Below are 71,443 nucleotides of genomic sequence, written 5' to 3'. Positions count from 1 at the left end.
CTTCTAGAGCCATACTCTAAGCTCACTATGAAGTCAGAAGAGAGCTGACTTTTGAAAAATATTATTTCCTTGAAGCATAGCTTCTTTTTTATTTATTTATCTCTACTTTGCACACAATTAGTGATCATTTCAGTTGCTAGTATTGAGAACTGAGGAAAAGTAAAGTGCCCCACCATCATCAAAAACCATTTAATTAGGGGGGAAAAATCACAATTGATATGTTACATTTTTAGCAGAAATGTGCCTCTTGTTTTATGAGTCACGCATATGCTTTTTCAGTCCATTTATGGCTGTCTGTTTCCCGCATTGCTCTCTTTTAGCTGGTGCATTCAAGCATTACTGGATTCCAACCCAGAGAGGGATATATTTTAATATCTCCTACAAGTGGTTTTTCCTTTGATCTGAGTAAAAGACAGATAAAAGGCAGGGAAAATCATTTAGGAAATATAATTAGAAAATACCATATGTTAAACTTTTACCTTTTGAAAAGGAAAGCTTAAGAATCCTACTCCAATATGTTGGGGTTGATTGCCTTATATAGTTATAAAAGCTACTAACTTTCTTGATTATGTGGACTGGAGGGAGAAGTAAATCTTTCATTTACATAAATTTTAATCCTAAAACTTGCTATATCAGGATATAAACACCTAAACAATAACAGCTATTACAATTAAATTATTTTTGTTTTCAAATTACTAAAAACATTTTGTTGTTGTTTCTTTTGTTCTCTTTTCCGCAGGTTGAATCTTCAGTATGGTTGATAACGAATCTTCAAATCTTACGTGAGTTCTTTTCAGAGACAGAGCTGGAGAGAGGGAGGGAGAGATTGTTCCTCTATTGAGACCTAAAAAGATATTCCTGATCTCTTCTGGACAAAGTGTTTTATTACTTGACAACAGCAGTAAAGAGGGCAAAGGGTTTGTTCTGGACAAAAAGGCCCAAGGTGCCTACTAAGCTTTACCAGATGTAGAAGCACAGGATGCAGGGCAGTGTTTCTCAACCTTGGCAACTTGAAGACATGTGGACTTCAATTCCCAGAATTCCCCAGCCAGCATAGTTGGCTGGAGAATTGTAGGCATTGAAGTTCACATGTCTTCAAGTTGCCAAGGTTGAGAAACACTGATGTAGTGTATGAAAAGGAACACCCAGCCAGACAATAGAGCAGGTCAGACCAGATACCAAAGAACAAGTTAATCCAATTTCACATGTAGACCCCATAGATCTTCCCAGAACAGTTCTGCAACAGCTACTCTACAGCAACATCAAAAAACATAAACAGTATGTATCATATTCAAGCTTGGTGCAACTGCAAACATAATCATCAAGAGGAGAAATGATCAGGTATAGTTTTCTGAGTCTAACATCAATCTGCTCTGTACCCAAAACATCAGCACCAAATAAGAATACCACTGCCCCCTCCCCCCCAATGTGGCAGAGTAGTAGTTTATGTTTTAAACTGCCTCTTTGCCAGCACAACAACTCTTCTCCTGAAAGCTCAGTGGCCTTTTTTTGTTTTGCAGAAAAAAGGAATCAACATAGTTTCCGAGCTGCTGTGCTGTTTCCGTCTGCTAGAAGGGGTCTTTCATTTTCTGGGAAATGCAAAGGAGAACAATTTAAAGATAGATTTAATTGCTTACTCGTTAACCATCAGGTCTGTATCTTTTGCACTCATGTAAAATGTTACAGCGTTTTGAAATTCTCTTGAGTTTGTAAGATGTTTGTATCAGCGTGTCTAAAAATAATTTCATTTTTTAAAATTCTTCCATGATTTTTCAGATATTAGAGTATGGTAATAAAGTTTTTGCATCAACAATTCATTTGCAAGTTCTGCAAACAGTAAAGGTTGCGTGACTCAGAGGAATGAGTTTGGATGAGTGCTGGGACTACCCTCAAGGTGGGGCAATTTACCATTTATAAAAGGTATTTGGATTAAAATGCCACTTAGGCTTCAGTCTATAATGATTTGATGGATATCACAAAATAAATCAAGGGTAAGAGATTCCCCCACCCAAGTTCTATTTTATATTCTGATGCTATGTATAAAAGAGTTATCTTTCCAGGTCACTAGCTATTTTGGTTTTCATTCACTTCAAAATCTGAATTCTTATAAACAAAGTCTTTGTCTTTACATGAAGCTTTACAAATAATGCATAGCTCAGTCCACAAACTGGTTAAGCAAGTACTTGCATTTAAGCCATTTAAACATTTTGGAAACTTGAACGTACTATTTGAGTACAAATGCAAATGCATCAATTCCAAAGAATTCTGGATCACTACTTTCTGTTTTATCCTATATACTGGATGAGAAAAATCATAGAAAGATATGAAACAGTCCTTGAGACAGAAGCCATTCTCTCACTAGCCATAGGGTCTTTTAGCATCATCTTTAGTAGTCACTTACAGCATCTTCCAGAGGCATCAAATTATAGCTGTACCAATATAATAGTATGGACAACAGGCTTTATACTATCTCAACAATGTCTAGGTGACACTAGAAGATGTTGTAAGTTGCTAGTGGCAAAATAACCTTTGTGATTAGTGAGAAAGGCACCAATTTCAGCAGTTGAAGGAACCCAGGTCAAATGTGCTGCTTTGTTTAGAGTGGATTTGCAGCATGATATCCTGAGGCAGTCAAATGGACCAACTCACACTCAACATCAAGTGGGAGACTCATTTGTTTGAAAATAAGGAAGGAACTAAAAGAGAGTTAAGTAAAGCAGTGAAGAAGAATGTTGGCTTACTTGAAATCTAATGTTATGGTTCACTTGAACAGATAGATAGATAGATAGATAGATAGATAGATAGATAGATAGATAGATAGATAGATAGATAGATAGATAGATAGATAGATAGATAGATAGATAATTATTGTATTTGTTTGTTATGCATACTATATATCCATCCATTTTTGGCTGCTTTGATGGTTTAGGTAGAGCCTGGGAGTCTGGAATTATTCTGTTACAATTTTTCCTTTTTCACATTCCATCTCCTAGAGAAGTTTGAAGGCAGAAAGAACAAGGCTTCTCTGTACATAATTCAGCAAAGGGAGCGGAGGGCATTCATAACTTTGTGTGATTGGTCACCAAGATGGGTGGATGGCACTAAGTTTTCCTTCTGCCTGTGTATTTCCTTAGTGAGAACTTAGAAGTGATTTTCTCTTAGCCAGTCTCATTTTCTTGCAAACCTTCAGTATTAGCTACCTTTTTCTGTAGGCAGATTGAGACCCTGTCATCCTTCCCTTTCCTTCCCGATTGTTAGGAAAAGCCAGATGTGCATTTGACACCCTCTGAACTCACCTAATGGTCATTCCTAGTCTGGTTTTTTTTGTTCCTTGCCCATGTGCCATTATGAGATGGACTGCCCTTTGGATCTCAACTTCAGCAGCTGTTTTAAAACAGGGGGATAATGGAGGTGGTCTCCATCCATCCCTTCCAGCTGCATACCAATCCTTGTCTCTTGAGCAAAGCTCATTTCAGTAATGCTAGCAACAAAGCATGGATGGAGAATGAGGCAGCACTTACCTCATTATTACAGAGGGCATAAAGAATGGACTTGAAGGACAGGAGGAAGAGCTGCTACCAAGGCAACAATCAGATAAGCAGGGCTTGAGCCCATTTCAAGAAACTAGGTTGAATAAACATCTCAGACAGGCCCCTCCCTAGTTCACACTAAAAGAAAGTGAAAGGGGGGAAGCACATTCAGAGTTGCAATATTCTCTTACTAGAACTGTTACAATAAAAGTAGTCCTATCTATTTGGCATTGGTTTCTTTGTCTGGCCTACCTTATAGGGCTGACAATTATGCACTCTCTAGCCAAATCAACAAATCCTTTGTTTTGATTTTCTAGTCCTCATGAAACAAAACAGGTGATTAATCAGACTTTGCTATCTGTCTCCCTTGAAGACAAAACCTGGATAAGCCCTGTTTATAACCATGAACCTTGCCTCAATATCTGTATTGTCTTAATACGAGTAGTGAAGGTGTTGGACTAAAAAGAGGGAGACCCAGGTTTTAGGGCTCCTCAACCACTGAAGCTTAAAGGGTAACGTTGGAACAGTTACTGTCTTTCAGCTGAAGCCACCTTAGGGTTATTTTGGGGGGAAATAGGAGGAGGAAGTTGTCTTGGAAGTCTCCACACCACAGTACCAAATTTCTGCATAGAACAGTTGGTTGCTTTATCATTGTCTCTCTCTTTCAAAGACAAATTGCTCATCTTCAGCAATGGGAGTTCTTGTTTGCTAGAGAAATTGATCGTGGCCAAATGACCATAGATTCCCTTTGACTGTTTTGTCATTAGATCTCCACCAAAGTATAACTTTTGTACTTTGTTTTTAGTGCTTTGAAACTGGAATACAATAACAATATGCAGCCATATGACTGATTAAGCAAAAAGTAAAACGCTAAGATAAGGTACCTACCAAAAACCCCTGTCCAGACCAGTATTGCAATTGTTCAATATTCTTGATGGAATATATGGTAAAATTTAGTCATCTTAACCATGTGGGTGGACAGACAGGCAGACAGACAGACATATCAATATTCTAGCAGTTGAATAAAGCTAATTTTGTTTGTGGTAGGATTTACAACAGAAGATTTTGACTCTGCGTAGAAAAACTGACACCAGTATGATAAACAAGTAAAGAATGCACTTGCTACCATAAATTGTCCAAGGCCATACACAACACGTTCAGGAGAACACATTCTTTCACTTTGCTTTCACTTCATCTTCATTAATTAATTTGAAACATAACATCGATGACTTCTCATTAGCAATCACTTAATGAGAGTTAGTATTCATATCTCAAACATAACCACACATTGGGAATCCACTCTTGAATTAGTCTGTCAGGATGGTGAGAGGAGTTAAGGGTGATTGATCTGCAACACATTGATTTTAAATATGTGCATGAAACAGGTATTCCGAGGCTAAGAATACTGTAATGACCTCCAAAGGAAGGAAGAGGGGATCTGCAAGCAGGAGATACCCATTCACAGCAACTAGGCTTGAAAAGATGCCTCCAGTGAAACTAATTGGGTGGGGTAGGGGTGACAATTATCATGGGAAGGGAGCTTACCTCAATGTAGGCATGCAGTAGAAACACTGGCTTAATTTCTTTCTATCACTTACACACATCTTTATTATTATTATGGTTGGTCGCACAGTTAGACAGATGTTTAGATTGGATTTAGCATTTTTATCCACCTATCGAGTCCTTCTCGAGGACCTCAGATAGGCAGAAGTTGTTGTTCGTAGGTGTTAAAAGTATCGTTGCAGGATATAAGCTGTTCCAAGTAAAGCTGCCTTTTGCAATTGACTGATGGTGATTCTGTCAATGCTGACGGTGTTCAAGTGGTGCTCCAGATGTTTTGAGATTGCACCTAAGGCACCTATAACTATTGGTACTATCTTTGCTTTCTTTTGCCATAGTCGTTCTACTTCTATTTGCAGGTCTTTATATTTTGTGATTTTCTCCCGTTCTTTCTCTTCTATTCTGCTGTCTCCAGGTATTGCAATGTCCACTATCCAGACTTTTGTGTCTTTCTTACCAACAGTTGCTAAGTTTGGGGTGTTGTGTGGCAGGTGCTTGTTTATTACTACTAATACTATTACTGTTGTTGTTGTTGTTGCATTTTGATTTCTTAGGCACAAAAAAAACTAATAATAATCCATATCTCATTATTTTACATTTAGAATATTCTGTGAACACTTTCACATTAAGAAAATTGTGAGTGAGGTAGGAAATTAAGCTGACACCTCTGTCCCCCATTTCAGATGTTTTCAATTGATTTGCAGTGAGCATCATTCCTGTCCTAACTTTGTTAATTCAGAAAAATATCCCACTGATGTCAGTGGAAATTATTTAGAGATCATGTTTGATGTTTATGTATTATTAAATTTCCTTATGAAATCATTGTATATGATCCTTCCCTTACTATGGTTATTGACAAGGCTTTGCACAGCTTTCCATAACCTGGTGCTTTCTACATGAAATAAGGTGTCATCTCTCAGATTTTCCTTGCTGGCTGGGAATTTGGAAAGTTATAGTCCTAAATATCTGGAGAGTACCAGGATGGGGGAGGACTGTTTTTTATTTCATTTTTAGTCTCTGCATGTATGAATAAATACTGTCTCTGAATATGGACAGAAGAAATTCCACCTGTCTCTCTTGAATCTGATCATATCAATACAGCAGAGTTTCCAGATCTGAAACTGTATTTTCCCACCTAGCAGAGTTGGGTGTTTTCTGTAGAAATTAAGCAATACAATTCATCCATTCTTTTTTCTTTTTCTCAAACGGTAGCCAGGTAAGATTGGTGCCTTGTGCTGAAAATAATATCCACTAGTATTATTGGAATGGTTGATGTGGTCCAACATGCAGGTAATGGCTGCACTTCTATATCTATTTATTTGTCAATAAATTCAGTTGGTCCATACTTCTAAATAAGTGTCTTTAGATGCAAAAGGCTAGGACTATTCTAAGTGAACATACAGATTTAGGTTATCCTCCTGGCATGTTTTTTTTAATAGAGGCGGCAGCCTGTCATAGTTATTCCAGTCAATCGGGTTTTGTGACATCTGTAACATGAAAAATTTTACAAAGCAAATTCAGCTAAATTGCCTTCACCTGGGGAGCAGAGCTAATATGGAATCAAAATGTTTTTCACTCAGTTCCGTAATGAGATAAAGTTTTCCAAGAGACAAACGAGAATGGAAATGATACTGATGTATTCTGATCCAATTTAAAGTTTTGTTTTGTTTTAAACCCAATTGCTACTTTTATGCTCCCTTGATACCCTTTGAGTTAATCATATTTTGGTATTTATTTCCTACTAGTATGTCTAAGTTAATAGCAGTAGTTTCTAACCAGGGAAACATATAACGAAGATTCTAAAGCCTTTTGAAGGAGCAGCAAGGAACCAGAGATGTGTGTCCTAGCCAAAATCTATCCCAGATTTGAACCAAGGGTTACCCAAGAGTCCCTTTTCAGTGCAAGATCCCAGATAGCGTGAAGGACCAAACCGACACCTGCTTCTGGATATACCCATGCCGTCTTTTTCTCACACCGGGTCAGCCATACCTACGTCTCCACTTCACTCGGGAACTTCCTCAAACCCGATCAGCTCCGCCTGCCTAGAGCTCTGATCACTTCAAGGAGGTCTGGGAGTCAGGAGGCGTGGCGTGCTCTCAGTGGGAAGGCGCGCGCCGCCTCTGCCCGGGCGCCCCTGCACCTGTGGTGGGCATGTGCAAACAAGGTCAGGCCGCCACCGCCGAAGCAGCCGCGTTGCCCGAAGCGAGCAGCGGCAGACAGCCGCTTAGCAAAAGGTAAACGCCTCTCAGCTTGATCTGGAGACGCAGCGCCTCGCCTGGGCTTAATCAAGTTGGACAGCAATGCCCCGCCGCCCATTCCAAGCGCTGACGCTCCGGGGCGAGGCGGAGAGCGAAGTGGCCGCGATGATCCGCCCAAACAGAAACCTCAAGCCGCGGCCCGGTTGCAGAGTTTGGATTGGGGGGAGGGGTTTTCTGCCCCTCCTTTCCCCTCCCTCCGAGATTAAGCACAATGCGCGCTTTTTTAATCGTCACTGTCGCTTGCAATAATTCTGATCTCTTGCCCAAACCTGCTCGAAATCTACATACGAGGTAATGTGTTTAAAGCTGCAGAAGGAAGCGGGGGAGAGACTTTGAAGTGAAGAAAGACTTGCGGCGGGGGGGGGGGGGGGGGCGAGAAAACAAATCGAGAGATCCTGGGGTGCGGTTCAGCGGGTCTGCCCACTGAACCAGAAGTAGACTACATAAGCCTCGTACTGCATCCATACTTTCTCGGGCCTCGGGTTTTCCCCAGGTCAGGGGAAAGTCAGACAGGTAAGCCGAACAGCCCAAGTTTAGATTTAAACCAATGAAATCCAACACTTAAATCCTCAGCGTGGACATGTGCACCTCTTGAAATCAAAAGGGTCTTCTCTGTAAACCGCTCGGATGTGCCAATTGATGTGTTTCCCCCCGCCCCCCTTTATTTTAGCATGACTAAATGTTAATTAATACAATTAAAGAACTAGTCATTTTTGCTCTTTTCTTTTTAAGGATTAACCTACACTGAGTTCCATGTCTTCTCAGGTTAAGAAACCTTATTAGGATCCTCACAGACACTCAAAATGGGATTCGAGTTAATGTATCAAAGATCATCAGGAGTTCAAATCCAGAAACTCGACCCAATGAAACCGATTTATCCGAATTATAAACACTCCTGGGTTACTTCTTTAAGATCAAAGTAGGGCTTGACTCCATTTGTCGGCATATTAATGCAAAACCATTTCCCGTTTGATTTCAGTAAAACAACGTCACGAGTTGAGCATTTTCTCTCCGGGGCGTCCTTTTCCGAATAGATTAGCTCGGGGGGGGGGGGGGATGGCGGGAGGAGGTTGAAAATACTTCCAGACAAACTCTGTGACAGTCGCCTTCTATCTGAGACAGAACACTTAATTCCGCAATAAAAATTAAAGCATAAGAAAAATTGCGGGGCGGGGGAGTGGGCGGCGGGCGGGCGGAAGAGGTTTATATTGTAGAGTAGTGCTGGTTCATTAAACAGTGTGTTGTTCCTGTCGCCTTGGTCATTTTCTCCCCAAGATCACGCGTATATATATATATATATATATATATATATATATATATATATTTGTTGGAAGCCCACAGCCCTGAGTCACGTGTCTGCCGTCGTGCTTCCTCTGGTCCTTCTCCGTCTTTTGAGTTTTGCTGTCAAGCTAATATATTGTGACGGCTCTTCTCTCTTGTGACAAAGCCTCGCAGCTGCCTCTGAATCAATAGATGTCAAAGAAATATGAAAACAATCATGACAGAGAACTTAAATCCTGGCGAGAGTCTGCATAATAAAAATAATGTTTAAAATGTGCTTCTGTTCTCAGGGCACCGGATTACTCCCCCCCCCCTCCAAGTTTAGTCCGTGTTATATTCCTGTACTTTCCTCCTCGCCCCCCCCCCCAATACGGACACAAACACACACTCCCAGCAGATACATCTACATCTGTTGAATTTGTAATGTAATTTGTAATTACTGCCCTTCATGTGGTCCAATGCCTTGAACCATCTTTAATTAAAAGCATAATTAAGGGAAGATCTAAAGAAAGACAATTACCAGATGGTCCTCTTTTTTTTTTAAGGCTGTTCAAGGATGTATAGTGGTCCATCTTTAATTTGGACACATTGCCCCAGACCTAGTTTGCAAAAGTGACAGAGAAAAAGAATATGTACATGCTTACGCTCCTAATAAGCAGGAGGGGGAGGGAATATATTACGGGGCGGGCGAAGGAAGGGGCCAGGATTGTGGTCTGATCGCTAGTCTAATCTTCCTAGCATTTACATTTTCTCCATAACTAAATTAAATGTTCTCTAACGGCGGAAGGAAGTAAACAGCCGGAGAAGGAGTACGATTTTTTTCATTTCTGAAACTTCCCCTCTTTTTGTAATAAGTAATGTCGGCGCCGAGTTCACGACCTCTTGAACTTTGCGCTCAAGTAAACGTCCACAAAGTCTTCCCAAAGCAGCGCACAGTCAAAACAAAGCGGGCGGGACCCTGGGCAAGCAAGACACCCTTCCTTCCTTCCTTCCTTCCTTCCTTCCTTCCTTCCTTCCTTCCTTCCTTCCTTCCTTCCTTCCTTCCTTCCTTCCTTCCTTCCTTCCTTCCTTCTCCTCTGATTCGTGCATACTGTATACACTTTCTTTATATATTAAAACTATATATCTCCGTCTGGAAAACTGTGATCCTATACACTGATACATAAAGGCTGTATCCTGGAGCTAGTAAAAAGTATGAATTTCTTGATTCTATCCACATTTGTTATACAAATCATTCAGAAAACCCATGAAGAACAGTACGGAATGGTTATTTTGCTCGCCCTTCAGGCATTTATCATTGCTGTTAATTTCTGATCATCTGCTTCTGACTGTGGAGGTGTCTTGAATAATACAAAGCTCTTCGCACTTTTTCAAGCAAGTTATTCAACGGGTAAACGCTGAGAATGGTGTTCTTTTTCCTTTCCCTTTTGAAAAGTATGATACCTTTCTTCGAAGGAGGTTCTTTAAGCGAGATCAAAGTGAAGGTGGTTTTGAAACGACTTCTCTCCAGTAAGAGAGATTCGCTTTAGAGGGAGGCAGGCAAGAAGACAGCGGGAGGAGGTTAAACATTCGCGTCCCCCCCATCCCTACATATCAGAAACTGCTCTCTTTTACTCGTTCTTCATTTCCACCCACATTTCGAAGTTTCAGGGAATGCTGTATACTGGGAAAGAAAATCAGAAGAAAATATGCCTCTCTTCTTCCCCCCACCCCCCACCCCACATGAATAATGCAATGACTTACACAACTGAATATTAGCACAAAATTTCTAGGGAAAGCTTGGCATAAAAGAAGAGCTAGAACAATGCCTGATATAAATTAAGTTTGGGCTGTGTTATTCAGATTTCATTATTTGAGTGTTCGTATTCAAAGTAATGCAGAAATGAATTGTAATAATTTCGATTATCTTCAAGATAGTTTCTGCAGGACACAAATTGTCAAAGACATTTACCGGGGGCGGGGGGGAGTATATCCTTGCTGCTCTGTAAGTCCATTTTCCAGACGGTTTGTCCTTCTTGCTGCATGATTTAGTCTGGGGGCTTTTTTCATACATGGATTCGCTTACATTTACTCTAACGAAAGCGTTCAGCCTTTCTCTTTTTTAATGCAGATCGAAAAAAAGAAGTGTCAAATTCATCAACAGCCATTGAGTTGACACTTTGGAGAACACCCCCTCCCCATAGTTGGGTTTTTGTTGGGCTTTCTTCCCTAATAAAGTTGAAAGGAGGATTTGTTTATTTAGTTTTCTAATTATTAATTCTGATTTTCTTGAGGAGCATCCAGTCAAAGTTTAGCACTAGTAATTCCTTTCGTTCAAGTAGGAGATACTAGAAGGACTCAGTAGCACTCAGGGTGCTTAGATTGGGCTGGATTAAAGAAGAAATATCTCTGTTGCCTTCTGAAAGATTTCAGATATGGGTACAGGTGTTTTTGTTTATTGGTTTTTCCTTTCATTTTATTTCATGGGGCGGGGGGGGGGGAAATTGAAAGAAGAACCAATGGAGGAAAGAGTGAGAACAATGGTGTTTTTTTTCTTTAAAAAAAAAAAAATCCCTTAAAGTTGCTTCCCCATCCTTCCCACCCACCCCAGTCCTGCACATTTTGAAACCTCCTGAGCCTGAATTCTTAGTTCCAAGAATCTTCCCCGGCGCCAGATGCTGCCGCAGCGGTCCGACGCGAAGCACTTTCTTGCAAGGCGCTTTGCAATGAACAGGGTTGCTCAGCGGCATAACTGCTTGCGTTGCTCCCGTTCACGCCAAGGGGACTTGTGCCTTCTGTCTGAAGAGCTATAAACTTCCGAAGCAGCCTTTTCTCCATTGCTTTAGTGTTCTTTACTCTTCTATGACAGTTGTAATGATTAAAGATGATGAATGTGACGTTTCTCAGTAGATTCTTTTCCTGCGCTGATTTTCTCTTTCGATCAAAAAGCCAAGTCCTGACATTTTAAATGCATCCTCCTACGTAAAAATCTTGCTTCCACTTCCAAAAGGCTCAAATTCACCATATAAATATATTATGTTTGTGAAATGTCTCCCTTTGTTGGAGCTTTTAACACCTTCTTATAACGAATCATTTATTCTTTTCTCTTTAATTTTGATAGACAATTAGCCATCAAATATACACCAGTTGACTGTAGCTGAGCATTAAACTCCCCTTTATTTAACGCTAATTTAGCATAGCTGCTTTGTTTAACTTTGCCTTATAAGAACCCAGGTTTTGTAGCAAAACAAAAACAAAACCAAAAAAAAAAACACACCCAAATAGGTATAATTTTATGGGGGGTTCCATTTCTTTTGGCCTTCTCCACAGCAAAGCTCTTTCCTCTTTGTAAATCGTTCTGCTGGGCAAGCACACCATTTCCTGGTGCCTGGCACCTGGAGTCTAGGGGAAAAAAATTAGCATTGATATAGATTTAGTTGCAATGTAATCTCTTAAATCTGTCCAAGATTCGGGGAGATAATTATGCTTTCACTGAATTGCCAGGGGTCAACGTCTCTGTGGACCTGAGGAGTTGATTTACTATTTACAATAGTGTTACATAAAAAAATGGTGTTTGAGATTATAATGCTAATAGATGCAGTCACTGGGGAAAGCAGGCAAGCTAAACTAATTTGATGGAACTTCTGTTTTGTCCCTCTTCCCCTCATGTTTCCCTCCTGTTCCTTTTTCTTTATCCTAACTCAAATCACTTTCAGCATTTAAATTTTAGAAATGAGATATACACCTATTTTTTTAATTTTTCATATAAACTGAAGTTAGGCTAAATTAGAAAAACAAGGCAATTATTTTAAAAATGGAAAAGAGAGGAGAATAGAGCCAGTTCGGTCTAGTGGTTCAGGCTCCAGTCTAGAAAGCAGGAGACGGTGAGTTCCAGTCCTGCCTTAGGCATGAAAAACTGGCTGGGTGACTTTGGGCCAGTTACTCTCTCAGCCCAACCCACCTCACAGGGTTGTTGTGAGGAAAATAGGAAGAGGAAGGAGTATTAGGTATGTTCGTTGCCTTGATCTATGTATAAAAATGATAAAGGCAGGATTAAAAATCTTTTAAAAAATCATTCTGAGATTTGACTCATATCTTGACAGATATGTGGTGGGTGGAACTGACCTGTTTATGATGATTTTCAAATGCAAATTCTATTCTTTCTTGTTGAGAGTTGGAAATCCACAATCTTTCTGCTATAACACGGTGTGATTACTTCCCAATACCTGCTCTCAAATAAACTCTGCTGTGGTTTACACTTTTAGTCTTGATTATAAGATTAAAATATCCAGAAAACCAATGAACCAGATTTACAATGAGTCAAATCACGTCAAGACTTCCATTTCAAATTATTAATAGTTCCATATGCTAATATTGTGATTGTTGTTTTCCTGGATTTTTTCCCCCATTTTTATCACTGAGGGACCTCAAATGATTCCACTTCTGTGATTGGGCCACCAGATACATAGCACTAAAGGCAGACCCTAGACCCAACTCTTCCAAAAAGAGAACAGAAGAAAAGAAGTCACCTGGTGGAAGTAGCCTCTATATGTTTTTCTCACCCTGGTGCCTGCCAGACCTACAACTCTCAGAATTCCCAGTAATATACCCAACAACCATGCTGGCAGGGAATTTTGGAAGCTGTAATCCATAATGTTGGAAGGGCACCAGATTAGGAGAAGCTAAATTGTAGCATTAGGCAGACAGTGGTGAGTGCTAGTGGGTGGCCAAATTATTATATATTGGTCCAGTTTAACGACGTGCCTTACTCAGCCATTTAATGGAAAATAGCCTCATTGGTGTCAGTGAGCTTTACTGTAAAGCAGAGCTGCACCTCAAGCTAAGATTTTGCCAAATGCTCACCAGTCCACGTGGAATGTGTCTTCTCCATCTATGATTGCTGACTACAGCTAAGATGCTTCTATTCCTTGGATTGTCCTTGCAGCCACAAAAACATTCTTTGTCCTACCTACCACAGAGGAGTAGAATTCACCAGGTCAGCCCTCCTTTACATTTCTGCTGCACCTTCTAAGTGAAGCTCTTTATTCGACTATTGCATGGGTTACTTTCTACATTTCCCTTCTCTCTGACCTCTTTACTGTCTCTCCCTCGCCCAAATGGTGGGAGTATATAAATCCCTGCTCCACACTAAGCTGACGAAAGATCTCATGCTCTGGACCTCTGACAAAACAGGCTGTACTCCATGAAAGCTTACATCACTATAAATGAGTTAGCCTTTAATGTGCCACAACATTCTTTGATGGCTTCACTACAACAGACCTAGATAACAGCTGCCCCTCTGAAACCTGTTAGGATCCAGTTCTGTCAGAATAGTCCACTAGGCTGGAGAACAGAGCAGTCCAGGCATTTCACTGAAACAACATGGCTTCCATTGCTCTTTTATTCCATTTTATTGGGGAAGAGGAAAGCCTCCCCCCTCGCCAACTGCGTATTGGATAAAGGCCACATGTTTATGGACCGTGCTTTTTCATTTGACCATTAATTGCTCCCTTTCCCTTATCTCTCTGGCTGTTTCCTCAATAGTGATTCCTAGCATTTTCTAGAGTAATCCAGCCATCGCTATGGGGATATCATTACTGTTATCACAGCACTAGTGAAGAAGTGTGTGTGTGTTGTGCAAACTGAAATCACAAAAATATTACAACGTATTCATCAAAGACTCAAAAGCCATAGGGAAACTAGAGACCAATAGTCCAAAGTATGTGAAAATCTCGGAGGTTGGCAGTGTAAACTTCTATATGCTTATTCAGAAGTAATTCCAACAGGCTGTATGTCCAAGCTAGCTGATGAGCTTTGCTGCCTCCCCATGCAATCTTCTGCATCCCTGTTTAGAAGTAGGCCAATGGAATGTACTTTCAAATCTGAATCAGCGATAGGGCCGCTTTGGCCCCGAAAACACATGCCTCCAAAAGAATTTTCGTGGTTAAGAATTTCCCCTTAACCAGTTTGTGGATTGGTTTACAGGAGCTCTATCCTTGCAGCATTAAATAGATCCTGGCACAGGCACCAAAGCAGTGGACTCCAGGCTCGTTAAACACATCTTTTCCTCAGTGGGGGCACATACTGAAACAGGTAAGTCATTTCTCAGTTGAATGGCTCCAGGATAAGGCCTGTGATGAATGCTGGCTTTCATTTCCAAGAGTGGCCTGATGGCCCTCTTAGCCCAAACTAGTTTGCAAAGTAAGAGCAGAGGAAAGGCAGAGGAGAGGATTGCCAGCTGATCTCCTGCATGTTTGAAACAGGCCGTCGGAAAATCCATCAGGGATATTTGGGGGAACTTCTCAAACAAGCGATTAAGTGCCTGCCATCTTTTCTAAATGCACACTTCAGGCAGGTTGCAAAAGGAGATGGCTAGTTAGGCTCCTGGATGCTACGGACGAGAAGCTACTTTTTCTTGGCGCATGGGACAGGGGGACGATGGAGCCCTAGGCGGGTCCTGTTATGGACAAGGGAAGCCCTTGTGCCTCACCCCCGAGGACTCGGAGTTAGGAAGGCTGGCAGAGAAGAGGACGGCAGGATTCACTCGGCTTAAGCGAGGCATAGCTGAAGGAGGCTCGAAGGAGAAAATGCTCACAGGCGACAGGAAATAACTGAGGCAAAGTTTGCCTGGCGCTGCAAACGAGGTTGCTTTCTCGTCCCTAAAACAAACGGCGGAATCAGTTGCTCTGGAAGCTCTTTGGAGGGCAGGCTACGAGGGAACCCCGCTGACCGCCGCGAGGGGCTGCCAAGTTCGGGAGGGCGTGGCTTGCAGCGAGGCGCGGCGCCTCTGCCTTCGGAGTCTTCCGGACGGCTTTCGCTGAAACCGGGGCACTCGCGAAAGAAATCGGGTGGGGGCGGAGATCGGGCGTTTTCTCCCACGTCCGCGGGATAAGGCAGAGGCAACCCCCTGCACCATCTCCCCCGGAGGACTTCCGTGCTAAAGGGGGACCAGCGCAGCTTTCTTCTTGTCGCCGCCCCCCGCTACCCCTTTTTTATTTCTTGCCAAGGTCAAATGGAGCCTTTAGCTTGAGCTCCTCCAGAAACCCCGTGGCGCTCAGCGCTGGGCTCTGCGGCCTGCGCGGACTTCGCCTCTTCCTAGCGCACGCATAGAGCGAGCCTTTCTGGGTGGCTTAAACGCCTCCCCGGGCGGCCTCCCTCTAGCTCATCTGCTGTTTATTATCCTGCTAAGTGGCTGCGCCGCTGCCCTTCCAGCTGCTTCCTGCAGATCCTCTGCGCCTGTCTAGGAAAGTTGAGTGCCCTTTCAATGCAGCCTCCGAGGTCGACTTTTGGGGGGCTGCTCCTCTCTTGAGGACTCGCTGCCCAGGAAAGCAGGGAGCCACGACGCCATATTAGCCCCTCCCGGGGTTTCAAGAGTTCTGGGCTCGTGCGTGGCTTTTTTTCTCTCGGAAGAGCAATCTGTATGTTAATTGACAAACTTGAAGATTTAAGAAGGTTGTGACAAGTTATCAGTTGTCCTGTCAGCGGCTGGTCTCCTTGTTTTAGCTCTTTAAACGTGCCCGCTCGGTATTGGGCTGTCAGCTAACAGCTTGCCAGCTCAGCTACGTCCCTTTTTCTTATGGCACGGAAATGACAAACGCGCTGCTTTATCCATACAATTTATTTCATTATTGTTGCCAGCACGAAGCATCACAATCAATCATAAGGAAGCCCAGTTGGCAGATGTCAATCTTGGTCTGTTTTGTACATCTCAGTCTATATTTAATCCAATTACAAGGGTCAAGAAGTAAGCGCAAATCCCCTTGTTACAACTCACATCTTATTCAAGATTTAAAGTTAAAAAAAAAAAGTCAACTGGATCACATGGTCGCTTTGGGAAAGCTCCCATGCCTTCCGAGAAAACAGACTCTTGCACCTCTTCCTTTTAATTTTTTATTTATTTTATTTCCCTCCTGCCTGATTGCAAATGATGCAGCGAGAGCTTATAATGGTTAGACTCACTGAGGGTCGAGGCATTTTCCCCTATTCTTTTTAAAGGTGTGTGCGTGTGTGTGTGCAAATGAAGTATCTTGTTATTTTGCTAAAGGAGAGGAGAAGCATTAATAATAGGGAGATCTTTCCGCTCACTGCCCTTTCAAATGCAATTGTAGATCGAACTCAGTCTTGTCACGTCGAGGAAAAGTGAATTTCTAACATCCAGGACGTGCCTGTCGACTTTCAGCGAATTGCATCCAATCACCCCCAGGGAATTCAGCTAATGTCTCAGTCCGGGGAGAAAAAAGGAAAGGGGGGGGGCACAAATGCTCGGGGACGTGGGGCAGAAAAACAAATCAAGCAACATTTGCCAGCATCATGTTTATTAAGAAATTGTGGGAGGGGGGAATGGAAGGAGAGAGTGCCAGATAAGCCTGGATCACTTCGGAGCCAAATTAATACCATTAAGAATCCTGAAGGAGGCAGGGTAGAATGGAGAAAAGCCCAGCGTGGGGAATCTGACTTGTCTTCTTCCATTAGTTTGATTCCTCCCTCCCCCAAAAGAAATCTTAAATTAAGGATGTAATTCTATGCATTTGCTGGAGTGTACACACTTAAGATTTCACAGAAATTATTCTAATGTTTCTTTTTTTAAAAAAAGGGTACCTATCTATCCTGTTTAAAATCCTTCCATCTTTTCTTCTTTCCATCCTTCCTGAAATAGCTGACAAACCAGAATGTGGGGATTCCACAGTTTCAAGCAGCTTCTTTACAGAATGGTATTCCTACCTACACTCTTTTCTGAGCTACATCTGTGTGACAACGAGGATCACATTGTCTGCTCATATCTAGGGAGCCCTGAATATTCTTCTTCCTTGTTCCAATTTTCTTTAATAACCAGAAGCACACACCCCCAACAACAACAAAAAAGAGACATAATTGAAAAGGAATCCCATTTTCCATTTCCAAAAGGCTTGCTTTTGTTTACAAAGGGAGACAGATATATTTCCCCAGAAATCCAATGAACTCAATAGGATGCTTTACCCTAATAAGGGTTCTTAGGCCCCAAAACTTTAAACTCACAGCCTTTACATCTTATCAGGATGCAGAACACCTATGATGTGGTCCCTCAAATTTCAGAAAAAGTTATTTTTCTCATCAAGTGCTTAGGACAGGAATGAGAGCAATGTCAAGATTTGCCAGTATTATAAACTTATACCAGGCAGTGGTACAATTGGGAAGCGGGAGGTCTATTGGCTGAAAGCATAGAATTACTGATCGAACTCTCTTGCAATTTTATAAATGGAGGGTTGGACTGAGACTGTTAATACAGCTACCGTGAACCAATTACAGCCAATGAAAGTTTTGTCATTGATTTTAATCCGAGTTGGATTATATATTAACCCTATATGTTTTACCTCTTGGAAAACAGTAGTTTCTTCCTCTTATTACTGACCCTACTTTAAGCCTTTTAACCTCATCCTAAAAGTTAACCTGCAAGATAAATAGGGAAGGTACTTAAGCAGTTAAGTAGATAAAACAGAAATGGACTTCTGTGTGACAAAAAAATAAAGTTCCGGTGACAATTGGGAGTATTTCTCTTCTGAAATCAGTCTTAACTCCTATGAAAAGACTAATTTTAAAAAACACATACCTTGGACAAAGCCATCAGAGTCCTTTTATCGGAACATCACCTTTGTGCCTTCAATTCAAGCCTTGTGTCTTCTCAGATTTTCCCCCTCTCTCTGACTCGCTTGAAGTCATTTTCCCCCCTTTAAACTGTTTCGAGCAGCCAGTCTTTCTCGGACCTTATTTTGCCGTCTGTTCGATGCCAGTAAACAAATTGTTCTGATGGGCTTATTATTATTGCTCAAGTTCTGCTTGGATAGAGAATTAAACCTCATTATTACAGCTTGTGTGTGCGCGTGTGTGCGTGCGTGTGCGCGCTGAGAATTGCTCCATCTAAGTGAACACACGAGGGGGGGGGAGTTGCAGAAAGAAAGAGGAGAAGGGGGGCTATCACAGTGTAAATCAAATATGTAGAGTGCTTATAAATTTGTAACACATTACTGTTGCTCCTTGCTTGCATCCCATTCAAAGAGGCTTCACGGCTTTCAAGTCTTCTGTCCATCAGAAATCCGGAGCAGCAAAACGCCTCCATTGAAAGCAGCGCTCGCTTTTCTCCCTCCCTCTTTCCGGGCTCAGTGCCCTCATTAGCGCTTTATCTACCTAGACGGCCTGTTAATTTCCCCGCTAATGTCACTCTGGAAAGGGGAAGCTTTCATGGCGCCAGCTTTGGAGAGCTATAAATGGTGTGCAATAAAGCCGGTTGAAAAGAGGAAAAAGAACAAGAATCAACCTGCAAACTGGGGGCGGGGGGGGGGGTGAGAGAGAAAATGGGAGATCCCAGGCCTCCTCTGCCAAGCCCACAAATTCTGATTAAGGGGATACCTCTGTCGCTGATTGCGGAAAGTTTGGAGATTCTTTGCACATCACCCCTAAGCGGCTAGGAAATTAGTGGAGAGTATTTCAACTCTAATCCCGCGCCTCTCTTGGTTGGCTTTAATTTAGAGGAGGTCACAGACGTTCTCCAACGCGAGCCTTAAGGGGATTGCGAGTGTGAGCGCGTACGCGCGTGCGGAGAGATAGCGGTGTTCAGTTCCTATTGCTTGTCACTCCGCACTAGGGAGACACAGTGAAAATCGCCTGAAAATGTGTTGGGGCGGGGTGGGGGGTGGGGGGTGGGAGAAAAGCAACGGGTAATTAAATTGCTATCTGATCCAATGGAGGTGGCTGAGCTGTCCGAAAGATCAGGAAAGCGGCCCTCTTTTAGTCCCCTCCGCCCCCCTTTCAGGGGCCCATCGAACAAGATCGGGCCTATCGTTTCATTTGCTGTTAAATCCAGATCGGGTCAGGATCAGGCAGGCCAAAGCGAAGGGTTTGTCCACGACCCCTTTTCTGTTCCCCGCACCCCCGGCCCGGCCTTTCTTTGATCGGTGTTTAATTCTAACCCAGCCCGGCGCGCGCCCAGGGGCCGCCCCCGAGGCGAACCGAAGCGAGCGGCACTCAGGCGTTGGCCGGGGAACTGTTTGTCTGCTCGCTGCAGAGGCCCGGCCAAGCAGCCTTGGCTTCACGCCTGATCGGTTTCTGAAGAGCCGCGCCGGTTGGCGCGAAGGCAGGGCAGCACCTGGCCCTGCTTTTCGGAGCCATCTCCTTTATTGACAGCCAGATAAGCAGGCGGGAGCGTGGCGTTTCCAGCGCTTCCTTGGAGAACCCTGCTGGGTTGCAGGGAGCCCGAGTCTTAATGGCAGCAACTCCAAACAACTGGGCAAGCAGGCTGCCTGATAAGTCGTGGGCCAGCGAGCCCGCCCCTCTGGAGGGAAGCCTTCCGGGGGCAGCGTAACCCTCTTCGCCCCGTTGCAAAGCGCCCGTGGCCTAGAAAGCGCCGTGGACAAACAGGCAGGAGGAAGGCTGGGCAGCCGGCGAGAGTCAGAGACGGACTGTCTTCCTCCCACCGTCCGGGGCCCTTTAGCAGTTCTGGTGGGAGGGAGGGACAACGTGGGCCCCTTGGCCCACTGTCTCCCTTGCCTGGGCCTTTTTTCTCCGTAGAATTTCTTTCCCCCATATTTATCTCTCGCCACAGAGGTCGAGGGTTTAGTAAACGCGCGTGCGCGCGGGAGGGAACCCAAATAGCGAACTGATACTTGGAGTAGAATGAAAAGAATCGAGCCCTCTGATCATGTACTGAAGGGTACTTCAGCTGGAGCCCCGTCTGTGCGTGAGGCCCGGGAAAATCCCCACCCCTCTCCCGCCTCCAGCCCAGTCTCCTTCAGGAATTCTTTTCACTTCACAGAAGACAAGTCAAGTCGGCTGAAATCAGCAAGGATTGAGGGAAGTTTAAGGTTGGATCCTAAGCAAGCACTGGAAAGGTAAGTTCCAAAATCTCTAAGGATTGGACTTCCTCTTAGCTCGAGGTCCAGGAGATGGTCTGAGTTAACTTCCTGGTTATTTCAGCATTTTAGTTTATCTCTGCGTGTTCACACCCCAGCCCCAAGCATACAAAATCTCAAGAAACCATTTCTGGCATGTCTGGCTACTGATCCATGGATCCCAGTGCTTTCTGCTGTGACCAGAGGCAGATCTCCAAGACTCCTTCCTGAGCCTGGGGCTTGAGGATGCTACTGGGGAATGAGCTGGGAGTGTTCATGCAGTCCAGCTGTCATTAAAGTCTCTACAAGACAAATGATTTGCGAGGATTCCTCAGCCAAATGTTCTCTAAGGCAAAGATCCTGAGGATCTTAGGAACCTATCCTGAAGAGAATGGGTAGGGAAAAATGGAGCACCAACAGACTGGGCTCCCATTCTTGCCAGTCTGGAGTCTCTCTGCAATAGAGATGCTGCTGGGAAAGCATTCCACCTGGAGCGACTATTCCCTCAACCCAGGTTTGGGGGCTTTGCTGGATCAGGGATCCTTTTCTTGTAGTTTTTTTTCTGAAAACTTGTTTGGATAAGTGAGGGAACCTCTCAAGAAAGCACCTGACAAAACAAGCAAACATTTAACAGAAATGCTCACCAAATTCTTTGAAGAACAACTTAGCATCTTAATTTAGTACAAAGTTTATTTATACAATGAAGAAAACTGAGAAATGACAAAAGGGTACATCCGTGCCTTGAAGTTAAATTAGCTCCAATATTTTTGCAATGGGGGTTGCAGCCCTGGAAATCAATCGCCCATCCTGGGGCCTACTTCTGAGTAGTCAGGCATCAGTGTGCACTGCAAGTGTGTCAAAGGGAAGAGTCAAGAAAGGAAGTAGGATGTGGGGGTGAGGTGGGGAGGGAGGAGACAATCTTGCTTATGGAAGAGAGAGGTGCAAAGGCCTGGGAAAACCTACTCTTCTGAAGGCTCTTTCTTCCTGCACTTTTCAGGAATCCAGTGGTAGACATTGTCCCCAGAAATCTTTCTGAAACACTGATATGCAGTTAAATCCCATCAGCAAACTTTCCACTATGGTCCAGGTCTCCTGACTCAATATTGCCATTGTATGAAGAAGGCAAACTCACAGGTAAAATGGAACTAAAGTCTCTTAAGGTTTCCTAATAAATAATACCTGACCAGAAAATAAAATGAAAGTTCTCATTGACTGACTTTAATGGACAAGGTATAAAAGACTTTATTTCTGAATAGTGCCTTAATAGGAAAGGGACTATCATTGCTTCCCAGAAAACAAAAATCCCACTTCCGTATGGTTCAAATAGTAGAGGAATGGGCATATTTTTAAGCTTGTGAGATCCAATTTGATTTATTAAAAATGCATTTCCCCCCAAAAAATCACCAACCAGACCTGGTGCAGAAGACATGTACTTAGAACAGAAACCAATGGCTCTAGGAAATTATTCTGACTAGAACCGAACTGTGCTCACCATCCCTTTGCACAGAGCTTCACTTCTGGCTACTCCAAGTGGACTTAGCTCAGCAATGTCACTGGGAAAGGGCAGTAAAGTTCTTGCTATTGAAAAATATTTGGTGGGTGCGAAAACTTAGTCAAACTTATCACATTCTGTAGCTCCAGCTCTCCTTCTTCCACTAACACCCACCCCCACCCCCGCCAGATACAGGAACTGTCCCTCAGAAAGACGTAAATCAGGAGGACGCTGCAGTGGAAAGACCAGACCCAGCCTAGGGACAAGTGTTTTAAAAGACAGAGAAGACAAGTGGATTGAGTGTAGCCCATGGAAAAGGGTCTTCACTTCCTGAAAAGAACCTGACTTTGCCAAGATCAGCCTCCTAATGTTTAAAGAGGGCATAATCGGTCTATTTGTTCTCTTTTAAATTCATTGAAACTTGAGCGGGGTGGGGGGGTTGGGGGGGAGAGTCGAGGAAATAACAGAATATCTAGCAATCTACATTGAAAATTCTCTTTCCATGTGTGTGCCTGTTTTTAATGATCCCCTTTCTTTAGCTGGGCAATTTTATACATAACATACCCTTCCCACTGACATCCGAGCATTTGCAGAAAACCTTTGGCTGCCTAAGAGTGAACGCGGTCGGTCGTTGTCAGCCCGGCCTTCTCCGCTGCTGCAACCGAGGTCGCCAACCAAAAGCTCGAGTTAGATTTTGACTGGAGCCGTTCTAGAAGCAGAAATCTGGGAGCCAAGGTGGCTTTTCTGAATCGTGGGCGGAGGGTTTTTGTTTTTGCACCTTAGAGGCTCAGGAAGAAAAGCCACGTCCTCCTCGAGATGCTCTAGCACCCTTGTGGCCGTTGTTCTCCAGCCTAGTAACCTGTCCGGGGACTTTTCAGTACTCCTTGGCCGAACATTATAAATAACACAGCGGATTTTCCTGTACAGTACGCAGAAATAAAGCAGAAGAAGAGAGCTTTCAAAGCGGAGTGAAAACGTGGGGATGGAGGCAGGGGAGGGCAATGGAGTGAGCGTGAAAAAGGGACCAAAAGCAAACGCAGGCTCAAAAGAAGATCGGGGTACTTTTGAAGAGGAGGGGGCACTCCTCCCCCTCCACCCCAATCTCTGATAAGCTGTCTGCCGCGAAGCGGAGCAAAGAACCGCTCGTGCAGCCGGATCGAGCGCAACGTGTTGAGGGACGGGCAGAGAGACTCGAGACGCAGGTCGGCAGTGTCCACGTGCGCCTCGCCTCGAAGTTTCAGCAATGGCCGCGGGAAGGTGAGCGAGCCCGGCGCCGGGAGCTCCTGCGTCCTCGAAAATGGCTTATTAGCTTAGCCGCTCTAACTGCTCTCCGCCGTGACGTCAGCTGGGCAGCCCAGCCAATGAGGGAAGCGCTGGCGCTGATATTAAGGGAAAGTTAGTGCAAAGCTAAGCGCCCTGGCTTTTTTTTTTTTTTTTTATTGTCATTGACATTTAAACTGGGTGGCAGATTCTTATGTAGAAATTGGCGATCTGACTTGCCAGTTACCGACTCACAGAGGCGGAATTGGGAATCCGCAGAACATGCGCCTCCGTCTGTCCTCTCACTAACAGGTAAACATTCGTTGCTCTTTATTCCCTGGGTTCGGAGAATTACAGAATGTCTTCTAAAGAGATACCCTCAGCAATTGTTTTTCTGAATTTTCTGCCCGTTGTGGATGTTTACTTTTTTTCCTCATCTTCAAGCTTTCTCTGTCTTTCTCTCTCACACACACGTGCTCGAGCGTTTGCATGCAGATTTACTTCGCTCTCCTCTTTTGCCCGATTGCTGACCCCAACGTCCTGTTAAATCCTTATGGCGGGAAGGGGGTTGCGTTGCTACGACCCCAATTTGACGGCAGCTGAGGTGGCCGTCGTCAGCTAGCCAACATCTGGAGCAGGAAACCTGCATGCGTGCCAACGGCTAGTGAAGCAGCGGGTAATTTCTTTTTTTTTTCTTTTTTTTGTGAAGCACCCTAACGTTGGCTGGACGGGTGTAGCCAATGCCGTACAATCAGTGGGAAGGGGATGGGAAGAGCCAGGGAGATGGGCTTGGCCCTCTTTGCGGTGGAAAACCGAGGCCAAAGGAAGGTGGGAAGACCGGGGCTCCGTTCCCCGCCAAAGCAACCACGGGTGTTGGGGAGAGGGGTTCCCTTGGCTGCGGGGAAGAGGCAGCGCTGCTTTGCAAGGGGGAAGTGGAGGGCTCGGTTCTTGAGCGAACCCGGAGCCGCGGCCCTTGCCTTGGTGCTCTGAAGTTCAGGCAGGCACGAAAGAATGTGGCGCGCATTGTTGGGTAGCATTTTCTACCCCCAGCCCGAGTGATTTGAGCTTTCCTTGGGAAGACCTAATAATTAACGATTCTCACTGAGGTAGAAAGAAAAGGCGCTTCGGGTTACACAGGGGCTCCGGCACACCCTGCTCGCCTTGGGCTTCGGGCAGCTTAAAGGGCTCTGCAGTGGGGTGGCTGGGGCGTTTGCCGCTCATTTCGGGGCACGCAAAGAGAACCTCGCCTGACGGGGAGCTTTTGCGGAGGGGTGCTTGTTTTGAATCAGTCCGAGTTCGAGCCTTGTTCTTTCTTCCGGCCGTGTGCCCACCCCAATTCGCCCACGTGTTTGGTCCCACTTAGCTCTTCGCTTTGGGAAGGTAGTAAATTTCTTAGTTCTGGATGGTTCAGTTTGGTGCGCTTGTTGCGCCGGAGTGAGCTAAGGGATATATTCGGGACCCCGAAAGTTTCAAGCAAGATAAAGTCGTAGGTGCAGCCACCACAAGCGTTTTGCAAGCTTTCCGCTGCTGCTGTACCAGTCAAATTAAAAGACTGAGAAAGGAGAGGAGATTAAATGTCAGGCGTCGGGTGTACGCTTTTTGGAGCCCGATCCACAAGTTAATTCTGCCCCAAAACACACCTCGAAGCCTACTTGAAGTTAGAACCGGCAATTTGGAACATATAAAGCCGACCTGTAGAACTTTCTCCCGAAGAAATACTTTAGGTCTTGGTCTGAAACTTCGATCTTGTATTGTAAGATTTATCGATCTGTCTTGTTTCATGTTTCCTGCTGAAGTATACATACCTTAATGTGATGTCGTCGTACCACAGACCTAATTATCCTGGCTTGCAGAAAACACAGGTGGTGTATTATGGTTGGAGAGGAGGGGGCAGCATAGATACCGGCTCTGATTTCGCTTTTCAACTGTTGCCATCCGGATAAGCTTTCTCGAAGTTTCGGGTCCAATAAATAGGCCGTAGAATCCCGAAGTGAATGGGTAAATCTGGGCAGGGAATGGCAAGTAATTTCTTCCCAAAAGCTAGCGTGAATGGCTGACTCTCAGGTGGTGAGAGAACTGAAAAATATGCACAAATAGCCCAGAGGCAAGCAGTGTGCTTTGTTTTTATTTTGTTTTTGTTTGTTTGTTTCCCCCCCTGCTTTGTTGGTGGCGGTGGCAGCTGCGGAGAGGAAGAATAAGGATGGAAGTAAGTGAAACATATGAGGAAGAGTGGAACAGTTTCTTGGAAAACTCAGTGCTAAGACTGCCCTGGTCAGTTGCCATTTTAAGTCCCCTTATCTAAAAGCAGTTTGATTTGTACAGCAGGACCATCTTCTGAGCTGGTCTGGGCTTTAAGCAGAGCTTCTTTAGCGTGCAGGAGGCTGCCCTTCCTTGAGAATAAATCCCAACGGGCTTCAAATCGTTTGTTTAGGATTGCAGCCCAAGGCAGGTGAGCTGTGTTTCGAAATCTAGATGATTGGGTGGGGGTACTTAATTAGGGGAAAAAAGGATTAGTGGGATAATGGCTTTTTTCTCCTCCCCCTTCCCCCATTTTTCTTTCATTCACTCTCTTGGATGAAGTCTGCAGCCTTTCAGTTCTTACAATCTCTTAAGGTGCTTTGGCACCAGAAAAAAAAAAAAAGAAGAAGAAAATTAAAAAGGAGGGGAAAAGTCCACTTTAATCTTCTCCGGTAAATGGACATTCTGGATGGGTAATAAATCAAACACCCAGCCTCGCAGGTCCTCCTCCCTAATTAGAGATGTTTATTGGAGATTGTGTTTATCCAGCTGTCACGATGAGAAAAAGCTGTGACATAATTACCTCTGACCACATAGTCTTTTATATGCATATCTCGTTGACATCCAGCACCATCCGATCGCATTAAAAACGACAAGATCAAAATGTTGATCTTCGCAGATGGAAAGTTTCTCCACCTTTACCTTAATTGAAACTAGCTTTTGAGGAAGGGCCCTACTCAGCTCTGACTCACCGCATAAAAACACACACACCCCGCCCGCGCACCCATGCACTGGTATCTCGATGAATGTTTATTTTTTATTTTTTTAAGAAGCCTGGGGGTGGAATATAGTCAGAACGCGCCGTGCTTCCCACTCCCTAGGCTGCAAATGCAAACCCACTGCGAGCTGTCCGTTTCCAAATCCACGCAGAGGAAAAGGAAAAACTCAGACGGTCTTTGGGATTGGTAAATGTAGGGCTGCCCAGCTGATGCTTTCCTCCGAACAAGCCAAGCGATTCCCAGAAAGGAGGAGGAGGAGAAGAAAAAGAAGAAGGCGACGAGAGTATCTTTGCTTCGGCGGAATGTTCCTCTCTTCGCCAGCGCCCTGCTCTGGGGAAAGCATGAGAGTCGGTGGCGGCTGCAGCTTTGGCGAAGTCTCCCTCCGCCTTTTGAGCCGGCTCTTCTCTTCTGGCAGCGTTTGGGGAAACCATCTGCGTGTTTCTGTTACGCGGCGATGATAAGCTAAGAATTGCTCTGTAATTGAAAATATTTTTTTTGTGGGGAGGCTGGCTTGACAAATATCAAGGGGGCGAGTCTTTTGATCCTTTCTGCTGCTGTGTTCTCCAGTCGCTAATAAAAGTCGCATTGAGCTCCTTAGTGCCTTGATTAACAGGCAGATTAAGTGCTTCGGGGAGGGGGCGCTGAACAGCTTGTCCCAATCAATAGCGTTTAGAAAGCCCGTCAGGATGCGCTTTGCTGATGATTTCTCTCACCTCTCCTCCATTTTCACTTTTTGGAAAATTTTCCAGGGTGACTATTTGTAGACTTTCTTCCCTGCAGTATACATATTAAACTTTCGGGGGGGGGGGGGGAACGACAGTTGTTGCCACCTCTTTTCAGAGTTCCCTTAGGCCGAGTCCTTTCACCCCCCGCCCTCCATTTTTTCCCCTAATCCTTGCACACAAAAGTGCCTTCCTGCAAAATGCCTGATGCGAAAAGAGGTTAAATCGATTCCAAACTTTTTTGCAGATTGTTGCTAAACTCGCCAAAGCTCCGTTTAACTCAATGTCCGGCGCATTAGAGGTTTCAAGGGCTTCTCCCCCAATCGGACTCGGCAGCCGGTGTCCTGAAGGCTGAGGCGTTGTGGAGCGACCCGTCAGTGTGGGTGAATCTCTTCAGTCTGAGACTGAAGTGGACAAGAGGACTTTAAGCCTTTTTCGGGGTATTTATAAAATAGTGCTTCACAAGGCAGATCTTAATACAAGGAGACGATCCAAGAGTACTTAACTCAGTGATTCCTTCTGAAGGAGCACTCCCCTCCCGCCTTTTAAATATTTTTCATAAATAGATTGCACTTCCTGGGATTAAATGACAGCATTGAAACAATGTGTATCAGTTATTCACACTTCTGTCTATTTAGCATTTGGGAGATAAACAAAGATGCTGGTCTTTTCTATTAAGAGAGCTGCCAAAGCTATGAGCGATTCGCATTTTTAGCAGTAATTCCCTCATTCTCTGCTTGCTTTTTGAGGGTGAGCTTTAAAAGGAAAACAAAAATATGAAATCTAGTGACTGAGCATTTGTCCCCTTCACACAACAGACATAATGCTGCAAAAGGGGAAATGATCGATCCACCTGCCACGGCTACTTTTGTAGATAAGGCCAGGGATGACTCATCTTCCTCTATCCGACCCGCAAATTCCTCAGATGAGCTCCCACACCTGTATATTCCAAACTTGCAGCCATGTCTGATCGATCAGCTTGGAATTCACCTGACACTGACCACCACATCCAGACATGGCTATAATGAAAGCAAGGCAAGCCTACCATTTTTATTTTATTTTATTTTTTTGCTGCACGCATAGACACCAGCTCGGGTGGAGCGGCTTTCTCAGGTGCAAGAAGCCTTGGCCTCAGTCCCCTGCCCGGAATGCTCCCTGTCGAAGCCGAGTCTGGCCCACTGAGAAGCTTACTCCCAGGAAACTGGTGAGCCTTGGAGGTACCACTGGTCTCTTCGCTGCTCCAGGCGCCAAGTAACGCCTCCCTCCAGACTTGATTGTTGGTGCTAGCAGCCCGGTGGGATAGGCAAGACCCAGGCTGTGATGCTAGGCGCGTTTTTCGGGGAGCCCTTCTGGATTCCTGGCACCGTCTCCACTTCCAGCGCACGCACGTCTAGGAAGAAACCCGCTGGGTACAAAGAAGATGTCCTTTGAGAGTTGTTATCGGTGGCAGGCCTGTCAGAGGGCTTGGACTCCTAGCCTGGTGGACCGGGCATGCAGTTACCATCCAAACGCTTCGCCATTAAGCCTTTCTCCTTCCTCATCCAGCGAGATCTCCGAAGAAAAGCGCCCTTTCTCTCCCAACCGGGCGCGCGCGCGCCACTCCTGAGACGGACCGGTTGGTAATAATCAATTCTCCTCCCCTTGCCCGCCCGCCCGCTCGCTCCTCGCTCCATCGGTTCCAATTTGTCCCTGGCAGAAGGGCCGCCTAGGAAGGAGCGCCCCGAGAATGGCTGCCACTTCGACGAGCCTCAAGTTCCGGGCCAGCCCAGGCGCCCACCTGCCTCCAAACCCGGCTGGGTTGAGTGAAGCGGGGAGGGGGCTCTCACTTTTTGTACTTGGGCACACCTCCCACGTCCTCTCCTAATTTTGTACCCCCCCTTTTTTTAATGCCCCCGCCCCCCACTGGAACCAGAGTAACCCCGACTTAAAATGGCGTCTCCGGTCACGGCCTCCGTCTTCTTTGCCTGTGGTGGCAGGTAGCGTTTCCCACCTTCCTGGGTTGCCCTTGGCAGCGAGGCGCCGGCCTGGGAGTTGCTCGGCCCCTGATGGAGAGGCCTTCCCAGCACAGGCGAGCGCCATCAAAGGCCCCCACCTGCCACCTCTAACTTCACATCCCAGCCCGCGGCCTCCCACGAACTCTCTGGCCCCTTCGCTCACGCGCAAGCTCTTCCGGATCGCAAAGACTCCTCACCCTCCGCTCATTAAAGTGCTGGGTTTCAGGCAGAAGCTCGCTCCCGAGGACGTAGCCCTAGAGAGGGGCTCGACGCACGTCTACTCCGAAGTAAGCCCCGCTGAGTTCAGGGAAACTTCCTTCCGAGAAAGTGAGTATAGGAGGGCAAGGTTTTCTCTGCCCCTCCAACCACATTGGAAGCCGCGGAAGAAGTTTCCGTCTCACGCCCATCTTTCCCAATTAACTGGCCTGTCCTTTCTTGAACCCGCTTGTAACGCATCCGGGCCCACAGACCTAGACTGATCTATCCCCTTTTCTCACCTCTCTCCCTTCTTTTCACACAGATCCTACTTTGCTTTCTCACGCCCACATTCTACACGCCGGGTGCTCTTCCTTTCCCATTCTCTTTCACACATGCACATTTTAATGTAGGCCCTTCTTCGCTCTTGTTCTTTCCTCTCCTCCCCCCCCCCCGCCCCGCCCCGTCCATCTCTTTCAACTTTGGTTTTCTTAGTTTCCTCCCTTCCCTCGCCCTCTTGTCCTCCAAGTCCTGACAAATCTGCAACAATCCCAGGCGCCCACTCTTTTTATCGATCTTTTGTGGCCCTTCTCTCTCTCTCTCTTTTTCTTTTTCTTCTCAGCCTCACTTCCTCTCTTCTTCTATTCCCTTCTCTGGAATGACCAGATTATTCACTATTTCCCTCTCCTTATTATTTTTTGTCCTCCTACTTTTTAAAAAAATCAGCAACTAGGAATGGGAGGCACACAAGGCCTACTATGCCCTCGGGGAAAATAGCAACAAGATTACGGCTTCTTTCTTTTGGAGATGAAGCATATAAGTAGGTGCTAATCCAAAGAACGGCTAATTGAATGGTTGTAAAAATGATATTTGCCTGAAGATCTGGGTAGACAGCGTTGTGGCTCCCCCCCCCCCCCCCCCCGCTCACTTTCCTTTTTTCCCTCTTCCTTTTTCCATTGTGGTGGTGGTGGTGGCTGTTATTATATGTCTCAGAACCGTTAACAATGTTTTTTAAACTTAAAAAAAGAGAAACAGGAACGTTTATTTCTTTTTTTTTTAAGATTAGAAACTAGTCTAAAAAAATCACACACTCAGTAAACTCGGCACAGTAGCCCCATTCTATATTTTATTTTATCTTATTTTATTTTATTACAACACTACCTAGAAGGAATGACATCCTTTCAATCCACTCACTGAATTAACATGCAGCAGTAATTTTGGAAGAAAAAAGCCCATAGGACAAGCCAAACCTTTTCTTAATCTATGTTTTCTTTCTCTTTCGATCCCTCTACCAAGATCCCTCTTGAGAAGCTCATTCTAAAGTTTTCCTGAAGCTGAATTGAGAAAGATGAATAATTTAACAATGAATACTAAATTGACTGGAGGGGGTTATCACCCTCACATCCACAGGGTTCAAATTTACTGGGGCGATTCAAGAATAAGAGTGGGAAGTACCAATGGGGGGAAAAACTATTCATTTTAAACAGATCTAAATTAGCAACCTAAACACCCTTTCAGCACACACCAGCAACCCAACCAAGAAAATTCTCAAGTTCTTACTTACCTTTGCGGAAGTCCTATTCGACTCTTCCCCGGTTTCCACCCCCCTCCCCCGTTTCCACCATTAGATTCGGCTCCGATTACAAACCTAGGAAAACTGCATTTCCAGTTCAATGGGGAAAATACAGACTGCCTTAGGCCTAACTACTGTAGCTGGAGGGCAAGGATTGGTCCGGGTCGGCCAGATCGCTCTTTTCTTCAGCAAGTGAGGGGATGGGGGTTATCCAGGAAGGGCTGTAATACTGTACTCGATTGAGGACCCCCACAAAGAACGGGGGGGGGGGGTGTTAAAGAAAAAAATCTGGATTGGCAAATGAAAAGAAAGAGAAAGAGAGATTCTTATCCCCTAACCCGCCTTCCTGAGGTTTGCAGGTTTCCCCCATCTCCCCCCACCCACCCACCCACCCACCCACCCACCTTGGTCGTATAAGCCAGGCAGCCCTCGTTTCCCAGCTTTGCCCCAGGCTGCAAAAACCGGGGCACCAAAGTTTGTCATCCGAGAGAAAATCCTAAGTTTAAATTCCAGCCTCTTCAATCTCTCTCTCTCTCTCTCTCCCTCCCTCCCTCTCTCCCTCTCTCCCTCTCTCTCTCTTTCTTCAGTCCCCTCAGTGCCTCCCCACCGCCCCGGCGAAGGGAAAAAATCCACAGCCCTGCAGAAGCAGAGCCCCTGTGTTTAGTGGCCATCAGCTTCGAGGCACATTGGCATGAGGAAAGGAAGGAGGCTGGAAAAAGAAGGAGAAAGAAGGGAGGGCTGGCCGGCCGGCGGGCAGGCAGGCGGGGGCCCACCCCCGAAAGGAATCGCGCGTTGGTCTCTCGAGCCAGTTTTGTGCTCTTAGGGGCCGCCGCAGTTTCTCGGCCGGGCTGCAGATGACAGTCAGTGCATGACGGCCTGGCAGCCCATTATCCAGCTCCCATTGAGGCGTCTTTTCACTCCCATGCTAACTCCTTGGCAGAGTCGTTTGTCTCCTCATTGTACTTTCTGGAAGAATGCGATGCTTGTCAGGGCCCTCATTCAATCGCCAGCTACTTTATTGATGAGCTCTGACTTTTAGCACTTTTCACATGTCAAGAGAAGTCAAGTGTATGCGGGGCTACGACTTCATTTTATGCTCGGCGCGTTCATGCCCCCCCCCCCGCCCTTTTGGCCTCCTGGAATTTGAAGGGGGGAGGACGCGCCTTCCTCCTCTCTCTTCCTCCCTGCCCTTCCCCTCCCTCTCCCTTTATGCAAGAGGAAGTGCCTCTCCCCCCACCCGTCCTCACCCCCGACCACTCGCCATCAACGATCGGAACACCCTGAGCACGAACTGGTGCTGCCGGTGTCACCTTAAATGCAGGCGCGGAGGGGTTGCTTTGGAGTGTACTGAGGTGTGTCCTAATACCCCGCCATTCAACAAATGAACTTGTGGTAGTGTGTGGCCAAAAGTTTGCCTGCCTTCGGCCCTCGGTTTTTCTGCCTGGGTGCGGAAGAAACAAGGGCGGGGATGAGCTAAGAACCCCAATGCAAGTTTGGGCCAAAGCTGATGGAAGCAAGATGCATATCACACCCCCCAAAAAAAATTCACCCATGGGGAGGTAATTTAGCACTCCCTCTCCTCATTCCGCCTTCTCCCCTTTTTTTGTAGTGTCTGCGGGGGGGGGGGGGGGAGGTCGAGGGAACCATACAGCTCTTAGTCAACAAACGGCACGTGGAAGAAGTTTAGGCAAGGACTCTTCAGGGCCTTTTCACGAGAGCCCTCAATACACAAAGTAAATTGTGTATTTGCTCTGCACTTTCCAGGCAGAGGGGAGAGAGGAGAGAAATTCCCTTCTCCACACATTCGGAGAAAAGGGGAATGAATACCCACACATCCAACTGTAGACTTGGCTACCTCCAGGCGATTCCCACTTGACAAAGCGCCTGTCTCCCAAATATTTATGTCGCTACCATCTGAATGTTATTTTTTCCTTATCTCCATTGTCTGGTGGAAGCTAACTGTTTAAATGCAAATGGGTCGTCTCTCCCTCCCTCCCCCCTCCCCTCCCCTCCCCCCTCCCCCGCCTGCACCAACCACGATCGCTTTGGAAAGAAAAGGGCACTCGTTTTTCAAGCTACGTTATTTATTTACTCCGGGCCCTAACTCAGAGGCGAGGGAGCGGGTGTGAGCAGAGTTGATATTTTAGTTGCAGCAAAGAGGTACTTTGGCTCTTGCAAATGAAAAGGGGGGGGGGAGGGAAGGGAAGGGAGGGGGGAAAGAGAGAAACTTCAGGCAGGCCCCGATGGTGTTATTTTGGATGACTTGAGAGCAAACCAGGAAAACACCGTTCCAAAGCCAAAACAGCCAAAGACGGCAACTGCCCGCTGCTTATCCTGTTGTTCCGAAGTTTCAGATTTGAGTTGGGGAAGGATAGAAGAGGAACCCGGAGCAAATGGGGGCGGGCGGCGGGGGGGGGTTGGAATCCAAGCGAGGAGGAGCGGGGAGGCGGGGGGGGGGGGGAAGAGGGAAGCCAGTGCATTCATATTCAAACAAATGGGCCAATTGAACCAGGCAGTGTGAGTGAACATCCAATCGGCAGCTGGGAGGCAATGGCGTTGCTTTGCATAAAGCAATATTTTGTGTGGGAGCGAGCCGAGCATTTGCATGCGTGGAGTGATTAGTGGGTTTGAAAAGCGAACCCTGGCTCAGCCTCATTTCCCGCTCTGGTTAAGGCGCGGGGAGGAAGTGTTTTGCTGGAAGATGATGACAGAGGTCAGCCTTTGCTAATGGGCCAGTGGAGGCGAGGCAGAGACTAGGCACACACGCACATTCATACCCTTGAACCATCACCAATCAGCCTAGGTGTGCTCTGGCTCTCTCCCTCTCCCCCACTCTCTCCGCCCCCCTTCCTCTCACATCCTCTTTCTTCTTCCCTCTCCAGTCAGTGTCAGCCCATTTTATTGTCAATCTCTGTCGCCTTCCCAGGAACTCAAGATCACACAACCAGCAGCGTCACTGGAGAAAAACTCTTTTACTGGCAATCCTTTTTAAGACACCATCATTTCAAATCACGGGCGCTTTTTAAAACTGTTGACAAGAGCTTTGACAACAAAACAGGATGCCTCAAAAAGGTGAGTCTACTCGCTTCTTCTCACTTCTTCCTTTCAATCCCCTTTAATATTTAGGCGGCTCGCTGCCTCCCACCTCCTATCTGCCTTTCTCTCTCACCCATTCTTCCTCTCTCTCACACACAGACATCCTCCCACCCTTTTCTTATCCCCACTTTTTATATTCCGGAGATGATCCTGGGAGATACATCAGTCTCAAAGCCCGTTTACTTCCTCCTCCTTACCTTCCCCGCCCCGAAAAGCATCTTGCCTGGTGAAGCAATGGCTGCAGCAGGGCCGCCAGACTCTCTTGCTGCCTTTCCTAGACAGAACCCTCCTCCGAAAGGCTAGCCTCTTTTGGCGAAGGGCGACAAGCTCGCTCGAGGCTGTAGAGACTCACTGAAAGTGCGTGGTGAATCTGACCGAATGCCACCAGGTTTTTACGTTGTTGTTCTGCTGTGACCGCCTGACGCTCATTCATAGGTTGCTTTCTGGAGCAACTGGATCGATCCGAATCTGAATGTTCCCTCCAGTGCTTTTCCCCGTTTTTCTTGCTTTGTATCCCAAAGATGTGGGCGTCTGTGTGTTTGGGTGAGGAAGGAGCCTCGTTTAGGGAATCCTCAGGGCTTTATTAATGTATCTTTTATTCCTGTGCCTGGTGATAAGCTAATGAAAAAAAAAAGGGGGGGGGGAGCAGTTGCAGAGTCACCTTCTAGGCCAAGTCAGCTCTGAGTAGTTGCTGTGTCCGGGAAGGTCTGAGCGAGCTAAAGGACTGTCACTCTCAATCAGGCAGCCCCGAGATGTCCCCAAACTTATCCCCAACAGAAGAAAAGGAACCAGCAGAACTTTCTAACTTGACCATCACCCGTCTGGAAGTTCCAACTGTTTAAACAAAAACAAAGGAAAAGAGGAAACTGAACAAAAAGAAAGAGCAGAAAAGAATCGAGTCCCCTTTCCGCACCCCTTTCACTACTGACTGTCTGAAATCGGAAGTCTCCTAAATTTTGCGCTCCAAAGAACCTACGATCAAGTTTCGAAATTAAACAGAGTTTCTGCTTCTATTTCAAGTAAGCAAAGGAAACCCTTGAATTTTCAAATTAATATTTTCTCCTTGTATGCCTGGCTGGGTTCTTTCTTTCTCCCAGGCCCAGTGAAAATTCAGTGTACTGTTAGGATCATAGAAAAGTTTTCAGCCACCCAAGAACCGCCTCCTTCCGCAGTACTTTAAGGCTGTAGCTCCATGCCCACACAACATTTATAGGAACACATCCCATTAAAGTAAATGGCGCTTACTTTTGAGTGAACCTGCACACGAAAAGGCTGCCCATCGGGTCACTTAAAGAGTGAAGGAAGAACCAACTTCTCTCTGCGATTTCTTTAAGCTCTCTCAAGAGAACGAAAAGTCCACTGACCTGTGCTATAACTCCTTCAAGCCCGCGGCTTCAAAACAACAACAGCGGACCAACCACCAGCACCACCCACGGGAACAGAAGCGAAAAAAGTTTTCAGGTCGGTTCGAGTTCTTAAACCGTGAAGCTTTTAAGTGACGACTGCGGGCTGCGAGCCTTTGTAGGCCTAAAATATATAATTGGAGTCTTTGGCAATATTTTGCTTTAATAGCTGGTGACCTTTGCAACCGTCTCCACGCCAATGGATTAGCGTTTTATCTTTTGCTGATTTGTCACGGGATTGTAAACATTTATCATCTCAAGAGCTAATTATGCTTGCAACAGAGGGGAGACTCAGCATCCTAATTCGAACAGATTAGGTCCCGATTTGGAGATGGTTTTCAGGAAAAAAGGTGCAGATTAGGCCTAACCGGCGGGAAGGAAAAAAAGAAAAAGAAAATAGAGAGGAAAGCGAGAGCACGAGGACACCTGGACTGGTACCGGCTGCCGCGGCGTCTCTCCACGAATACAAATAACAGCGTGAGAAATTGGCTGCTTCGTGGCAAAGTAGGAACTGCTCCCCTATGGGGCTTCCGGGCGGGGGGAGGGAAGACGCTTCTTCCGCAGGCGCTGCCTGGCCTTGGCTAAGCACGGGCCTCCCTTTCCCCGGTCCCGAGGAGGGCAGCCGGAGAGCCCGGGGCCGGCGGGGTGTTCGCTGGGTAGCGCCGGGGAGAAGCCAAAGTTTCCACGCGGATGAAGGCAGCGGCTACTAGTTAGCAAAGCCTGGCCCCTGACCGTAATCGGCCGCGCCAGCAGCAGGCTCGCGGCTTTCCCCGGCGGCGAGCGTCGGTGTCCGGGCAGAGGCGTTCGGCAGCCGGAGATGCAGAGGATGGGGCTCCCTCCAGCTTCGCCTCCAGACGGGCCAGGCCGCTAATCAGGTGTCTCTCGGAAGAGGAGTCAATATTTACTCCTGGAAGCTCCTTCGGGCTGCGAGAAAGGCCCTGTGCGGCGCTGGTTCGCTTTCTTGTTTTTAATGGCTTCGGGAGAGCCATCCAAACCGGGCCCACTTTGGGCTCGGGTCGTCCGCCTTGGCCTCTTTTCTTCGCTGGAGAAAGAGTACAATTAATCTCTGTTAACAACCCAGAAATAAAAAGCCTTTCTTTTTTAAAAATAAAAAGCTTTCTAAATAAGTAAAGAGAAGGTGGGAGGAGATGAAGAAAATGAAGGCTAGCACTATTTCATTATTTTATCTCCTCTATCTCTCTCGGTTCTCCCCCCCCCTCTTTTTTTTAAAAGCAAACCCCTCTTGAATAGCTTCTTTATTGTAATTGTCTCACCCCAATTGAGCACCCCACTGTGCTGTTGTATCTTTTTACAACCCCTAACAACTCGCACCAGTAACATAATTACCTCCAGATATTTATAACGAGAAATTACTTTTCTATTTTCCTCCTGCTAGGCTGGGAGCCTAAAAGAAAGAGCTGGGATTAAATGCATATACATCAAGAACCACAGAACTTTTTTTAAAAGGTTGCTTTAAGAAGGAAGGAAGGAAGGAAGGAAGGAAGGAAGGAAGGAAGGAAGGAAGGAAGGAAGGAAGGGTGGAATGAGAGGGAAAACCCACCAAAATCAGGCGTTGGGGCTGCCTAGATTCTGGGCCAAGGCAGGCCGTAGTGCTGGGAGGAAAGGACATTTCCTTGTTCTTTAGAGATGGAAGGGCTGTTGGTACCTTAAGGTGGAAGCTGCATTGCCCAAGCAGGAGGAGGCTAGCTGGCTCTTGTGCTCTAGGTTTGGGGAGGGGAATAAAATGGAAGCCATTGTTCGCCTTCCGTAGGCTTTGTGCTTGCAGTTCTCACCCCCTCCTGATCTTACTTTTTAAAGCACTGAGGCGAGGTAGACAGCGTGTGTCACAGTACAGTGAAAGGGGGGAAGATCTAAAGACCAAAAAGAAGTTAATCAGAATGAGTGGATTTCTCTCTTCTTTCCCTTCCCCAGCTAACTTGTCAGCTCTTTTCTCTCTCAGGGAAAAAGGGGGGGATGGGATTGTTAGCGCCACTTGAAAAAAAAAATCTCTGGTTTTCTCACCAAAAGTAATAACAAACAAACATGGATTTAAAGTAAAACTCAAAATGCCGCAGATGAGGGATTTGCACATAAACCGAAAAATATGTCTTCCTCCTTCTGCTTTCGTATTATTGCTGTTGTTCTTATCATTATATTTGCCAACAAACTGTTCACCATCTCTCTTCAGAGAAGCATTCCTTGACTCATAAAGTTCTGTTGGGCCTGGGTAAGAATACATTATGCTCACTTCTATAAAAGTCAATCAAAGTCAAGTTGTTGGAGGGTTTGTTGGTTTGTTTTTAAATGCAGACACAACTTTGCATTCTTGCAAGAGGCACTCCAATAATATGAAAGAATAGGGATACTCCTGAAAGTTTAGAACTTAAGGAAAGGTGGTGTGTTGAGTCTGCTTTTCTCCCCAATCCATGCTGCACTCAACTGCGCTATGATGGGGGGGGGGGGGGAGGATGTAAACTAAAAAGTCCTTACTTTTAATGCACTTTTCTTCTTTATCCTAGTGGGAAGACTTTAATCAGCACTACGCAGATGTGTGATTCCTTAAACTGCATGAGAGGAGAGTCCACTCATAAATCAGGCAAGTTTCAAGCACTTTTTTCTCCTCCTTCTCCTTCTCCTTCTCCTTCTCCTTCTCCTTCTCCTTCTCCTTCTCCTTCTCCTTCTCCTTCTCCTTCTCCTTCTCCTTCTCCTTCTCCTTCTCCTCCTGTGTTCCCCTATAGCACAATAATGCATACGAGTCCATATTTCTTTAGAGGTTAAAAGTGCCCGGCTTCTCTTCTCACATGGAGCTGATGTGCTGAGAGACCCCAGAGTTACTCTGAACATGATTGATCTTGCATGGTTGTATGAAAGATTCAGTGATTTGTTCTTAAAGACTTCAGAGTTGGGAAAGAACAAACAAACAATAAATAAATATTGGGCCCTAACTGAGAGGCCATAGAGTGAATGATTTCTTAGGCATAACAGTACGGGAACTGCCAACCCGCTTCGTTCCCCTGGTTAATACTGATTTTATCACTAACAGAGCCCTCTACCCGAGCCACGTGGGATCTTGCTCCATCAGTCCACCATGCAGAACAGTAAGTGGCTCTTCCTGTCTTTTGGGACAATGCCTGCTTGAGCATGTGTAGTTGAAAGGTGGTTTGGTTTGGCTTGGGTGGTAGGGTGGCTGGGAAGAGAGACAATTATTCATTTTGAAAATATTTTTCATCCTGGAAGAGGCTTCTTCTGGAAAAAGGAAGGGTAAAGCTGAAAGAGTTTGGATGAGTGGGGTTCTTTGGACTCTTCCACCAAGAGATGCGGCTTCCAGAACTTGGAGGAAGGACTGTGTGGAGATTCTCCTCCTTTGTCCTCAAGGACATTTTGGAGTCCGGGATCTGAGTCATCCTGATGTGGAGGGATGGAATTCCACACAGTTCAGGAGAACCTTCTTCCTTGTAACTGCACCTAGTGGAGGTAGGGCAAATGGATATACTTTTGTGGACTGACGACCCATTGATTGCAGACAGACCCACTCCAAAATTCAGCTGCTCACAGACTCCTTGGCAGTCCTTCAAATAAGCAAATTCTTTCTGAGAGTTGTGGGGGGACAGTGTGAGAAATGTGCTCTGCATGAGAAGGGGAGCCAACCTCTCCACCCAAGCGGATTTCTAGGAGTCTGATCCTTTCCTTTGGCCCTCAGTGCTATTGATTCCTACCCACTCACCCCACCTCTCTCTCCAACATTTTTCAGTGATGGGGATGATAGCCTCTCTGGCATGAAATAGTGGAGCACAGAGGCTTGTATAAATTCAGCATGTCTTAAAATTAGAAGAGGAAGGGAGGATCCCTGATTCACTGGATTATGGCAAAGCTCTCTGCTTGTTGGGGTGTAGTAAAAAGAGACTAACTAGTTGAAGTCCTCAGTCTGTCAGGGCAACTTTTATAATCTGAAAGGAAATCTCCTTAGCATCCAAGGTATTTGTGCAAGAAGGTGTGGGGCTAGGGTGGTGGAAGCTGCTAGATCAAGCCTGATCATTTTATCCAGGCTGGTAAAGCCAAAGGCTGGAAGAGACCCCAGTAACTTTATCATTTTGGTATGTTGTCAGAATAAACCCCAGCACCATCCAGAAAGTAAAGCTAACTAGAATCACCAAACCCAGTGTCCAGAGAACATCAGCGCCTGTTGCAGTTCCTTTGCTAGTGTCCTGGTGATGAATTTTATTTCAAAATCCAAGCGAGTTCTCCTTGGCATTAAGAATTCCTGAATCATGCATTTTTAAAAACGTCAGCTATCCCCTTTGGCGCTCAGGCACAGATGCATAATACAAATAGGAAGGGGACGTTGGCACGCTGCTAGACTGAAGGACAGGGCAGGGTGGGCGATCGCCACTGCAAGACTAAAAGCATTGCTTGAGAAAAGATGGGGCATCTGCATGTTATGGATGCTGTGGTTTGCTAAACCTATTTTAGGCATGGAATTGGATCTGGAAAGCCTCGAGGATTCCAAAGACAGCCTAAAGGGGCGTGGGGCTGAAGAGACACCGTCCCAGTCGCCCGCTTAAAGGGCTATTAGTGCCTTCCTTCCGGGACTCTCCGGAGCTCGGAAGGAAGGTCCCTCTTGGATCTGGGTGGAATCTCCTTCGAAGAGGATGAACGTTGCCTCTGCCTGAGGAACATCCTGGTCAGGCCCTTCCACACGCTGGAGGGAATCCCTAGTGACATCCACAGGAAGGGGAAGCCAGTTATGGGAAGGAGATGCCACGAGCCACGCGAATATTTGTTTCCCAAATCTGGCCACAATCCATCCCTACCCCACCCCCAGCCACATCGTGTTCTGGGAGATTGGGTGGTGCCCAGGTGCTTTTAACACGAGAATCAATAGTCAAGCCCCTGCTATTCTGAAAGCCGCTCCGGATTTCCGCAGGGACATGATTTTGCACGCAGCTCCGCACCTTGGCGAGGAACTCAGACCCAGATGGAGGACACTCTTTAAAATCGATTGCACTTTCTTGCGGATAAACATACTTAGCCTGTGATAATACAGCCGGGCTCCCGGCAGTTAGCGGTGCTAACCTCAAAGCGACTTTTTTATTTGGAGGTAGGCATGATTGGAGAGAAGAGCCGGATAGCCCACCAGGCTTGTGTTGGTAGGAAAGTTGCTCTCCCGGATGTTGATGGACTTGAAAAATGGTTCTTGTTGTGCAGCATGCAGGGAAGACGAGTGAGTCCTCAGGGTAGTCCTGAGATCAAGGTAGGCTTGATCAGTTAAGAGGGACAGTGCCCTGATTTTCCCATAAGTTATGTCGGTGAAATAATGTTGAGGTTTTTGCAAGCGATTCTTATTTTAAGCACACTGTGGTTATTTTAAGCTTACTGTAAACTCGCTCTCCTAGCCGGTTATTGTTATTCGGTTCAGCTTCTAAATCCTAAAGATACCTCGTTAGTATGCAAACTCCGTCGGAATTTCCTTGGAGAGAAGTGCAGTCGAGACTCGGTCGCGGAATCGGAGCTCAATTGCTTTGCTTCTCTCTCCTCTCTTTTTCGTTGGACTCGCTTGCTCTTGCACGTAACGCGGGTCTATTTACAGCTCCTTGGCTTTCGGAAGCTGGCTTGGAAGTAAGCCCCACTGAGCACAGCGGGGCTTTCTTCTAAGTAGTCCCGCGAAGGCTCCGCGCTCGGCAGTGCCGGCCCTTAGGCGGCTCCAGTTGAGCGCCACTCCCGACCAAGCCTGAGGCTCCATGCGTTTCGACCGGCGGCCTGGTTTCCCTTGGTCCCGGGGGTTTTGCGCCACTTTCTCCGAGCCCAAGACCCGCTTGGGTGTGTAGTTTCCCGACCGGGGAGAAGCACCCCCAATCATGGGATCTCTTGCTGTGCTAATACACCCCAAGGCCTGTTTGGGGACTGGAGCGTCCGAGGTCTGCTGGCGCTGAGTGTTATCTGCCGGGCTCCTTTCTAGAGTCCCTTCGTGGCTGGACGGGGGCCGCGCTCCGTTGGTGAAGGTTTCCTGCTCGAGGTTTGACTCGTCCCTTGGGAGCTTTCTGATAAGGCCGCCTTGGGTACGAGAGAATGGCACCCCATATGTGCCCGGGCCTTCTACGCAACACGAGCGTCTTTTGTGGGAGTCGCAAATGCCTTTGCACTAGCTTTCCCGCACGACCCCATTCCTCCATCCTATCCGCAGGAAAAAGAGCCCGCCGGGGTGATTTGGGTGAAGGTCGCGGCCGGTTTTCCCGGCTTTGTGTAGATAACTCCTGAGTGTCTGCAGCGCCGCGCATCCAAATTGACACCATATGTTTTCCTCATAGAAAGCTCGCCCGAGAAGACGAGGCGCATAATCATTGCCACCGGGCTCGAACTGCCTGCGTACTCCTGGGAAATTAAGGCATTGATTAAGGCTTAACCTTTTTTGCACGGAATTTGGGAGTTGGGCTGCCTTCCTCGTGGCGCGGAGGCGAACTAGGAAAGGCCTCTCCGGAATGCGGGCAAATGGCCTCCATCGGCTTCTGTGTGTGCGAGGGCGTGTGGGAGAGTGGGGTGTGGAGGCTTAGGAACAGTGGAAGAAGAGCTCTCGTCTCTTGTGTGCATCCCGCAGGCCCAAGAGCTTCGAGCATCCAGCGGCACCTGGAAGCCCCCTTTACTCTCCGCGGAGCAGAAGGGGGCACCTGCTGCTGCTGCTGCTGCTGCTGCTGAGAACTCAGCTGCGGACTTAAGACTGCTGCCCTGAGACCGGGTCTGGCCTCAGGCCTCCCTAGGGGGACAACCCAGATTTCCCTGCAGTCCAGGCCAATGGGGAGAGGAGAAAGGGAGGGTCTGGGTGCGGGTGTGAGCGTAAAGCCTGTCTCTCTAGGAAGCAGGCACTTGGTGGGAGGGGGGTAGAGGGGGAGAAAAGCGGGCATCGGATCCCTCCCCCTCTGCAAGCTGCCTTTCTTGCGGTCCTTCCCGGCCAATAACTCCGTCCCAGAAGCAAAGAGAGCCGCTGTTTCCCGTTAGAGGTTTTGCGGCCATGCTGGCTGGTCGGTTCTCAACTGGCCTTTACATGAAGACTCACTTTCCCCTCCTCCCAGCCGGCACCCCCTCCTCTTCTCCTCTCCCCACTGCTCTCTGCAACTCTTGTCACTTCGGATTTATCGCGGAGGCAGCGCGCCCCTTCGGTGGTGTCCAGATTGACCCCGTGGCTACCTTAAAAAGTCGCTTCTCCTCGAAGGGAAAGCGAGGCGAGTTCACTCTCGTCGGAGTGATACCCAAATCCGGACAGAAAGGGTCGTTTTTATCCTGCTCCCGTTTGTCGTGACGATGCAATATCCAAGAGCAGAGCACTGTCACAAAGTGACAGGTCTGCTACAAGTGCTCCAACTGATCTTTTCAATTAGCCTTCCATGCATGATCCGGGGCGACTTCCGCCTATTTCCAGAAATTAAGCTCAAACTTGACGTGCAGCTAGGTTTATTTTAAAGACAAATGTCAGAGAGACTCATCATATTTTCCTGCTCTTCTATATTTGGAGCTTATTTATTGCTAAGAAGCCGAGGCTCCTGGAGTCAATTTAGCAGAAGGCTCCAAAGAGAGAAGGCGAGCAGAACAGAGGCAGAGAGAGAAAGAGGGGAAGAGAGAGAGGGGCCAGACCTTCTCCAAGGAGCCTTTTGCCTCCAAGCCTAAAGCTGCAGGTTGGGGATCCTTTTCGAACCCCCTTTTGGGAGTCTTGCGTTTGGCCGGGGGAGCTGTGGCTGGGAGGATGCAGACCAACCCGATGTTTTTCTTTAATAACCCGAGTGTCCCTTCTCCTCCCCCTCCTTTACTCCCAACGCGTGGGGGGATGGGGGAGAGGCGACTTTCTCGGGGATGGCATCATTTGGGAGAGGGGGAGAACCGAGCTGACTGGGCTTCTTCTCTGGCTTTGCGGAGCCTGGCAGTGTGGGGGGAGGGGAGGGGAGGGGAGGGGAGGGAAGGGAAGGGAAGGGAAGGGAAGGGAAGGGAAGGGAAGGGAAGGGAGGAAGAGGCAAGGCACCCTCGCCGGGCCGGAGGTGCCTGGCGCTCCTGGAGCCAAGCGGTGGGCTTCCGAGGTGTCCGTTCCACCACGCCGCCCTACGCGAGAGACGGGCGGCTTTTTCTGCTCCCGCCGCCGCCGCCGCCGCCGCCGCCGCCGCCGCCGCCGCCGCCGCCGCCGCCACGCCGCCACGGCCCCCTCTCCCCAAGCCTTTCTTTGCTCGCCCTTGCCAAGTCTGCTGAAAGGATGACGCTGAGTGGAAGTGTGTAACCAAATGTTGCTCTTCTGGGCAGAGCCGGCTCTGAATGGATTCGGCATTTAGCCTAGAATCGGGGGAGGGAACTGGAGAGGCAAGCTGAGACGGTGGGACAGGAGAGCCGAAAGTGGAACCCCCCCCCCCCGGGGTTGTCGGGCTGCACTTTCCTTAGCGGAATGGTCGTGTAGATGTAGATGCACGCGTGTGCGTGTGTCGATTTTCGACTGAAAGCAGGCGAGACCTTTCCATGCCTGTAACTTGAGCTGCAGCCGGCAACCTAGACGGCGACTGGAGAAGCCGTGGCTGCTGCGGCTGCGAGACTGGGCGCGTTATTAAAACGATTCCTTTCCTTGGCGAAAGGGTCCCCTTTCCCCCAGTGGTTCTTCCAGGCCCGGTTCGTGGGACAGCCTGCTGCGGGGAGTTGCTTGCGCTGAGTCGGCTGTCTCCCCCCCGCCCGCCCCTGCACCCCTCTGTCCCCCTCCTCGCCCTTGCCTTTCTCCTGACCCGGGAGGGAGCTGCTCTGTGTCCCAGGTCTCCTCAGGTGACCGAGACTTCTATTGTCCTTCTCTTCCTTCGTCCACTTCACAGGTCACAGCGGCGTGAATCAGCTTGGCGGTGTGTTTGTCAACGGGCGGCCGCTGCCAGATTCAACCCGGCAGAAAATCGTGGAACTGGCCCACAGCGGGGCTCGGCCGTGCGACATCTCCCGAATCCTGCAGGTGAAAACGCCAGTCGCCTCCCCAGTTGGAGCCAGCCCGAGGCTTCTTGTTTGGAAGACAGGGAGGAGGGCTTTCCACGGCTGCAAACTTCCCTGTCCAGCCTTCTGGGGGGAAACAATAATAAATCATTCTCAGTCCAGCGGCTTCTCCAAATCATGGGAGATATATTTTGGTTGACCAGTCTGTCTATGCCTTATTTCCATGTGGTCATGTAGAGCTGCAGTGGTGCCTTAGTTGGCTGGGAATGAACTGGGCGTTGATAAGAGACGTTCACCTCCCGAATGCCCCTCTTGGAGATCTCTCCCCCAGCTCCCTTGGAACTTCTTTCCGAGCGAGCATTGGGGGTGCAGGGGGGGGCAGATAAGGTGTCCTCCCTACTCGGATGTAACTTCTGTTTTCTGCATGCATATATTAAGCAAAAGCTGAAAATCCAGCAGTATTCAATTCCCCTTTGCTTCGGAACTCCTTACCCGAGGCTCCTCAAGAAGTTTTGGCCAGGTATTTGGCTTAGGGATGCAGTTGAATTCGTCTCTGATCCATCAGCTCCACAACCCCAATATCCCTTCCCCAAGAATGTGACTATTTTGAAAACTGGTCTGAAGATGTCCTTAGTAGCTTATCTACTAAACAGCTTACCAATATTTGCCATCTTTCCCCAGTTTTTGTCTTCTTTCCCCTGTGTCAAAAGGTTTTTTTAGAGCAAAAATTTCACCTTTGTAGCATGTAGGGCCCCAAATGTAATCTTTTTTAAGAAAAGAAAGAAAGAAACCTCTCTAAGTAAGTTCTCATACCATTGAAGGTATATTTTTGTGTTATAGACCCATGCAGATGCAAAAGTCCAAGTGCTGGACAATCAAAACGTAAGCTTGTCATTGTTTAATGCATACTTAAACAATTTTATTTTTGTCTTGAAATTATTAATAATGTGATTTTCTGTCCACTTCCCTGATGCAGGTGTCGAATGGCTGTGTGAGTAAAATTCTGGGCAGGTATTACGAAACTGGCTCCATCCGACCGCGGGCAATCGGAGGTAGCAAGCCAAGAGTAGCGACTCCAGAAGTTGTAAGCAAAATAGCACAGTATAAGCGGGAGTGTCCCTCGATCTTTGCTTGGGAGATCCGAGACAGATTACTATCGGAGGGGGTCTGTACCAACGATAATATACCCAGCGTAAGTTCATCGAGATACTCCTTTCTGTCTGACCTAGAACAGAGCTGTAGCTAACCATTCCCACCCTGTCTTCCCTTCTCTGTCTCACCACTGTCCGTCCTTCTGTAGGGGCAATACTTGCAGGAGTGCTTTGAAAAAATACCTTGGGATTCATCCTTGACTTTTAAGATCTTGGGGATTTAAAAAAATAGAACTTACTGCTTTTGCAGGATTAAGAACATCCCAAATCTTATAAAGTGGGGAAATCTTTCTGCATGAATTAGGAATGGCATCTGGCAGAGGGCAATACAGGCTGGGCTGTTTCATCCCAGGCATTTCTTTCTAATTTGAAGAGGACAAGGCATTTTTGCCCCAGGCTATTCAACTTCCAAAGAAGTGATTCTCTGGTGAAAGGAATAGCAGTCAAGCTAACCCACTGGGCTTTGCCGCCTTGCCGAAAGTGATCTAAAGTTGGCTGCCTGTGCCCCAATGCCAAATACGTTTGAAGGCACAGCTGAACACAAGGGTCTCTTGTGCCACTTGCTTTTCACTAGGATCCTGGCTTTTTGTCTCAGGCTCAGTAGCATATGCCTTGCTCCTGAATGCATCCCCCACTCCCCACCCTGCAGTCCACTTGGGATGGCAGCTAGCACTGCATCAACTGGGCCCCACTGATTAGAGTAGCCCTGCTGAAAGCCAGGAGCTTGCAATGGTGCAAGAGGGCCAGGGAAGACTTGTGTCTTGAGAGTGCTTGCCAAGGACTCCTGATGAAATCAATGGTGGGAATGATTCTGGGAAGCCGAGTGAGTTTTGCTTGACTTCTGGCTTTCTTCTCTGGGAGGACTGTTGACCTGTGGCTGGGATGGGAATAGGGGGAGAAGTTCTGCACTGTGACTGCCATTTGGTGGAATGCAATTTCCCTTCCAGGTCTCTTCGATCAACCGAGTCCTACGCAACCTGGCTAGCGAAAAGCAACAGATGGGAGCAGATGGAATGTATGACAAGCTAAGAATGCTGAATGGGCAGACTGGGACGTGGGGCACCAGGCCTGGATGGTACCCAGGGACATCCGTCCCAGGACAACCAACGCAAGGTAGGCAGGGCGGGGAGAGTTCAGTCATCTGTCCCATCCCCTCCCCTCTCTTCCCTTCCCTTCCCCTCTGCTCCCTGATCAATCTGATTTCTCAAATGACCCTTCAGAGCCCAAAGGGGCAACTCAACATGGGCTTGCCTGCCTCTGACTCCTCCTCCATTTCCACTTCTCTCACACTCTCTCCTCTGCCTCTCTGAGAATGCTCACTTAAAGGGCATTTTATACAACCCATGATTTTTCAATCCACTTCCCCAAATCCCAGAGAATGTCAGAGATGGAGGCTAGACTAGGAAGTTAAAAAAAAAAAAAAAAAACGGAGAAGGAGAGCCAGTGGGGTGCAGTGTTTAAGAGTTCAGACTAACAGTGGAAAGGCCAGGTTCTAGTCCATCTCCAACCACAGAAGCTCCCTGGATGACTGAGCTAGACACTCTCTCTCAGCCCAGCCTCCTTCACAGGGTTGCTGTTGTGGGGACAAAATGGGAGAGAGAGCACTATCTATGCCACCCTGAGTTCAAACCCTTGCTAAGAAAACTGCCCATGTCGCCAGCAGCTGAGTTTCAGGTTGTTTTTAAATCAAGTCCCTACACAACCACTATCCCTTTCTCCCAATTAAAAGGCATCAGATGCTAACTCGAGCAAAAACCTCATTGTATCAGCTTGCTCTGAAAGCGTAATTAACAAATGACGAAGCCCTGAGCAGGAAGGAGCATTCCCAGTGATGGACGGGCTAAAAAACGTGGTTCTTCATCTTTCAGGGTCTGATTATCTGGTGGTTGGATTACCATCCATGTCTCTTGTCGAGTCTTGTCTGTCTTTGCCAGAAAATAAGTATTAGGAAGGGAAGAACAAAGGGACAACTTGGGCAGGAAAACTCTACTGCTGCGGGTTGCTCCTACCTGTCCCCCTCCATGCTGGATAAGGCTTTGGCATCTTGAAACCCAGGCTGGAGGAGAACTGGATTTGTTTTCAGCCACGAACTCCAAATTCAGGGGTGGATCACTGCTGACAGGTCCCGGTGCCAACTGTACCTGGGCATCCTCAGCTTGCTTGTGGTCAGGGGCAGAGGCAAGTTTTCACATCCCCTTGGCTTGAGTTCACTCTCTTGTCGATTGGGGTTTGTCTGCTTCTTTGTGTGTCCTCTCTTGGGGTGGTTTTGGTCAGCCTTTCCAGCGTCCGGTAGCCAACACCCTGCTTGGTGTTGTCTGGGAAAAGAGAATGAGGAGGGGAAGCCAGAAGAGAGACTGAGAAAGAGAGCGCGAGAGAAGGAAAGAAAGAAAATCAGTAACAATATGCAGAATATCTAGTACAAAGGATGTTTCTGTCACTCGCAAGAATTTGTTATGGGAACAATTCTGTCGCTATGTAATTGCTCATTAGAGATCGTTTTGTTTCTCATTAAGGCGACATGAATAAGCGTCTAGTTGAAGGAGACAGCTGTAGAAATGTTCCACAGGAGACCTCTGGACACGATATGGCACTGCTTGCCAATTAGACATGTCAGTTTTAAGAGAAGGGAGCTTTCTAGGAGGGACCCTAGAAGACCAGTGCTTTGGGCCATCCTATTACCGCCCCAAGCCTCAGCTCTCCGGGGGCGGGGGGTGGTGGCAGAGGCAGCAGAGGCTAGTGGAGGACTGAGCCCAACACCAATTTTCAGAGGGGCCTCTGCCCCCCCCCCATCCTCCTACATCAGTGGACCCTGACACTTGGAATTCCCGTGTAGGAAGCAGCAAAATATATATCGGCTGTGTGCGTTATGTGTAGACACTGGGGCAGTAGCAGGAACAGATTAGCTCCTCAGATCCAGGAGGAGAAGTATGTGCTGCAGCAAAACCAAGCAGGACTCCTGTCACACCTTCAAGGCTGGAAGCTCTTTCAAGACGGATCTACAGCTATTCACATTTCACTTCTTTCATGAGCCAGAGCGAGTTCGCTCCTACAAAATCTTCTGCCACAGTAAATCTGCCTTGAAAGAACTACCAGCCCGACATTTTCCATTGCTTTTTCCAAGGCTTCCATTGTCCTATGGTGCCCTGAAAAGCATCGCATGAACGTTCTGGACATTGCTATCTCTCAGGACTGCAGGTCCTGGGACAGCCCAAAACAAAATCCCAAACTAGAGGTGCGGCATCCTATCAAAGGAGCCTATTGGATTTATTTGTAAGAGCCTCTGGGCTCTGGAATTGCTCCCCACCCATTGGTTTAAGGATGGAAAAGTCAGGGAGGGTGTGGTCAAGGCTAGGCATCACCAACAAGCAGGGCATTCAGATGGGGAAGAGGAGGGATCAATTTGTTTACTAGAGGGAGTTGTGTGAATACAAAAAAGGTGGGACCCGCCTCATGCTACCTAATGCCAGCTGTGTTGGCAAGACCTTCCCTAGGGTTTAGCTGTAGGTTAGCCAACTCTGACTGGAGAGGATGAGGACTGTCTTTCAGTTCATCTGGATGACACCAGCTGGAGAATGTTGGGTGCAGGAAGATTCCAGAGAGGTTCCGTCCGGAGAAGCACAGGGATTTTCAGAGTCTTTTCAGATCTGAATTTCAGCCAGTTCAACTCAATCCTGGAAGTCAGAAGCATTCTGATGGCTCAGGTGAAGGGGAAAGGGATTTGCTGGGCCTGAATCTGACACACATGCACACACATGCAAACACCCCTTGGGCTGTGAGACCAAAAAGCCTGGGCAGATTCAGATCTGGCACATCTGACTTTAGACTTTAATGGGACAGCGCAAGGGGAATGCTGTACTCAGGGGAAGATTTTGCAATTAAATCTTACTGACAGCTGTGAATTAATCCCTTTCCAATCCCTAAACTGGCCCCACCCAATCCTAAATGCATATGCACCTGATCCTAAATGGATATGCTGGGAAGAGGATGAATTGGTTCAGATTAAATTTCCTCCATCTCTTAGTCGGAAGTAAGCCCTGGGAAATTTAGGGTGGCTGACCTCTGCTCATCCATGCTCAGGATGGCATAATAAGTAAGCTTCCTTGAGATAAGAAAATACCTTTGTATTGGACAGACTTCCTGTTTTCGAAGACCTAGCTTTGAGATTACCAGTATTAAGCAGAAGTTGCGGCCCATTCCCTTCTCAGAAAGTGGGCGTCGGATTGGAGCCCTCTTTCCCGAGGCTTTGAGGACTGGGCACTCCGCAGCTGCGGGGATGTCCAGAGGCTCCTGCTTCTCCACCGTTTGCAGAGCTGGAGCCTGGAAGCGGGGAGAAGCGGGGAGCTGCGGGGCCCCAGCAGGACTTCGCAAAGCTCTTCCGAGAGAGAAGAGAGCCGAGCCGGAGCTGCGGAGCTGGGCTAGTTCTCTCGACTCACCTGGAGTGAGACTCGGAATTGTTTGCTCAAGCGTGGGAAAAGTTTCCGAAGGGGCGTGGATGAGGGTGGCGAAGACCTGACCCCCTCTTTCGGTCCGTGGCAATCAGCCTCTCGGTTGGGATTAATAGGATCTGCCTGCGCCCCCGCTTTCAGGATGCGCGTCTTTGCAGTCAGTCGTAGCCTTTCGAAGGAGGTCGCTTCGACAAGATGCACTCATTTTTAAAACACCTTTAATTCAGATCCCTACTAGCATACGTAATTCTGCTGTTCTGAGAGGAGTTATTGTCCCTTCTCCTCTTCTTCTTGGAGACGCTTGATGCCGTAGAGCAATGATGGGGGCTTCGGCAGACCCTCACCCGAAAAGACGTCTCCCAATCTTTCCTTCTTTCCCTCCCTGGGCGCTTGAGTGCAGGCAGTCCCGAAAGGGCAACCCTGCCCCAAAGTCCTAAAACTGGGTACAGGCCTTTCGGGAAATCGAGGTTCCTGGGAAGCAGACACTGCCTGCCTGTGGTAGTGATAGCGGGGTTGTTCTGCCTTGTCAGGCAGGAGTGCGGCGGAGACCTGGATTGCCTGGAGTCGCTTCCTGAAGAAGCTGCGGCCTCGGCCTCCGGGCTTGGGGTGAAGTGGGGCAGGCGTCAGCCAGCCCCAAGGATTGTCATGGAGGAAAGCAGCACAGGCAAGATTCTCTCCCAAAAGGGGACCAGCTGCCAGCTCACCAGATGTCCCTAGGCAGCACCTCTATGTTTTGTACCGGGACTTCCTTGCCCAGCCCAGTAATAAAAGTTTTGAACTCCAACCTTAAAAACGCTTGCCTTGGACTGGATCTTTTCCCCACAACTGGTGAAGCTGATCACCTACAAATTAAGCATAATTTATTCTGAAATCTTTTGAAGCAAGCCTGTTTAGGATTGGGGCGCCCGGCTTCCAAATGTTTCTCTCCCTCCGCCACCCCCCACCCCCCCACCCGCTGCCCTTAATCATCGGTCCCAGTTCAAACCAAGGCTTGGCAAGAAAGCTGGGTGGAAGCTTGTTATTGGCCTCGACTCAGTGCATAAAATGTAGAGAAGATGGGGAGGGAGGGGGAAGTGGGAGCCTCGGATGGGCGGGGGGGGGGGGAGGGAGGACGCAGAGAAGCAGACTTCAACGCGTTGCTTCCCGAGATTAAAAGGATTCCAAGGGCTTTGCCCTGGAACATTCATGCCAAGCTCTGATGTTCTTTTTTCCCCTTGCAGGGCTGCTTCTGTGTGCCTGGATTTTAAGAGCCCATTACTCCCAAAGCATAAGGCAAGGTTAGGTCTCAGAGGGGGACAAATACGGTCTCAATCTGATAAACGCCATGCAGCAGCAAATAAAATAATGGCTACACGAGGGCTGACAGAACAAAAAGAGACATCTCTATCCGGGAGAAATTCTCTAGTGATTGAGTGGTTTTAGGGATCACCGAGACACCATTTCTTATCGCTCCCCCCGCCCCCGCCCCCACCTCCGCCCCCGCCTGGGTCCCTTCTCCCCTCCTTATAAGACTAAAGCCTTCTATAGGATTTAGACACTTTCTCTTTCAACAGATGCTACAATGTTTTGATCCCAGCTCCGCAGCTGAAAGGTGCCGCAATCGGTTTGCTATCTTTCTTGCTTGCTCGGTTTTTTTTCTCTGCTAGTTTTCCGCCTCACTGATTAAGACACTAAGAAACTAAGGAATGATTTTATTTCCCAGCGTCTTTTATCCCCCCACCCCTTTTTTTTTCTTTCCTGGAAACAAATCCTATACCCAGCGTCAGATGGTCTAGCTTTTAGATAATAGGGGCAGCATATTCACTCGCTTTCTTACGGATTAGGTCCAGAGAAGGTGGAACGGACTATTGAGTTCGCTCCTTTATAAAGCTTTTTCCCTTAAAGTCTCTCTTTAAAAGAAAGCAAGATATCTTAATTGTCTGTCATTTCTTTTTCTTTTTAAAACATATCTGTCGTTCCCGATCAAAACTTTAAATAGAGTTAACAGACATCAGTGGGGTTTTGAGGAGGAGAGGCGCGGGAGGGAAGAAAAGAGATGAAAGAGAACGAAAAAGTCGCCATAAATGTTATTGGAAGAAAATCTTGATTTAGGGGGAATGCACATCATACTGAAGTCAATGGAGAATGTTCCATTGATGTTAATGGAGTTGGATCCTAACCTTTGCGGTCTTTAATGCCGGTTGAGCGAGGACAGACAGCCTTCTGGAGGATGTATTTGTTGATTTCTTTTCAAGTCTCTCTAACCTTTGAGCTGAAAAGCCGCCAATTTTTCTTGTTACTCCCAACACACACACACACCTCGGTTTGAGGCTGCTTTATTTCTTGTTCTTCAGCTGTAAACGGAGCTGCCTTCTCGTCCCCTTTGGCGAGCTGACAACAGATGACGCGACACCCGGCGCTTGGATCCCCATCTGGCCGGAGGGAGAACCGCCGAGCGAGCCAGGGGACCCGCCAGAGAGATCTGGCCTTTCCTGGCCTAGCCCAGCAATTGGGAAGTCGACCTGAAGGGGACCGAGGGGCCTCGGGGAGACCCGGCAGGGCGCGGCTGGTCTCCCGCCCGATCCACAAGCGGGGTCAGCCGAATTTCGGCTCCTTTCTATTCCCGCTTCCCCGCTTGGCTTTCTTTTGCTTGGGCTGGGTGACAAAAAGACCCACCAAGGCGCCCAAACCTGTCGCCGCTTCGGCCAGATGGAAGGTTAACTCGTAATGGTTGAACAGGGAGCTCTTTGAGATCTCCTTGGAGGCTTAATCCCGAACAAGCCTACATGACGCTCCCCCGCCCCCATCTTTGGTTTCTCCTTGTATGAGGAAGGCCGCTGAAGATTCAGGGCTTGCCCTCCAATCGAGGTGGTTGTCTGGAGGCTCCTCGCCTCGCCCGCGAAGTCGCGTCAACCGCGGAGCAAATGGCGCCTCTTCCGCCACGTCTTTGCCACCAGGCGATCCGGGGCGGATCTGAGGCAGGCCGGGAGAGTGGTCCAGGGCCGTCATCCGGATCCCTCTCACGGCACTCCTCTTCCCCAAATCCAAACCTTCCTGTGAGTTGCTCGGGCACCCTGGCGCCGCGGGAGAAAGGAGAGAGGCCTCTCTTCAGCTGCGAGCGGCTATAGCCTCTGGCTGCGCTGCGCCTCAGCCACCTTGGACATAAAGCGGGGCCCTGACCGCGGGAGAGGTACGCTGGTGTGCGGAGCTAAGGGGGCCAAACCTTTTGTAAAGGCCGGTCCTAGAATCCCAGCAGCTTGGCTTAGAGGCTGTGGGGCAACAAAGCTGCTGTTCCTTTTCACAAAAATATCAACCTAGAAGTCCTTACCCTGAAAAAGCATTAAAAGTCAGTGATCACCTTTGGTTAATATATAGAAACAGGGCTCTTGTCTTAGACCCTTCTCTGCTAGTTGAAGCTTACTTAATCTAAGCTAAGTAGTTCTCTCTTCTCCCCCTCCTCTCTCCCCCCTCCCATGTTGAGTAAACAGGCTGAATGTGTGGAGCTGGTCTATTCACCAGTTTAGGGGTGTTCTTTCTTTCTTCCCTGGCTCCTATAGAAGGGGAAAAAAACCCTAAAGAGCATTGAGTAGCCCAGCCCAGGGGACAGTGATTAATGATAGTAGTGCCTAAAGGTTAACATACTTCACTGAAAAGTCTGTTGACTGGGATCCTTGTGATACAATGTGGGCCACTGCACGCCTCAAGAGAATCCTTTTGTTGGGCCTGCCTGATTGTGTCCTCAAAATTCTGCCCACGAAAGTTTGCCAACCCTCCTCCTTGCCCCAAGAGTTTAATAGTTTCCTTTACTCTGCTGGCATTGTGTCCTGGTGAAAAGCAGCCCCCCCCTTGCTATTCAAGTGGTGGTGGTCATCTCAATAGATCTCCAAACACCCATATGGTGACCACTGGAGATGAATCCAACTGTTTAAATGGGGGAGAAAGTTGAGGTTTTACAACATTTCAAAGTGTTTGAAAAGATCTCTACCAGATCCTGTCACAATTCTCTTTAGAGCTTTGAAGGTTAGACTCCATTGTTGGCTGATTATAAGCGATATATCACTCTAAAGTTGATTTCCCACAAAAATCTGTTTTCTGGGCTAGAAGAAAGAAAAGGCTGTTCGTTTCTTTTTCACATAACTTTCTCCCTCTCATCTTTCTTCTTCAGGATATGTATCAAAAGAAACTCTTGTTCTATTTTTATTTAGCTACTTCAAAACCACTCCAAATTATGCTCTGAAAGGAAAGGGAGAGTTAATTTAGTGACAACTTTTCTCCTTCTACAGGAATGACCATTTCTTTTGTAAAAAAAAAAAAAAAAAAAGGTGGGGGAGGGAGAAGCAGAAAAAAGAGAGGAAGAAACCTTTCTCTCCACCCCCCCCCCATTTTCCTCAGGGTCTGCAGACACTTTGAAAGACAGCTCAACCAGGAGCATATCTTTACCTCCAGCAGCTATGTGAAAACAATAAAACTTTCTCTTGTTTAATGATAGAAATTACATTAAAAGTGGTGGAAATGCCCTAATTAAAAATGTACCACTTAAATGATATGCCAAGCGCTCAGCTGCAGAATAGCATATTTAGCTACTTAGCGAACTCGCTACTATTTCTTGTTAAAATTACATGTTAAAATTTTAAAAGAAATCTTACTTTTCTCTGGTGCAACACATTACAAAGAATGGACAGTCCTTTTATCTAAATATAAAATTCCATTTTCAGCAATTATAGCCTGTTCTTGGTGATGATATAATTACAGCTGTGCTCTGTAATAGGTGTCAAGGCAATGCACACTCATACAATAGTTGAATAAAACTGCAGAACAATGCAGGCACTTCTAAATCCACAACCTTTAAAATGAAATTGACTGTGCAGAATTCAAATCAAAACTAGATAAATATTTTTTAAAAAAGATTACAAGCTTGGTTTGGCTTCTTAATAGCATTTTCTGCAAACCTATCAACATCTAATTGATTAGATAGGAATTACTGATTATAGATAATCCAAAAAAGTGAGCATCACTATTCTAAATGTACCAATAGGTAAATAAATTTCATTGAAAGAATATCTTAGGAAAGCATGTTGGAAAAGTTGCCCCATACTCATCTGAACAATTTCTTTAGCTTGTTGTATGTGAGAAGGGGCAAAAATAATACATTTATCCAGCTGTATTTTTAAAATGTTGTTTAGATATTTCTGAACTGGATATTTCTACCTTGGAACATGTTTTTGTTCCCCATTGTTACATATTGATTAGTGTTTTATTGCCAACTACTTTGAAGATCACTGATTATGGAAAGGAATAAGTCCTATCTCTCTTTTGTCCTATCTCCATTCCATTTAAGGATCCCAGATTGATTTTTGCTTAGAAGAAGTCACTAAATTGCCCTTCCAAAATTCCCCATTCTGGAATTCTCTGTATTCTTCAGAACAGACAAATAATTGTAGTAGATACTGTAGTCACCCCAGTTCTAACCATCTTCTGATCACCATATCTGCTACAATGCACACAGAGAGTCCTGACATCTACAAGCTTTCCCTGCATTTCAGTTTAGTGCCAATTTCAGGAACATCCTTTGGGTACAACATTTTCATGTCCTGCAGCCAAACTGGATCAAAATGACCATGTATAAATTAGCAAGATGCCATGTCAATGAAACATAGACTGGAGAAGTAGCATATTAAATACTTTGGATTAGCGCATACACAAATTTAAATCCCAATAAGTGATATACGGATTGAGCTACAAAAGAATTATTATTCAACATAGGGTATACCTCTGCTGGAATGAGCAATTGGTTTACTGTATTGTCTCTTGAGGATAATAAAAAAGAGAGATCCTGAAACATAGTTGACTGTGTTTGCTATGGCATATCAGTTCAGCACGGTCTTTCTTAGAATAGTTTCCTCTTTGTTTTGCAGATGGCTGCCCACAGCAAGAAGGAGGGGGCGAAAATACCAATTCCATCAGTTCAAATGGAGAAGATTCAGATGAGGCCCAGATGAGACTCCAGTTGAAAAGAAAGCTGCAGAGAAATCGGACGTCCTTTACCCAAGAACAAATTGAAGCACTTGAGAAAGGTGAGACTCATTTTTCATGATCAAAAGTCAGAACAAGGGACCCGTAATCTACTTTACTGCCTTTTCTCTCCTGGCATGGTATGATCAATCTGGGACAGAGATGAAGATGTCCATTGATAAACTCTAGCAATGTGATCTTTCTTATAGCTTAGAGATGAAGTGATTATACAAGCAGCATTGCAATCATTTGAAACTGGAAGTTCAAAAATATCTCAGAGCCACAGTGTGGTCATGTCTTTGATATGAGACTCTCAGCTGCAATCTTGCATCTCCCCTTTTCAGATCATAAAATATGCACAAATATCAGTCCATCATCCTTCAACTCGATTGCGCCCAATGTATAGTTGATTTGGGATTTGTGTGATTTGAGGCCTGGATTTCACAGACTTGTTTTTTGAAATCGTCTTGAAAGTTAGCATGGGAAAATTACTCTAGGGCAGTGTTTCTCAACCTTGGCAACTCTAAGATATGTGGATTTCAACTCCCAGAATTCCCCAGTCAGCCATTACACAATCTGTAATCATATGATTTAATATGAATTGCTTGATTCAGAAATCTCACCTTTTTGAATCAAACCCACATTATATGATCTTGTTCAAAGCATTCCCATGATGATATTCCTTATAAAAGATTTAGAATGCCAAGTGGACTCAGAATATTCAGAAAGTTAAAAGCAAGAAACCTATTTTAATGCAAATTCCATGGGTTTCTTTTCTACCAGAATTTGAGAGAACCCATTATCCTGATGTGTTTGCCAGAGAGAGACTAGCTGCCAAAATAGACCTGCCTGAAGCAAGAATACAGGTATTCAAGTGACTATACAGTATTTTTTTTGACTTTTCCTATCTTACTATATGCTTCCTCTTTTTCTTCTCTGTACAAGGGTGCATTCATGTTCAAGAAGATGGTAGAAGTGCATCTCTTTCACTAGCTTTTAATAGTTAATAATTTTAATGAATTCTTTTAATTCTGATTTTAATTATATTAATTATATTAGGGTTGTTTTGTTTGGTACTCCATATTTTCTTTTATTGCAATCCACCTATAGTATTGAAATAATTAAAAAACCGGGTGTAAATTCAATAATACATAATCAATAAAATGAAATAAAAATATGCAGATTCCAATCAAGCTATCTGCATCTCACCAAAAGCAAGTAGCATACATGCTCACTTTTAACCTAGAACTCATCTAGATTTAGAGAGATGTTGTAATTCAGATTTATAGTAGATATGTACCTAAACTTCCCATGTGGAAAGTCCACCACAGTTGGAAGTTTAGGTACATGTATGGCCTTTGCTAAACTTTTTGCCCCAATCAATATGGTAACAGATGAAAAATGTGGCAGTGGGTTCTTCATGAAGATCGTTCCCCCCCCCCCCCCGAATGATTCCTATTAGTACTACAGCCCTAGAGAACCACTGAGTCTTTTCCTTTGTATGATGCATTGTAGGCTGGTACCTTCTCCTCCCTGGACTAATGGGAAATATATTGTATTTGCAGGTATGGTTTTCCAACAGGAGGGCAAAGTGGAGACGGGAAGAGAAACTAAGAAACCAGAGAAGACAAGCCAGCAACACCCCAAGTCACATTCCCATCAGCAGTAGTTTTAGCACAAGTGTCTACCAACCGATCCCACAACCCACAACACCGGGTAATATGCTTTAAGAAGTATATCAAGCAATTACTCACCCTTTCTGGGCAATACCATGGAACACTGTCCTGCAACCTTCCCCAACATGGAGACTTCCAAATGCATTGGCTGGAAATTATGAGAGACAGAGTCCAACACACCTGGGAGTCACCAAGTCGGGGAATGCTGCCAAAAGTAATGCAGTCATCTGATCAAAGTGTAACTAATACATCCATCCTCTCTATCTATCTATTCTATTATAGTTTCCTCTTTCACATCAGGTTCAATGCTGGGCAGAACAGACACCGCGCTAACAAACACATACAGTGCTTTGCCACCCATGCCTAGTTTCACAATGGCTAACAACCTGCCTATGCAAGTAAGTATAATCCACTAATATGCTCTCTGAGCTGAGTAATCACTGGGCAGAATCTCTGTCCTTTGAAGTTAGTAACAATTCCAGACTATAAGGGAGATTTCTCCAGGGTTAAGAGGATTTTCCATATCATGCTGCTATTACCAAGTGCGTAATCTACCCAGTCTTGGTGGGATCTTTTGCATATTATCAGTCTGATTTAACAAAATGGGGAAGCCTGGACTACTTAGCAAGATCTTGTCTCTCTCTCTCTCTCTCTCACACACACACACACATTAAAGAGAGAGCCTGCATTGATGGTTTGATGCTTATAATCCATCATGCTGATCAGAATCTCCACTTTATCTACCAACATACTGAAACAATTATTTGCTGTGTTTTAACTATCTTGGTTACGACAGATGGCTAAAGGTACCAACTGTTAATAGATCAGTAATTTGGGTAAAATATTCTTAAGCAAATAGGCAGAAAGTAAATTGGGATCTCTTGGTAGATTTCATGGTGAATTGTGATAGATATACAGTGGCTTCTGATTCCCACCAGCTTAAGCATGGTAACAATAAAAGAATCTACAACTTAAATTAATGTACCCAGATGAAGAAAACTAGGAGTGATGCTTTCATTTAAGAAAGAGAGAACTATATGTTCTGTTCTAGTATGACAGCAAAAAGGCAGCTTCCTTCTTGATTCTAACTGCATCAAATGTTTGATACTGACTTTCCTACTATTTTTTACCCAATCCCTTGGTGATAGAAACACTGTATTTCTTGCAAGTTTGAAGTCTGCCCTTCTCTGTTTTTATGTCCCATATGGACCATGGCAGCAGTCCACAAATTGCTTGTTTCAGGAACCTTGCCTTTATTTCAGCAAAGGTTTTTAAAGTCAATGAGTAGATGTGTAACAAAATAGAAAATTTCCTAGGAAAGGTGAAATTCAGCAGCTTCTGCAGGAAGTCAGAGCTCATACAGGGATTTGGAGTTGCAACCTAGAAGGCAAACATCTGAACTTCCAGGCAAAGATGTAGATTGCTTCTTCTGGTTGATTTATCTACATTATCTGAGCCAAAACATTGGCACAGCTAGTGTTGATTTAATGTGGTTCGGGTCATTGCTCAGCATGGGGCTCACAGGGGTTTTGTGGAAATAAATGAAATAAGAACTGCAAAGCGTAAATACGAATAACTGGTAAATGATGATCAAGAAAAAAAATTACATTTTTAGTAATTTGTAAAAATTACAATTAATGTACATTTTTTATCATTTGTAAAAAATTACCTCCCTTTGGTACTCTTAGGTACCATAGCTATGGTCAGATTTCACTGCAATATAGGATCTTCAGACCCAGATTTGCTTTAAGTCAAATAAGTTGAACAAGTGACCAATAAGTGGCTGGCTTAGTGGCTTTGCTTCCAATTTCTCTGGCTTGCAACGACTTTACTATTCCTAATCATCCTGATAATGGGCTTTCTATTGCTATGGGAATCATAGTATTACTGTAGTGCTATCTATGGCCAACAGAGCTGCCACTCTTTGATTAATTAGATTTATGTCCCAACTTGTCTTCAGGAGCTGAAGCAGCACACTTAGCACGCCTTCTTCTAGTTATTCCCCACAAGAACAAGCTTGTGAGGTAGTTTAGCATATGAGATTGTGTGGAGCCCAGAGCCACCTGAGTGGCTGAGAATGGTTTTGAACCTGGGTCTTCCCAGTCGTGGTCCAACACCTTAACCATGACACCACACTGGCTCTGATCATGTATATACTTTGGGTTTGCATTTCTTCATAACATTAGAATGTTGCCTCTTTTAAAATATGTGCTTGGAATTGCAGTGCTATTATGATGATGTTGTACAGTATCTATCTATCTATCTATCTATCTATCTATCTATCTATCTATCTATCTATCTATCTATCTATCAAATTTAGATGCTGCCCATCTCACAAAAAGTGACTCTGGGCAGTTCATGGGCAGTTATTAATCCAAATTAATTTAATCTGCCATAAATGAAGATTAATATCAATGAAGTTTGTAATCATATTCTTATAACCCCAGTTTCATAGGCTGTGGGACACTTGAAAGATAAATTTGTGTGGGCCACTGCTACTGCCTAGGCAAGATGCTCTGATCTCAAACAGGCAACCTTGCTTAAGCAACTGGAACATGAAACTAAATAGTGTTTTGTTAACTACCAAGGAATTCACAAGAATTTTTCCAGGCCTTCATACTATACACTTTTTACGAGAAAATCAGTAGACCTGACAGGTGTCCAAAACATGCAGTCCAGTATAGACTGATAGGTGTTTTGTGTCTTTATTGAACTGTGCCCATTGGTCCTGATCCAAAGAAAGTTAGCAAAGAAAGTTCTATTGAATTTAAGTTACCTGTGATTAATGACTCCTTGATTACAATTGGAATTGTTGTTGTTCATGTGATGCTGATAGATTGTATAAATATTTGGAACTTTCTTTGAACCTACGTGGCGTGCCTGTTGTAACAGAATGGCTTGCTATGAATTGGCTGATCAGTTCTGGTAACATTTCAATGTAATCCTATTATTCTGAACTAAGGACGGTAAATTCAGGCTCAATGAATAACATTATTTTGCTAGTCCTACACATTTGGTGTGGGACTGCATTTGGATCCCTGGAAATGCTTGAATGCTATCTACTCTATCTATTCAGCTACTCTTCTTTAAAATATCAAGCTGATTACAAAGTTGTAGAAGAAACCAAAGTAGCATAGGCATTTCAGCAGCCATTGGAAGAGAAGTATAAAGGTTACTCCATTTTTTCATTTTATTTGGGGGAAATTGCAAAGAAAACAAAGGATGCCCTAAGCAGCATTTTCCCTCTTAAGAATCCCCTCTCTCCAAATTGGTTTCTAGTCCAGCCCAACTTCTAGTCCAATCCTCAGCTTGTCATTAGATCCAGCCAACAGAACTTGTGCTCTAGTATATTATAGAAGAAAGTAGGAGGATCCTGGGAAGAGCTTCCCACCTCTTAATCCTAACAGCTTTTGGCCTGGGAAGGGGAAGAAAGGATTTGATAAAATTATACAGAAGCTCTGAATTCAAAAGGCAAACAGTTTCAATTGGGTAAAAGGAAAATATCTGTTTAAAAATGTATCTAACTAGAAAAACTCATTAGTATAGTGCTGGTGAGGAAAAGGAGCTTATTAACATGCTAGCAGGCTTACACCTTGGCTGATGAGACACCATGGCTATTGGCACCCTAGAAATACCCAAGGGGAAGCAGAGGATGTGAACAGCACCTGCAGTTCCAAATAGCTGTGTTAAAATGAATATTGCTGCTAACCCTCATGATTGTAAGCATGCGGATAACTACTCCGGAAAAGAATACAGTTCTAGGGCCTGAATCATTGTTACATGCGTAGGAAGATAGCAAGTTATGGATATTCCATGGATATATGGAACTACTTGAACTACTGTCTTACAGAAAGCCTTAAAAAGACTAGCATTAAAAAACCTATATTTGCAAACTACAGAGGTTAGAACATATGTCTGTGAATACCTTTGAGTTCTTTTAAGTATTTTGCTCCAAATTCCAATTACTGCAGATAGCTATATAACTGAGGAAATATTAGTGGGATAAATTATGGAGTTATGTATAATTGTACTTAGAAGATTTACTACGTTACGCCTGCCTCTGTAATAACCAAGCCATTTTAAATATATACCATCAGATCAATTTAAATTCAGTTAATACTAAAATACTGAGAGAAACTCACTGAAATTTACTTTGGAGTCAATATGCATAGAATTATGCTGCAAAATGAAATATTTTGCATTTTAATTCTTGCCTTTTCTCTAATCAGGTGTTATCTAAATATGTCAGAGAGTTTCAACTCTCATAATCCCAGCTTCATGCTAACTAGCAGTTGTAGGAAGTGAAGTTTAGCATATATAGGGGAAATGGCACCAACTGAGAAGTGCTGTCAATGTTAGTGATCCAGCTTTCATGCCTACCTAGATGTCAGTGACTTTCAAATGGAAGGCTGAGGCATGGAAGATTTGGATGTTTATGACTACTGCCTTAAAGAAAAAAAAAACTTTTTCACTTTTGTGTGAAATGAAAATTGCATAAACTGACTCCTCTTAACTCTCTGGGCATTTCTCCTCTTTTTTCCCCTTCTCCCCAGGTTCCTACATGCTTCAGAATCTATTCTAGGCTAGGGGGTGGGAGTGGGATGGGAAGAAATGCAATCCTCTCGTTTGGGCTGAAGGAAGCCAGTCCTTTGTGCTCTTGCTAAGGCTTGCAAACTGGAAAGCTAGGTGGCCTGATTTCCTCCTATTATTAATATGGAGTAGATGCTTTTGATGGACACTTAGAACAATCATGAAAAGTTCAAGGATTTTCTCCTAAGTTCCAGTTCAGTGACAGTTTTGATTAGAGATACTTCATTGTTAGTCCCCCAACTTGTGAATGTCCTGGAAGCATTCAATTGTACCATCCTGTTTATGAAAATAGAGGTGAAGTGGACCTTATCTGTACGCAGGAAAGCAGCGTCTAAGATTCAAATGAAAGGCTCCAATGGCTCTGTTTCCATGATCTGTTTAACTGAGCAGAGGCTGGGTTGTGCCATCACCATAAGCTTGTCAACTAACCTGGAAAATTAACCTAGAAGGATTTAGGATGAACTAATCTTCCCTCTCCCAGTCAATCATTCCATGAAAACAGGGTTTTGAAAGGGTTAACAGAGAAGTAACCCTTTGTCTCTGAAACAGACACAAAGCTGTGGAAGGGCCCTGCAAAAATGCAGCTTTTCTAGGCATTGTGTCACTCTTTCCTTTCTACTTTTCACCCTCTGAGACCATCACAAATGGGGTAGGGTTGGCGGTGAATGGGAAAGAGGGGTCAGCATGGGAAAGCCCTCCCTCTGACTCCATCCACAGTGGCACTGAACCTAATTAGGCCATCAGTGTTTCCCCCTCCCATTATTTTTTTCTAATGGGGGGAAAACAGCCTCAAAGCCTGCTTTGCAGTGAGTGGGGGGGACTTAAAAATGGCCTTTACATGGCTGCCTTATTGATGCATGTCAGTGGCTGCTGGCACACGGGGGAGAGTTTATTGCCCTGGGGAGAAGCTAAGTCAGTTGTGTTGGCAAACAGAGCCAACCTCTGTATGCTAAAGAATGCAGCTGGGCATCCGTCTTCCCTCTTGCAATGAAAAGGGGAAGCTCATCCAACATACTTGAACCAATTAGTAAATATGAATGTTGCATGAGTTTGTGGAGATTACATTTGTACCATCTATAAAAAAAAGAAAAAGAAAACAGAAAATGTTGCTAAGAGTCATGAACCTTATATTGGTCTTTTCTCCCACAGCCCCCAGTACCCAGCCAGACTTCTTCTTATTCTTGCATGTTGCCCACCAGTCCATCAGTAAATGGGAGGAGCTATGATACATACACCCCTCCTCATATGCAGACACATATGAACAGCCAGCCAATGGGCACTTCTGGAACCACTTCAACAGGTGAGCAACCATTGGTATCTTCGTCAAAGATAATTGATAGGAGTGCTTCTCCAATGAATCTGAATTTTGATTCCTTTGTGCAGAACTTGATGACTTGTTTTCTCTCAAAAGATTAGAAACCTATTGCTACTAGTTACTGGAAAGTAATAGTCTCAGTTTCAAATTTAAACATTTAAGTTAGTGGACATTTACATTACTTGTTTACTTTTTCTTAATACAGTAATAAAAATCATTCCTTAATTTTTCTGTTTGTCCCATTTTATATCTGGGCCCATTTCAAGAATCTTGAATGGATAACCATAAGAATAGAATGCAAACATCTTTAAAACTTGAGTAAGTTGAAAAGTTGCAGACATTTAATGTAGGTAATGGACTATGCTACACTTCTGTACTAGACTACAAATCATGTATACTCCAGTAATCTAAAAGATGGTTAAGCAGATTAATTTCCTAAAAAAAAAATGGCCACAAAAGATTATCAACTGGTAAACAAATAAGAGGAAATAACATATAAAAGTTTTAAGAGTTTAATTAGATAGCATTGGAGATCATGAATAAAATAGCCTAATTAAAAAGAAAGCCCTATTTTGTTAGAGAGCCTCTGTTAATGTAAATAATTTATACATTAATGCAAATGCTGTGGGTCAGCACTTCTTTAAACATGTAGAATAACTGATAGGTTTTGTGTTTCTCTGCTTATTTGGTGAAAGGAGGGTATCTCGACATAAAAAGATGCACAAGGATGTAGCCCGTGTTTATTATATTGTTATATATAATAGTACAGTAATGATAAATTAGTAACGTAATTTTATGACAAACTTTAACTCACTTTTGTCTCCATAATGGAGAAGGAGATAAACATTATGGGATTCAAGGAGATAAACTCAGTTCAGTTCAGGAATGCTTGATCTTAGCCAAAAGGCTGTTGTAATGTAATTTTGTTGCCCAACCGTTTTATTGTTCTGATTATTAATTAAATGAATTTTTGTCTATCTATCTCAGTTGAAGTTTCAAAGTTCCATTAGTTTCAGTGGGAGACTTATATACCTAATTATTTTATACTTAAGTGCTGAGCTATGGTTGTGTTGTACCCCAAATAAATAATAAGCACAATTCATATTATGTAAATTATCATATTATTATTATGTGAATTTTTGTCATTCACTTCCTTGTTATTTGAAATTTCTCTGTTTTACTTATTAAATTATTATTCTTTTTAAAGAGATACTATAAAAAAAGCCAGAAATGTAATTTGCACATGTTTATATAAAACAAAATTAAATTACACTGTATCCAGTGTTATGTTACCTCACTTCTTCCAATCCCTGCACCATCCTGCATATTTGTTGTACTGCTGGTTATTTTTATATCAATAGGTGGACATAATTGGATGATATTATTATTATTATTATTATTATTATTATTATTATTATTATTATTATTCTTCAAACCATTGGAAAGGATGGTTGGGAAGCGAGAGAAACATACATGGTCTGGGCACTTATATACATGCACAGAGAGAACTTCTGCCAGGATTACATCCCAAAATAAAACCACTTGTCATTTCACAATGATCTCTGTACATGCATAGAAGTTCTCGAAGTGGCCACACTGAGCCTTTGAGAAAGCACGGTGCCTTAATACTTCAAGTAACAGTTCGCAGGAGTATTTACTGGCTTCCCAAAGTGCCACTTGACATAGGGTCAAGTCCATCTATCATCTATTGTCTGTCTGTCTGTCTATCTGTCTATCTATCTATCTTTCATCTATCTTCCATCCATTCATCTATAAATACACACCCAAACACATTTTTTTCCCGTCCTTCAAGGTCTAATTTCTCCTGGAGTGTCAGTTCCTGTTCAAGTTCCTGGCAGTGAACCTGATATGTCTCAGTACTGGCCAAGGTTACAGTAAACCATGGGCTGATTTTGTAAATGGCTATATGGACATCAGTTGGAGGTTGATCTGTATTTCTAAAAGAAGAATGGCTTTCCACATACTTCTGTACTACAACTGCATCCTATGATGTAACACATGGGGAAAGACTTTAACATGGACCTTTGTATACTGAAGGCATTATATCAGTTGGAACAAATCTTCATTTTGGTATCCAAACTTTTATTCATTTTGGTGTATTATTTGTAAATGGGCATTTATATGTTATAATGAAAGAACAATGTAGACTGAATGGATGTTTGCTTTTGTGTTGGTCATGAAGTTTTTTTTTAAAGGAAGCCATGATCAACAACCTTTGCCACGAATTAAGAGTTTTATCAAACTATATTGAATACTTCTACCAATTGGTTCATAGATTCCAGACTATGTTCCAAGTCTGTATTATTTCACTGCATATAATTCAACCAGGAACAATTCAGAGTATATTTCTGTAAGGAAAATATCTGTTGAAATTTCCAAAGGTTATAAACAGATGATGCTTATTTGCAAACATAGGGTTAACTTCAAAGAAGAAAAGTTTGATAGGAAAAGGGTAGATTGTGTCTCCGATATAATCCAATTTGTTTTATGTCAAAATGTAAGTATTTGTCTTCCCTAGAAATCTCCCAGAATGATTTCTATAATAAAGTTAATTTCATTTATATTCAACAAGAATATTCTATAGATGTTTTACACACATTTTCATGCATCAAACGTTTCTTTTTTGGTCAGCAAAAGTTAATTGTTCTTAGCTATAGTTGTACTACTGTTCACAGTCCAATCATTTTGTGCATCTAGAATTCATTCCTAATCAATTAAAAGTGCTTGCAAGAGTTTTAAACTTAAGTGTTTTGAAGTTGTTCACAACGACATATCAAAATTAACCATTGTTGATTGTAAAAACCATGCCAAAGCCTTTGTATTTCCTTTATTATACTATTTTATTTTTAACCTGATAGTGTGGTGTGGCAAATTTTGTTCCTTGTTAGGGTTTAACTATTTTTTTTTTACGCACACACAAAAATAACCCTTATGTTAACATTATAGCCAACTGAAAATGAGAATTCAAAAAATAATTTTTATAGATTTTACAGCTAAGTTTGGAATCTCAGTTGAAAAGTTAACAGTTTGCTAGAACATCAGACTTACATATTAAAGCTGTTTTATATATAATAATAATAATAATAATAATAATAATAATAATAATAATAAAAAGGGAACATTTTCCAGTTGCAATGAAATATTATATAAAGAAGTATTTAATAAGGAGAAAACAGCTAACTTTTAAAGAAGAGCTACATTTTAAATTATGCTGGATAGATTTGAATTTAGAGAAAAGACTAACATTTTCTACTTCTTTCAGTTAAGCTGCAATGCTGAAACCACTTATTTTCAAATAAATCTAGTTTAAAGCTAATGGGATTAAACTGGAATATTTGGTTGCAAGATTACAACTTTTTAGGGCTTTTTTTCCTTCTTTTTATGTTATCGAATGGGTATGTTTATAATAAAAGCAAAGCTCTCTAAGGAAATTAATTCCCTAGATCTATTCACAAAGCACACATTCTGAACATAATTTTCCAATGAATTTATAATCTGGCTAATATTTCAGTGCCCTTTGCGCAAGTATGGGCAAGAGTGAAAAGATGCATTATCAAGAAACAATTAGAGAAAAGAAATAAGAATACAACAATGCAAACCGTGACTGGTTAGTGAAAGCGAAGGGCCTTTAGTCTTTGGCAGTTGAATATAAACATTCCTACATCTGTGAAGGAGGTTCATTGTGGTCCAGCTGTTACTTGCAACCCTGCAAGGAAGAAGAGATCTGATGAGGTATAAAAAGCCATGCCCTGCGAGTCTGCAATCCAAGGGAAACATCTCAAGCCATCTTTGTAAAACACAGGGGAGATTTTGTGCTGCTCCTCCATGGTGTAACTTCTGAGTCAAAGTGGTTTTTCTATAATTTGGAAAAATTGTAGTTGCCCTGGAACAGAATTTAATGTATTGGTTCTATGAAAGCATGCAAAGGGATGAACTGGTAAAGGTAGGAGGGTGTAACACAGCTTTAGTTACAGCACATACCCTCCACGTGAACTGGAAAGAGGATGGTGAATTTTATTATATTTTTAGAAAACTGTGTGAAAAAAAGTTTAGCATCTGAATTAAAAAAAAAAGGTGTACTCTGACTAAAATTCAAAACTGTTTTCTGTCAATTCTATTTATGCCAAGAAGATATTTCATGTACAGAATAATATTACATGTCTATGATTGATTAGACAGCTGATACCAAGAAAAACAACAATACATAGCATTTTGAAGAAATGCTAGCAACTTTGAAGAGAATTCTAGCTTTCTTAAACTGTGTTTCTACATTTATATACCTGGGGGTTCTCCCACTCATTTGGATTTATGAGGATGTGTATAGATGCACTGCTAGTCTTTAAGGAACTAACACTGTCTTTTTCAAGGTCCAACCCTCTCCTGAACCATCTTGAAGGAAATTTCCTTGTATGTCTATGAATGAGAATGTGCATATTCTACCATTAACATCATTTTATGGCAGATAGGCACAAACAGGGCCCCTTGCATGTTTTTCCTAATCAGGAAGTTTCATCTTTTCCAAATTATCCAATATTTTGATTTTCATTAAAAAAAGAAGAAGAAATTGTCTCCTTTTAGGTCATATCAACATGGGAGCCAAATCCTGTCCTAGGGCATATCACAAGATCACACTGTTTTATTCCAGATTAATTAATCTCATTACCCTCCTCTGCTTCTGTCCTTTGCATCACTAAAACAGAATTATAATAATCAGCATGCTAGATTTGAACAGGCAATGAATGTGAGAAAAAAATCTAAGTTTTTAACCATCTTGATTATAGGTTATTACAATGTGTTAAAGGGTAAAATGTGTTAAGTGATCTTAAGAATGTGCCTTTAGAGCTATTTTCTAGATAATTTTAGACAGCTCCACTGGAACAGCACCCCTTGCCTGCACTTAGAAATCTTCTCACTGTTATTTTTCATTGAAGGGGTCATGAAAAATATCTAAAGAGCTTGTACCTCTCCTTCTCTTCTTCTGTCTTTCAGCTTCTTTATATCTTGCTGCTACACCTGTATCACTTATTGTTCCAGGGTGGATCAAGTGCCACAACAGTTTAATTGAAATCTGAGTGGCACTTGGTTCTTTGTCCAGAGGCTTCATTCCAAGAATGGTCTAAAACTATCATGTGAAAGACTGGCTGTGTGTTTTCCATATTGGTGAAGAGCAAGGGAGACATTTTGCGCTCTCTGGCTCCTCTAGGTCCCACTCCTCAACAAGACATGATGAGTCATGGCTCATTAGGATGAAGATGGGGCATCGTGGTCCATGAGCTCTGCTGGCCTAGAAAGGCTGCTGCCCTTTCTTCCAAGGCCCATCGCATATTAGAGAACCAGAGTTGCGCACAGCTTTGTGCTGGAAGAATCTTGTCCAGACAAGACAAGACAAGACAAGGACCTCTAACTGAGAGGAGAAGGGTAGGGAGAAAGAATGTAACATCACAAATTGTGTGCATTTCCATTCCAATTCTTTTACTATTTACTTTTTCAGGGGCATGCTAGATTCTAAAGTAAACCAAGCATATCATGTATACTGAGCAAGTTCCAGTAGTTTAAAATCCAGCTGGGGGAAGTGTATTGCTTGATCTGGTAGGAATTACAAGAAACTTGCAAGTTTTAATAAATGGTTGATAAAAAGAGAGTTGTACTATGAGCATGTTCCTAATGGCAGATACTCTTTATTTATAAGCAGACTATTTTTACATAAACATTTGCAAATTAACATTACAAACTGTTTTTTTCCCCCCTTCCCATTAAACTTAAAAGGATTTTATCCTGATTTTTCCTGAAGCCCCCCTTTTTTTTGTTCTGGAAAATAGCAGTGTGCATTTCCATTTTATGTACTCTTGACCTAATGATAATTCCAGTTAAAATAAATAATACTAAATACATATGCTGTAGGCACACCAGGAGGAGTTTTTTGTTTATTCAAAAAAATCTTTATTCCGAATGAACCGTTCTTGACAAGTTCAGCAAACCTTAATAGAATAGTTTATTAATTTATACATGCATAGAGTTATAAATTCTTCACTACTACCATCACTCATCAATCTAATTCTTTAGAATGAATTATGAACTGATTAATCATTATTTGCTTGATTTTTGTTAAAATCATGTTATAATTGGAGTTCTGCTTTGCAAAGGCTAGTTCAGAATCAATGACATTATATCTATGCATATTCTTGGGCTAGACAATTTAGTTTACATTTTTATATAAAATCTTTTTGCAGTGTAACTGAAGGCAAATCCATCTGATGACCTCATTATTTCAATAGATTCATGAGGCTGGATTCAGAAACTCTCTCTCTCTGAATGGAAGGGCTCTTTCTTGCAGAGCAGAACACGCATAGTGGTCATTTGCACTGGAACTCCCTTCTGTTGCAGCCTGCTATGATCTCCAGATTGGCTTCAGTGGATTGGAGAGCCATGAGGAGCAATGGGGGAAGTGCCAGTAAGTGTTGCGGTGGGAAAGAGAGCTCATAAAGGATGCCCACCCCCCGCCCCCGTTTCTTGCAGATGAGTCTGCTCACAAAACATTATGCTAGTAGACAAGAGGTTGAAACCATCTCATTTAAATGAGTAGGAATTAGGGAAGAATACATCTTTAAAAGACAAAATTGTCAAAGGGGAAAGTGTCAAAATAGGCAAGGTGGCAGTCACAACATCATGAGCCTGCCTTTTTGCAAATGCATTGACATTGCATGCAGATATAAAAGGGCAGGGCTTTAAGCGTGATTCCAAGATTGCCATATTGACTATTATGACCCTCCCCATGGACCCCACTGACATAATGTTAAGAAAAATATTTTTTATAGCATCAACATGGTGATTCTTTAATGTTATTTTGATGCTAGTAAGATGTTTGAAAATGTCACTTGAAAACAGAGAATTCAGGGTTTCAATTATCCTGAAATGTTAAATTTCTCCCAAATAATTTGTATAAATGTCTTTGCACAATATACAGAAAACGAGACCTCAGTACACCCAACTGATAAGTATTTAATCATATAAATATAGGATAAGATTTGGATTATAGCAAGACTGAGTGGCTTTGGGTTTTGAGCCCCTCTGGCTCCAGGATGTTACTATCTTTGGTACTGGATGGAGTCGCACTGCCCCAAACAGACCCTGAGAGCAATCTGGGGGTCCTCCTGGACTTATGACTCCTGCTCAAAGAGCAGGTGGCAGTTGTGGCTAGGAGGGCCTTTGTACAACTTTAGGTTGTGCGCCAGTTGTGCCCATTCCTAGATTAGAGGGACCTACTCATGGTCACTCATGCCCTGGTCACCTTCCAGTTAGACTACTGCTATGTGCTCTACATGGGGCTGCCCTTGAAGAGTATCAGGAAACTTCAGCTGGTGCAAATTGCAGTGGTGCAAGTAGTTATGTGTGTTTCTAGTAGAACACACATTACACCTCTACTTCATGAGCTGCATTGGTTACCAGTTTGTTTCCGGGTCCAATTCAAGGTGCTGGTGTTGACCTTTAAAGCCCTTCATGGCATAAGGCTGGGATATCTGAGGGACTGCCTCTCCCCAATTTCATCTGCCCATCCTACCAGATTCAGCAGAGGGAGCATGTTACAGGTTCCATTGCCTAGGGAGCTACATTTGGTGGGCCCCAGGCGGCGGGCCTCTTCTGCTGTGGCGCCTGCGCTGTGGAATCTTCTCCCCCCTGAGGTGAGGTTGGCCTCATCATTGTTGAGCTTCTGGAGGTCCCTTAAGATTTGGTTATGCCAGCAGGCCTGGGGACCCCAAGGGATGGGGGAATTAGTGAGGTGGCTCCCTTATTTTTAACATCCTTTTATTCTCTGTTTTATTTTGCTTTTTATATTTTTAATGTATTTATTGACTGTTTTTAGCTTTGTTGTACACTGCCCAGAGTTGCCTGTGGTGAGATGGGTGGCTATATATAAATTGGTTTAATAAATTAATAAATAAAAATTAAATAATTACTCTCCCAATAGCTTTAGAAACACTGGCAAAGTGGCATGAATGACATTCTAGGACATCCTTTACTAATTTCAGGTGCAAGGTGAACAAACTCTCTTAAAATTAAATTTAAAATTGACAAACTACACTTAATTTTAATACATG

At 44.8% G+C, this 71,443-nt stretch overlaps 1 protein-coding gene across 8 annotated transcripts; it reads left to right on the top strand.

Annotated features, from left to right (window-relative positions):
• The first annotated feature begins 38,267 nt into the window (after positions 1 to 38,267).
• PAX6 (paired box 6) lies at positions 38,268 to 66,364 on the top strand. Of its 8 annotated transcripts, none has more exons than XM_088145866.1 (11): positions 38,268 to 38,319; positions 44,050 to 44,180; positions 44,999 to 45,040; positions 45,135 to 45,149; positions 46,257 to 46,422; positions 55,649 to 55,807; positions 56,529 to 56,611; positions 57,311 to 57,461; positions 57,722 to 57,819; positions 63,161 to 63,311; positions 65,140 to 66,364. In XM_088145866.1, exons 1-11 carry the CDS (start codon positions 38,310 to 38,312, stop codon positions 65,223 to 65,225), a joined length of 1,092 nt encoding a protein of 363 aa, XP_088001992.1. In that variant the 5' UTR covers positions 38,268 to 38,309; the 3' UTR covers positions 65,226 to 66,364. The 8 variants fall into 8 exon arrangements, with proteins under 8 accessions (XP_088001992.1, XP_088001991.1, XP_025020724.1 ...); XM_088145865.1 differs by having other exon boundaries at positions 57,704 to 57,819; XM_025164956.2 differs by having other exon boundaries at positions 45,135 to 45,350.
• The last annotated feature ends 5,079 nt before the right edge of the window (positions 66,365 to 71,443 follow it).

This window comes from Python bivittatus, unplaced genomic scaffold (assembly GCF_059951505.1).
Source record: "Python bivittatus isolate LINGU-HERP-01145 unplaced genomic scaffold, Pbiv_v1 ctg000480_np1212, whole genome shotgun sequence".
NCBI lineage: Eukaryota > Metazoa > Chordata > Lepidosauria > Squamata > Pythonidae > Python > Python bivittatus.
The sequence above is the reverse complement of the archived record's forward strand: the minus strand, read 5'-3'. Positions and strand labels throughout refer to the sequence as shown.

Bases quoted from the DNA above. Each gene is read 5' to 3' on its own strand.
- PAX6 (XM_025164953.2), top strand. The intron at 45,041-45,134 runs GTAAGCTTGTCA...TCCCTGATGCAG, and splicing joins AAGTGCTGGACAATCAAAAC to GTGTCGAATGGCTGTGTGAG. The intron at 63,312-65,139 runs GTGAGCAACCAT...CCGTCCTTCAAG, and splicing joins TTCTGGAACCACTTCAACAG to GTCTAATTTCTCCTGGAGTG.